The sequence below is a fragment of the Heterodontus francisci genome, chromosome 45 (genome assembly GCF_036365525.1).
Source record: "Heterodontus francisci isolate sHetFra1 chromosome 45, sHetFra1.hap1, whole genome shotgun sequence".
Taxonomy (NCBI): Eukaryota; Metazoa; Chordata; class Chondrichthyes; order Heterodontiformes; family Heterodontidae; genus Heterodontus; species Heterodontus francisci.
Window position 1 is genome coordinate 11,245,699 of NC_090415.1, and position 72,089 is coordinate 11,317,787.

Below are 72,089 nucleotides of genomic sequence, written 5' to 3' on the forward strand. Positions count from 1 at the left end.
TGGCGATCATTGGACGATATTTAGTTTGTAGGGCAGGGAATTAATAAGTGACACAATGTTTGAACCGGTTGGTGAACGTGCTTGTTTGAGAACTCAAAGTAAACTTGGCTGAAATTTGAACAGTTGGTATTGAAATCACTTCAGCAAATCGATTATTTCAGAGAGGCTGTCAGTGGATCTTAAAAGAGCCGTTGTGCTTGGTGCTTTATTTCTGTACATTGTGGAGATCTACAAGGAGCTGTTGTGCTTGTTCACTGCCTTTGTCCCTTTCGACATGGTGGGCTTGGCAAGCTCCCCCAGGCAGCAACAGGTCCATCGCAACAGAGACGTGCATACAAAAACCGTAAGGAGCAAATGATTGTGGCTGGTGCCATCTTCTGGCCGAAAGTGAGTTGTGCAACGAGAGAACCATTCATTTGTCACTATTTTAATTGGAGAGAAATAACAGAGTGTGGTGGAGACACATTCAATAGAGCCCTTCCAAAGAGAATTGGATAATGATATGAAGAGTAAATCAAAATTACCAAGCTATGGAGAAAAGGCCGGGGAGTGGGACTAGGTCAGCTGCTCTGCAGAAACCTGGCCCAGACAGAATGGGCCGAATGTCCTCTTTCTGTGATGCAACCATTCAATGATTCTATCCTTCAATGGTAACATAAACGTGGTAATGAAAACAAAGTGCTGGATATACCCATCAGGACTAGCAATATCTGCGGAGAGAGGAACTGTTTTAACGTTTCAGGTCTGTGATCTTACATCAGAGTATTTACATTACATTCTGTTTTTATTTCAGATTTCCAGCATCCACAGTATTTTGCTTTGATTGACATCAACTAAACGGTTCTGATTAAAATGCTTGCAAAATATTTGATTAGTCAGAAGGCTATTGTGTGTAGTTGCTCCACAAATGAAGCCTGAGGGGCCTGTTTCCAGAAACAATCTTGTTATATTGGTGAGCAAAGCTGCTTTCCAAGCAGTTGAGTTAGTTTTGATTCCTGGCCATCACAATGACCATCTTTATTGCCCTGTTGAATGTCAGGCTTTAATTCTGGAACTTGAATTAAACTATCTAAAAATGTCAGAGCAATTGATAAAATTCTCATCATCCATGCAGTTCTCACATAAAATGGACCTGTGGTTTCTTTTTATGGCTACTATATATTGAAAAAGCCTTTAAAATAATCATGTTACAGTCTCAAACAAATAGTAAACGTACAGATATTTCCAGCACAGAAGGAAACCATTGGGCCCATCGACTCCATGCCAGCTCTCCATAGATGAATCCAGTCACACTCATTTCCCCACACGATCCTTGTCGCTCTGCAAGTTTATTTCCTTCAGATGCCATCCCAATATCCTCTTGACGTCATTAACTGCCTCAGCTTCTTCCACCCTTGTGGTCAGTGAGTTCCAGGTCATTACCATTCAGTGCAGATAAAGTTCTTTCTCGTATTCCATCGTGGCAGATGGAGTTTAATCCAGACAAATGTGAGGTAATGCATTTTGGAAGATCTAATACAGGTGGGAATTAACCAGTAAGTGGCAGAACCCTTAGGAGTATTGACAGGCAGAGAGATCTGGGCGTACAGGTCCACAGGTCACTGAAAGTGGCAACGCAGGTGGATCAGGTAGTCAAGAAGACATATAGCATGCTTGCCTTCATCATTCGGGGCATAGAGTATAAATATTGGCAAGTCACGCTGCAGCTGTACAGAACTTTAGTTAGGCCACACGTGCAATTCTGGTCGCCACACTCCCAGTAGGACGTGGAGGCTTTGGAGTGGGTACAGAAGAGGTTTACCAGGATGTTGCCTGGTCTGGAGGACATTAGCTATGAGTGGAGGTTGGATAAACTCGGATTGTTTTCACTGGAACGACGGAGGTAGAGGGGCGACAGGATTGAGGTTTACAAAGTTATGAGTGGCATGGACAGAGTGGATAATCAGAAGATTTTTCCCCAGGGTGGAAGAGTCAATTTCCTGGGGACATAGGTTTAAGGTGAGAGGGGCAAAGTTTAGAAGGGATGTGCGAGGCAAGATCCTTACACAGAGGGTGGTGAGTGCCTGGAACTTGTTGCCGGGGGAGGTGGTGGAAGCAGGTACCACAGAGACGTTTAAGAGGCAACTTGACAAATACACGAATAGAAACAAAAACAAGAAATGCTGGATTCACTCAGCAGGTCTGGCAGCATCTGTGGAAAGAGAAGCAGAGTTAACGTTTCGGGTCAGTGACCCTTCTTCGGAACTCAGATGCTGCCAGACCTGCTGAGTGAATCCAGCATTTCTTGTTTTTGTTTCAGATTTCCAGCATCCGCAGTATTTTGCTTTTAATTAAATACATGAATAGGATGGGAATAGAGGGATATGGACCCCGGAAGTGCAGAAGGTTTTAGTTTAGGCAGGCATCAAGATCGGCGCAGGCTTGGAGGGCCTGTTCCTGTGCTGTACTGTTCTTTGTTCTTGCTCAGAATGAAAGACCCAGCACATTCTTAAAAAGACATCTGAAGTCGGTGCTCTTCAGTGACAACCAGCTAAAAGAAACATTTCACAGACAAACGATTTGAAGTGACGCAGGCAGAGCTCAATGACTTAGTTGTCAATCGCGTTAACCACCCGACCACCTAGTCTGCCTGGGCCTAAATAGATGTGCGGTGGAATGATAGGTAGAGAATGAAAAAGTAACAGGCCAGTTCCAACAAAATGGAAATAATTGAAGAGACAGTAACAGAGGGAGTCAGAAGGTCAGGGATGTCGGCAGATAGATTTTTTGGCACATAACACAGAATATCTCTACTCCTCTTTTGTCCTCCACGAAAAGGGATCAATCTATAATCAGTGATGTAGAATTATTATGAAAATTGACCTGAAATGTGTCCGGTTGCAGGATACTGTGAATGAGGCTTTCAGCCGCTGGTTACAGACAGTATCATAAAAAGAAAAGAATAAAGCAGAATACATGGCGGATTACAAAAGCGAATCTGGAACAATCAGGGACAAAATGTGGAATAAAAAAAATTAAAAGTTTTTACAATGTTTTCTGGAAAACAATGTGACCTATAAATGTAATATTCAACATTGAAGCCGCCCCTTGTTTTACAAATATATTGGCGGGCTTTTCAAATGTGAAATATCGTTGGGAGGCTGACAAATTCACGCTCTGATTTTTCGCTCTCAATTCTTGTGATTGGTGAATTGAGCAGCTCTCTGATTGGTTACATGTACAGCACAATGACACCGAGTGCTGACTGACCAATCAGCAGTGTCCCCAACACCATTCCTCCAGAAGGTACAAGGAGGAGGAATGTGGGCGGATCTCAGCATTCTTCGTGAAAGTGTTTGTGAGATTGTTGCAATGTCTGGAAGAGGGAAGACCGGTGGTAAATCTCGGGCCAAACCCAAGTCTCGCTCCTCCCGGGCTGGATTGCAGTTCCCGGTCGGCCGTGTTCACCGCCACCTCAGAAAGGGGAACTATGCTGAGCGGGTGGGTGCCGGAGCCCCGGTCTATCTGGCTGCTGTGCTCGAGTATCTGACAGCTGAAATCCTCGAGCTGGCCGGCAACGCGGCCCGGGACAACAAGAAGAGCCGTATCATCCCCAGACACCTGCAGCTGGCCGTCCGCAACGACGAGGAGCTGAACAAGCTGTTGGGAGGGGTGACCATCGCTCAGGGCGGGGTGCTGCCTAATATCCAGGCCGTGCTGCTGCCCAAGAAAACCAGCGCTCCGAGCACGAAGGGCAAGTGAAGCGGCCTGACTTGAATCTGTGAACCCAAAGGCTCTTTTCAGAGCCACCCACTTTATCTGTGAAAGGGCTGGTTACTGTCTGAAAGACTGTAATATTATACTGTTATCATTGTTTTATGTTGGAATGAAGTGTACTGGATTTTGGCATTTAGTTGCTCATCAGATGAAATGCATTCTAATTCCCTCAGACCCTATTGGAAAGGCACTTTTACCATTCTACCCTTTATGTACCACAAACATTTGTTCAGTCCTAAAATGATCGCCGGTCTATTAAAATGCGCTGTGCACATTGGTATCGCTACTCTCGATCTTACAACAGACACGTCATGAAATCTCCAGCTGCCGGATGCAGACAAAAGTATTTGTGTCTCCCGGCTTTGAGTAAATAAGAGGTCAAAACCTTCTAAGACGTTTATGTGCTGGAATGAACAAGAGATCACAACTCTTTCTTTTGTCGATTTGGTGGCTCTTAAAAGAGCCGTTGTGGTATTTGATGCCGAACTCAGTTCCGGGCAGGGTCAGTTTAGGCTCGCTCCCCGCGGATGCGGCGTGCCAGCTGGATGTCTTTGGGCATGATGGTGACTCGCTTGGCGTGGATGGCGCACAGGTTGGTGTCCTCAAAGAGCCCCACCAGGTAAGCCTCGCTGGCCTCCTGCAGGGCCATGACGGCAGAGCTCTGGAAGCGCAGGTCTGTCTTGAAATCCTGTGCGATCTCCCGCACCAGGCGCTGGAAGGGCAGTTTGCGGATGAGCAGCTCGGTGGATTTCTGGTAACGGCGGATCTCCCTCAGAGCCACAGTGCCGGGTCTGTAACGGTGAGGCTTCTTCACTCCGCCCGTGGCTGGAGCGCTCTTGCGGGCCGCTTTGGTAGCCAGCTGCTTGCGGGGAGCTTTCCCTCCGGTCGATTTGCGCGCTGTCTGCTTGGTTCTGGCCATTATCTCAGAACAAATTCGCTGTTAATGCGGAGGCTGCTCAGGGACTGCCTATTTAAGACAGTTGAGGGACCGCCCTAATGTTGTGACTGGATGCAGCCCCGTCCTTCATTTCAGTTTGAAACTCGCTCAGGGAAGTGAATGGGCGTCGGGAATTGCTGCTCCCTGATTGGTTGAACTGCAACTGAAATTTCATCAATTTGAAAAAGCCCGCCAATTTCAAATTAGCAAACTACTCAAAGATTAAATAAAACCTAATTCGGCGGGAACAATTATAAAATCTCACTGCTTGGAGCGTCATTTTTTCCCGCTCCAGATCCCCTTCTATCTTCCCACACGGTTTGAATTGGGGTTCATTCCTTGTTTGGTCTCAGGCGGGAATAAAGCTCCGGTCATTGCTTACTCGAACGGGAATAAATCCATCATCTTCACCAGCAGTTCAGGTCGTCAATGGACATTGTCAAATGCAACCGTTTAATTCATGACGCGATAACTAAACATGGAGTCATGGAGTTACACAGCACAGAAACAGGCCCTTCGGCCCACCGAGTCTGTGCCGACCAACAACCACCCATTTATACTAATCCTCCATTAATCCCATATTCCCTGCGGCATCCCCACCATTCTCCTACCATCTACCTACACTGGGAGCAATTTACCTATAAACCTGCAAGTATTTCTTCAAGCATCTAACTATTCTAATCCCATTTTCCAGCACTTGGTCCGTATTCTTGTATGCTATGGCGTTTCAAGTGCTCATCTAAATACCTCTTCAATGTTGTGAGGGTTCCTGCCTCTACCACCAATTCAGGCAGTGTGTTCCAGATTCCAACCACATGATGAGTGTTTTTTTCCCCCTCACATCTCCATTAAACCTCCTGCCCCTTACCGACTGATCGATCCGTTCGCTGAGGGAAAACAAAAAAGTTTCCTCCTGTCTAACCTATCAATGACCTTCATAATTTTGGATCCCTCAATCATGTCCCCCCTCAGCCTTCTCTTTTCTGAAAATCATTGAAAGTTTATGGCACAGAAAGAAGCCACTTGGACCATCGTGTCTGTGCCAGCCGGAAATCTCTCCACCCATTCTAATCCCACCTGCCAGCATTTGGTCTGTAATCCAGTAGAATATGCACTTGAGGTGCATTTCCAGACTTTTATTGAATCATTAGAAGATTTCTGCCTCAACTACCCTTTCAGGCATTGAGTTCCAGACCCCCACCATCCTCTAGATGAGAGGGAAAAAAAACCTTGTCCTCATCTTCCCTCTAATCATTCTACCAAACGCTTTAAGTCTTTGACCCCTAGTCAGTGACCTCTGTATTAAGGTAAATTGGCCCTTCACCTACACTCTATCCAGGCCTCTCAAAATGTTATCCAATTCAATCAGATCTCTCCTCAGCATTCTCTGTGCCACAGAGAACAACCACGGACCATTCAATCTTTCCTCAGAGCTGCATTTTTTCCAGTCCCGGCAACATCCGGTTGAAATGCAACTGAAATTGAATCAATTTCAAAAAGCCCGCCATTTTCAAATTATAAACGACGCAAAGATGAAAGAAAACCTAATTTGGCGGGACCGATTATAAAATCTCATTGCTTTTAGCGTCATTTTTTTCCGCCCTAGATCCCCCTCTGTGTCTTCCAACACGGTTTGAATAGGGGTTCATTCCCTGTTCGGTCTCTGGCGGGAATAAAGCTCCGGCCATTTCTTACTCTAACGGGAGTAAATCCTTTTCTGCATCTTTACCGGCAGTTCAGGTCGGCAATGGACATTATCAAATGCAACCTTTTAATTCATGACGCGGTTATTAAACATGGAACAGAAGAAGAAAGTGAAAAAATGTGCGAGACGTGAAGTGACTATAAGAGAATTCAATACTGATCTGATAAAGTCCACATAACATTGGATGAGCTACAACAATTTCACATCCCAAGACAACCCCGTTTTAGTTTCAAGGTCAGTTATCTCTATGTGAGGTTTTGGGTGGCTCTTAGAAGAGCCTTTTGTTTTTGGTAGACAAGGTCGATTTGTTTAGCCGCCGAATCCATAGAGAGTGCGGCCCTGGCGTTTCAGAGCGTACACCACATCCATGGCGGTGACCGTCTTGCGCTTGGCGTGTTCAGTGTAGGTGACCGCATCTCTGATCACATTCTCCAGGAAAACCTTCAGCACCCCGCGGGTCTCCTCATAGATCAAACCCGAGATGCGCTTCACTCCGCCACGGCGAGCCAGGCGGCGAATTGCTGGCTTGGTGATGCCCTGGATGTTATCACGAAGCACTTTGCGGTGCCGCTTTGCTCCGCCTTTGCCCAGTCCTTTGCCTCCTTTACCTCTTCCTGTCATGACGCTTCTTCAGACAAACCGATTCTGAATGAGAAACGAGTAGTTTCTGCTGCCTTTTTATACAGCCTGCCCCGACCTGACTGAGAAAGAGACAGAGAGCCAGAGGCGGGTCTGGAGGAAACTGAGTGACAGACAGAGCAGAGGAATGTCTTTGATCCTCTCGCTCCGCCTCCCACTTGCTCGAACCGCCAATTCAAGAAAAAACAGTTCTCGACATTCGAGCTCAGCATAAAACCTGGAGATTCGGCCTTTATCGCCAATGATAACAAAAACCGGCGGTCTAAATACGGATCTGTAACAAATAAAAGTTAGTAATACACCCGCCTAAGTGCAGTGCTTCCGATCACAAGTCAACCTGTTTCGGCACACCTCTCCTCCCAGACGGATTGAGCAGTTTACTGAAACCGAACCCCAGCTGAATTATACAAAATCATGTATTGGGGTTTGAGATGTGACGCGGGGTATCTCGCCCGTGTTATTGTGTTACAGGCTGTCGCCCTGAAACGGGCATGAACTGAGACTTCACCGAACATATACCCGGGTACAGTGAGGCCCGGACATCCCTGATTTGTTGCAGAGAGTGAGGAAGGGCTGGGTTGAGAGTCACCAGGGAACCTGGATTTACTTCAAATCATTTCTAGGTGAAATGTGCACACGACTGCGGGACAGGGATCATTTGATCGGGGGATCAGCTCTTTCCTGAGAGACGTGGGTGGCTCTGAAAAGAGCCTTTGGGTTTAGATGTCTACAAGTTTCCCGTGCTGTTTCACTTCTTTCCAGGGGCTGCTTTCTGAGCCTTTGCTGCTTTCGGCTTCTTCCCGCCCCTTGACGATTGGACTTTCTTGGGCGGCTTTCCGCCCGTGGCCCTCTTGGCTTTATTAGCTTTCTTCGCTGGAGATTTTTTTGGAAGCGTTGCTTTCTTTACCGCCTTCTTTGGCGTTGCCGTCTTCTTGGTGCTCACTTTCTTGGCTGCTGTCTTCTTGCTGCTCACTTTCTTGGCGACTATTTTCTTCCCTGGGGATTTCTTGGCTGTTTTCTTTGTGATCTGTTTCTTGGCAGCTGTTTTCTTCACTAAAGATCTCTTGGCTGCTCCTGTCTTAATCTTCTTCACCACATTTCCCTTCTTTTCCTGTTTCGCGATTTTGAAGGTGCCGGACGCCCCCGTGCCCTTCGTCTGCACCAGGAAGTCTTTCGCCACAAGCCGCTTGATACTTTGCTTGATTTGGAACTTGCCCTTCTCCACATCGACACCTTTAACACGCAGAGCCTTCTTTATTGCCTGCAGTGACATCCCACTGCGGACACTGCATTCCGCCACAGTCTTGAGGATCAGCTCGCCCAACTTGGGACCTCCTGACCCCTTCCGGGGAGCCGCCTTCTTCTTCTTGGGAGTCTTGACTTGAGCGGCGGCGGCTGGAGGAGCCGTTTCGGCGGCTGCAGTGTCGGTCATGTCCAGGACTCTGCACAAAGTCTCTCTGTCAGTCAGAACTGGGTCAGAAATGAAGCTGGTGGTGGCGGCACTGAGCAACTTAAAGGCAGCGAGCGGACGGGGCGGAGACAACCTGCTGTCAGCTCCCGGCTCCTGCTGCCTCTCTGTGTTTCTCTCTGGTCCTAAACTCTCCAATTCCACTGAAATTCGGGTATTCCAGAGTCCCAGGCTAGATCCTTCCTGTCTCTGACATCAGAATGTTTGCTGTCACAAAGGTTTCACTTGAAGTAAAGACTCCATTTTCGACTGAAACCCGTTTCATTGCTGCACTGATGACTCTCTCTCAGCCGATCGCTGACATGTTCCATACTTTTCGATTAAAATCTTGAAATCAACAAACAAACAACACTGAATTCCCACTTTGAGGATTAGAAGGGGAGCAAAGTGCTTCTTTGACTGGAAAATCTTGTTATTTTACGCAAGAGGGACTCGGAAATCCGGCGATGAGACCAGACCCACAAACACAGTGGCATTAGACTAACGCGCCCGCCCCTTTAATACACTCTCTTACACAATATTCACATCCACACAATCTCAGGCCGAACTGTTCGCTCAATTTAGCGTTCCCAGGACAGGATTTCCCCTCCGCTCGGCCTGTGCTGCGGATTCACGGTGGGTATTTGTATTTTCTAGACTCAGTAAGTGTTAAACACTCGGAGACTGGCGCTGCGAATGTTGTCTGTTTCCCAGATTTGGCGTCAAGAGCCTATCACAGCTTTGAATGTGTTCAAACCAATATCGGCTTTGATGTTATTATATTGATCACACACAAGCATGTTTCCTGACGGTGAAAATACAAATTATGCCCTGTCTGTCCCTACATTCCATCCATATTTTTTTCTCGGTGTCCTAGACATCCCATTCTCAACAAGGAGAGACGTCCAGTTGCACAATAATCCCACATTCATACACAGTGTTTTTATTTTGTTCCAGGCAGTGACAGGCTGGTTCTCTCCGTGCTTAGATTCAGGACTGAAGATGGATAAATACACCGTCAGATTCGAACATCCGAGCGGAGAAGTGACAGTGACCGTCTCACCTGCGGCACCGGTGGCGTGTTCACTGTTCCAGTACCGTACGTCTCTTCAGCGTGTCCATAACACGCTCAATAACTTCATTCCTCTTTCATATACAACAACAGAGCGACAGAGAAAGGGAGAGTGAAAGAGAGAGAGGGGTGAGAGAGGGAGGGAGACAGACCGTTTCAGTCTTACAATTTCCAACTGTGTGTCCCTTTCACACAGAATAACAGTATGTCACCTTCACCTGAATATTCAGAGAGAGAGACTATCAGTTCTACAATAGAATGCATACATATAACACTTAGTAACTGTATCTCCAACATAGATACAGCACCAAAGGCAGAGGGAGAGAGACAGCATCAATAGCGAGAAAAAGGCAGAGACAGAGAAAGATCTGGATTGGGGGAGAGGCTTGGAGGATGGTGAGATAGAGAGATATGTATTCACTTAGAATCACAGAAGCATCGAAATTTTATGGCACAGAAAGAAGCCACTTGGCCCATCGTGTCTGTGCCAGCCGAAAAGAATTCCACCTATTCTAATCCCAGCTGCCAGCATTTGGTCCGTAACCCGCAGATTACGGCACTTGAGATGCATATCCAGACCTCTTTTGTATGAGTTGAAGGTTTATGCCTCAACTACCCTTTCAGGTAGTGAGTTCCAGAACACCACCACACACTTTTTTTCAAATTCATTCATATAATGTGGGTGTTGCTGGCTCGGCCAGCATTTATTGCCGATCCCTCACTGCCCTTGAGGAGGTTGTGGTGAAATGGCTTCTTGAACTGCTGCTGTGAGGTAGGTACAGCCACAGTGCTGTTAGGAAGGGAGTTCCAGGATTTTGACACAGCGACAGTGAATGAACAGCAATATAATTCTAAGTCAGGATGATGTGACAGGATTGCAGAGCTTAGATCTGATCTGTTGGTTATGAGATCACTTGGCTCTGTCTATCGCATGCTGCTTACGCAATTTGGCCCCCAAATAATCCTGTGTTGTAGCTTCCCCAGGTTGACACCTCATTTTGAGGTATGCCTGGTGCTGCTCCAGGCATGCCCTGCTGTACCCTTCATTGAACCACGTTTGGTCACCTACCTTGATGGTAATGGTAGACTGGGGGATATGCCGGGCCATGAAATTACAGATTGCAGTTGAGTGCAATTCTACTGTTGTTGGTAACTCGATCCTCATGTACGAACATACGAATTATGATCAGGAGTAGGCCACTCGGTCCTTCGAGCCTGCTCTGCCATGCCATTCAATAAGTTTTTGTCTCTACTGATTACTTCACATTTCCACCACCCCCCGGTAATCCTCCACTCCCTTGCTCGTCAAGAAACTATTTACACTGCCTTAAAAATGTTCAAAGACTCCGCTTATATCGCCTTTTGAGGATGAGAATTCACAAGGCTCACGACCCTCCGAAAGAAAATAAAAATCTCCTTATCTCTGTCTTAAATTTGCGACCCCTTATTTCTAAACAGTGACCCCTAGTTATAGATTCTCCCACAAGGGGAAACATCCTTTCCACATCCACCCTGTCAAGACCCCTCAGGATCTTATATGTTTCAATCAAGTCACATCTTACTCTTCTAAATTCCAGTGGATACAAGCCTAGCTTGTCCAATCCTTCCTCGTAAGACAGCCCGTCCATTCCAGGCATTAGCCTAGTAAACCTTCTCTGTACTGCCTCCAACGCATTACACCGTTCCTTAAATAAGGAGACCAGCACTGTACACATTAATCCGAATGGCCCACAGAGCCTCATGGATGCCCAGTTTTGCATTGCTGGGTGAGGAAAACTTTCCCTTATCTCCCCTCTAATCTTTCTACCAAACACTTTAAGTCTTTGTCCCCTCGTCACTGAGCTCCCTACGAAGGTAAATAGGCCCTTGACATCCACTCTATCCAGGCCTCTCAAAATGTTGTACATTTCAATCAGATCTACCATTCTCTGTTCCAAGGGGAACAGTCCCAGCCCACCCAATCTTTCCTCATAGCTGCATTTTTTCCAGTCCCGGCAACATCCTTGTAAATCTCCTCTGTACCCTCTATAATTCAATTCTTCTTTGGCCTCCTTATCTCCACAGACAATGGATGTGGTCAGTGGTGTGTGGAGCAGTGCCTGGAGTGGCTATAAAGGACAATTCTAGAGTGACAGGCTCTTCCACAGGTGCTGCAGAAAAAATTGATTGTTGGGGCTGTTACACAGTTGGCTCTTCCCTTGTGCCTCGGTCTTATTTCCTGCCAACTGCAGGAACTCACCACACTTTAGCCCCGCCTTTATGGCTGTCCGCCAGCTCTGGCGAACGCTGGCAACTGACTCCCACGACTTGTGATCAATGTCACAGGATTTCATGTCGCGTTTGCAGACGTCTTTAAAGCGGAGACATGGACGGCCGATGGGTCTGATACCAGTGGCGAGCTCGCTGTACAATGTGTCTTTGGGGATCCTGCCATCTTCCATGCAGCTCACATGGCCAAGCCATCTCAAGCAACGCTGACTCAGTAGTGTGTATAAGCTGGGGATGTTGGCCGCCTCGAGGACTTCTGTGTTGGAGATACGGTCCTGCCACCTGATGCCAAGTATTCTCCGGAGGCAGCGAAGATGGAATGAATTGAGACGTCGCTCTTGGCTGACATACGTTGTCCAGGCCTCGCTGCCATAGAGCAAGGTACTGAGGACACAGGCTTGATACACTCGGACTTTTGTGTTCCGTGTCAGTGCGCCATTTTCCCACACTCGCTTGGCCAGTCTGGACATAGCAGTGGAAGCCTTTCCCATGCGCTTGTTGATTTCTGCATCTAGAGGCAGGTTACTGGTGATAGTTGATCCGCGGTAGGTGAACTCTTGAACCACTTCCAGAGCGTGGTCGCTAATATTGAGGGATGGAGCATTTCTGACGTCCTGCCCCATGATGTTCGTTTTCCTGAGGCTGATGGTTAGGCCAAATTCATTGCAGGCAGCCACAAACCTGTCGATGAGACTCTGCAGGCACTCTTCAGTGTGAGATGTTAAAGCAGCATCGTCAGCAAAGAGGAGTTCCCTGATGAGGACTTTCCGTACTTTGGACTTCGCACTCAGACGGGCAAGGTTGAACAACCTGCGTCCTGATCTTGTGTGGAGGAAAATTCCTTCTTCCCAGGACTTGAACGCATGTGAAAGCAATTACATCACTTCTATAATGAGGTGACGAGAACTGCACACAGTCCTCAAGTTGTGGCCTAACCAATGATTGATATATTTCCAGGATAACCTTCCTGCTATTATATTCTAGACCTCAGCTAATAAAGGGAAGGATTCCATATGCCTTCTTAACCACCTTGTCGACCTGTCCTCCTACCTTCTGGGTCAGTGGACATTTACTCCAAGGTCCCTCACATTCTCTACACAACTCAGTATATTCCCATTAATCATGTATTCCTTTGCCTTGTTTGACCTCCCAAAATGCATCGCCTCACACTTATCCGAATTTTATTCCATTTGTCATTTTTTTGCCCATATGTCCAGAGCATCAATATCTTCTTGCAGCCTACAGCAATCCTCCTCGCTTTCTATCACACGACCAATTTTTGTGTCGTCTGTAAGCTTCTTGATCATGTCCCCTACATTTACGTCCAAATCATTAATATATACCACAATGAGCAGGTGACCCAGTACTGAGCGGAACGCCAATGGAAACAGCCCTCCAATCGCAAAAACACCCGTTAATAATTACCCTTTATTGCCTGCCACTGAACCTAATTTACATCCAGCTTACTGTATTTTCCTGGATCCCCCGGGATTTTACTTTTTGAAACAGTCTGCTATGTGGGAACTTGTCAAAATCCTTGTTAAACTCCATGTAGACCACATCAACTGCAGTGCCCTCACACAACTTCCTTTTTACTTCTTCAATAAATTCGATCAAGTTGGTCAGACGAGATCTTCCCTTCACAAATCCACGCTGACTATTCTTGACTAATCGATGCCTTTCTAAGTGACAGTTTATCCTGTCTCTCAGAATGATTCCAATATTTTGCTCACTATTGAGGTTAGACTGACTGGCCTGTAATTATTGAGTTGTGGGCTGAAATGTCAGATTCGTTTTATCTCGAAAGATCCACCCGGGGAGACCGACGATACAAACTTATCTCTCACTTATTTGGTGCCACAAGCAGCCACATTATTAATCTCACAATCTGAGGACGTGTCCGAAAGTGAGTCACACAATGTCCCAAATGTAACTTTTTTTCTGCCCTGTTGAGGTCTCTGCAATGTTTCAGCTCGAACCGTTCGCTCTGACACTCAGTGACAGACATTTTCAATGTGATTACATGAATCTAGGACTGTTACTGTCAGATATTAAATCCTGCGCGATCCCAGCAAACACACCGACTCCCTCCAAGGATTGCTTTGAGAAACTGGGCAAACATACTGCAGAGAATAATCTCAAATTGAACTTTATAAAGGGGTAATCTCCCAGATGGGAACCTTCTCTATCTTACCCGCAGCCCCTGTTCCATTGCTCACAATGTGATAAAACTGAACTGAATAAAGTTCCAATTGTTTGTATTTTTGTTTTTCAAAGCGTTGCCGAAAGAAGCGCATGCGCGTTAAAGCCCCGCCCACACCTCTGATCGTTGATGACCGAAAGAGCGCATGCGCTCCCTGTGCCAGCAAGGCTTTTGAACGGCATTTATTCTAAGAGGGGAAAGCGTTTGTTTTTAACAGAGGGAATGGAGATATTACAGTATCGGGGTAAGTCAGCAAACAGCAGTCTCCTTCCAGCAGCACTTTGTTTGGGGAAACTTGTCCGCAATCTGGCTCAGAGATCGTCATTGACTTTGGGGCAAGTTCAGGAGGGTTGCGAGTTGTTTGCAAGAGACAGAGTGAGGCAGGAAGTGATCCGGTAACATGGAGTGAGCGGCGGAAGGCAGAGGCATTTCTTGGGCTGCGTGTGCACTGCGTAAGTGAGACAAAGGGTGAAGAAGCTGCTGTTGAAATTCATGGCTGTTTTTATCCTCAAACCTGTAATGCTTGTTCCTGGTTTAGCTCCTATTTCACGCTGTTTGTTGTTATTGACAAGTGAATATTGAAAACAGAGCCGGACTGTTGGCATTTATTGCAAGGGGGATGGAATATAAACGTCAGTTGTTGGTGAGACCTCACCTGGAGTATTGGATACAGTTGTGGTCTCCTTCGCATTGGATGCAGTTCAGGCAAGGTTCGTTCGGTTGCTTCCTGCGATGAATAGGTTGCGCTTTGAGGAAAAGGTTGAGCAGGTTGTGTTACACTCATTGGAGTTTGTAATAATCAGAGCTAATCTTATTGCAAAGTGTAAAATTCTGAGGGGTCTTGACAGAGTAGATGCTGAGAAGATATCTCCCCTCGAGGGAATCAAGAACCACGCCGTACAGTTTCAGAATAAGGGGTCTCCCATTTTAGACGGAGGTAAGGAAGAATTTCTTCTCTCAAAGTGTCATTAATCTATGGAATTTTCTACCCTTGAGAGCAGTGGAGGCTGGATGATGAAATATATTCAAGGATGAGTTAATTTTTTTTATCTACAAGGGAGTAATGGGTTTTTGGCCAGGCAGGATAATGGAGCTGAAGCCAAGATCAAATCAGACATGATTTTATTGAATGGTGGATCAGGCTGGAGAGGCTGAATGGCTGACTCCTGCTCCGAATTCTTAGGTTATTACATTATAATGCCAGATGGAAATAGAAACCTGACCTGCACAAATATCCCTGCTCCATCAGGTCATCCCAACCTTGGAGCAGTGTAGATGTTGGCTTGTTTCTGGATGTCCAAAAATTGTTGTGAAACTGCCAACAAACCTCGTCAACAGATGCTAAGAACTGCAGTGGAATCAGACAGTGATATTCTTTGTATTTTTGGTTAGCATTTGTGATTAGTCATAATGATTATAAATTGAAATGTTACATTAATCTCTTTTCTAGCTTCCAACTCAACTGCTCGTGACTTACAATACATAGTTTTCTTCCTTACTGTCGGTGAATAGTTCAAGGGAGCAGAATGAATGTGATGATTCCCAGGCACAAGGGCAAGTGCAGTCGGCTCCTTCCATCACAGACAAGGTACAGTACCACTCCCATAGGCCTTCAGTTCATGGCATTGTCACAAGAAGCAGATGTAGTCAAACTCTCACCGATCCCAAGTTTAGAGACACATTTCCAATCCAGTAATTAAACAAATCAGAAGAGACAGACATTGTATCCAATCCATTCCAAATCAATACTGCTGAAAGTTAGGTCAAGTTCAAAAGCAGAACCCACTATCAGATTAAAAGACACTCTGTCAATCTCACAAGAGGGTGCATCCTGGAGACAGTGAATCTCACCCTCACATGCCTGAAACTGATGTTGACAAAATAAAAATAAACACATTCATATAATGTAAACAGACAGGCACAAAGTGAAATTCACATTTCCAAATTATTAAAGAGTTTAAGTAAAGATTAAAACCTTCAGCCACAGAAGAGAAACTGACAGATACAGAGAAGAAAATAAAACCCCTCACAGGCAAGAGACTGTCCGATAGAGAATAAAACCAGAGTCACCTAACAGAGACAGACAGTTACCAGTAACAGACATGACACATTGCAGAGACAGAGAAGTACAAAGGAAAATCAATTCTTCAATAACAGAAATTCTTTCTTTCTTTGGCCTCCTTGTCTCGAGAGACAATGGGTAAGCGCCTAGAGGTGGTCAGTGGTGTCAGTCGCTGTGAGGCAACTATGGAGTGACCTCTCCATGGCGCATGCCTGGGCGAATGTATGGAGGTTGAGAGTTGCCCAAGCGTCAAAACCCCCCTCTCGGCCTTTCTGGTGGGGTCCAAAGGAGTGCAGAGCACGACGTTTGGCACCGGTATGGCTGCAGGAACTGCCGGAAACATGCCAAAGGTGACACATGACCGCCTACGGGGTTCCACTCCGGATTTTCTGTTAGGGTTTACTCCCTTAGCCGTGGTCTCTCCCGAGACGCCCACAAGGCAGCTGTTCATTTGACAAATAAAACAAGTTAGGGTTATACCCTCATAACCAAAAAATACTTGCTGCAGTCAGGTGGGAGTTGAACAGTGCAAACCACCCTCACCAGGTGGCCGTAACCAATTGGGGGCTTGTCTGGGATCTGAACTGCCAGACAAACGGGAAATTTGGAAAACGGGAGGGAAAATTGACCTCTAAATTGTGGAAGGGTAAAACTGACTGTGAGGAGGGATGATACGTTGGAAGGTTCATCAATATGAGGCCATATATTTTGAGCTAAGGAACAAAAAAGGGACAATCGCACTGCTGGAAGCGTACTATAAAACCCCAAACAGTCAAAGGGAGATAGAAGAGCAGATATGTAGGCAAATCTCTGGGAAGTGCAAGAACATTCGGGCAGTAATAGTAGGGAATTTTAACCACTCCAATAATAAGTGGGATAGTTTTAGTGTGAAAGGAATTGAGGGAGCAGAATTCCTGAGGTGCATTCAATAGAAGATTTTTGGCCAGTAGGGCCAACAAGAGAGGGTGCAGTTTTAGACTTAGTTTTAGGAAATGAAGCTAGGCAACTGGAAGGAGTAGCAGTGGAAGAGCATTTTGGTGGTAGTGATCATAACTCAGTCAGTTTTAACATAATTATGGAAAAGGACAGAGATAGAACAGGAGTTAGAGTTCTCAATTGGGGAAAGGCCAATTTTACTAAGTATTCATTAAGAACAATACCAACATCTTCCACCCCTACACATAGGTTACCTTTTTGGTCTTTTATGGGCCCTACTCTCTCCTTAGTTATTCTCTTACTCTTAATGTATTGATAAAACATCTTTGGGTTCACCTTGATTTTGCTTGCCAATATTCTTTCATGCTGTCTCTTAGCTTTCCTAATTTCCTTTTTGATTTCACCCCTCGGCTTTCTGGAGTATTGAGTTCTCAGTGTCGAAGTAAGCTTTCCTTTTCTGCTTTATCTTACCCTGTAAGCTCCTTGACATCCATGGGAATCTAGATTTGGTTGTCCCATCCTTTTTCTTTGTGGGAACATGTCTGCTCTGAACCCCTTGAATCTCCCCTTTGAATGCCTCCCATTGCTCTGACACTGATTTACCTTCAAGTAGCTGTTTCCAGTCCACATTCGCTAAATCACTGCTCAACAGAAATTGAAATCTAGGAATAACAGACATACTCATGTAATAGACATTGATAACTGCAGACAAAGAAAATATGCTCATAAACCTATCAGGAACTGTAAGCTGCATATTAAAACGTACAGTTACAGAGCAGAAATCGACTGATTCAGAGATAGGCCCCATGTCACAGAATAGAGTTTGAAAGAGACAGAATAAACCCACAACATCATACCTTAAGGTTTAACCTATCATCCAGGTGCAGCTTAAAACTGACACTCACATACCAGAAGACAACTGGTGCAAAGTAAAACTCACTCAAGTAACAGAAACTGATAGGTACAGATCAAAAACCACAATCATATCCCAGAAAATAACAGGTAAAGAATAAAACAACAGTCAGATATCAGAATCTGTCAGATAGTGAAATAAATCCACTTTCATTTTCCATAAACTGACAGGTACAGACTAAAAACTACATTCATTTACTATCAATGGACAGGTACAGATTTAATCCCTCATTCACTTAACAGAAGCAAACAGATATAGGGTAAAGCATGTTCTCAAATTCCAAAGATTGAAAGATCGAGAATTAACTCACATTCACATACCAGCAACTGACAGAGAAAGATTAAAATCCTCCCACATTTCGCAAAGTAACAGGTACACAATAAATGCCACCCTCACATATGAGAAACTGGCAGAAACAGATTGTAAAAAGACTTGCAAAGGAGAAACCAACAGGTACACATTAAAATCTACATTCACATATCAGGAATTAGGAGATACAGTATAACTGCCACACTTACCTACCAGAGACTGACAGACACAGTGTGAAATCCATAGTGAATTGCAAGAAATTGACAGAGAGTGAAAGTCTCTCATCCATAACAGACACTGACAGGTACAAAGTAAACCTAACAATTGCACTTCAGACACTGATAGATACAGAACAACACACACATAATTAAGAACATTCATATACCAGATACTGACAGATACAGGCTAAAACTCACACACAGAGAAAAAAAACTGACAGGTTCAGAATAAAATTGGCAGTCACATTTCAGAGAATGACAATATACAAAGTAAACCTCACAGCCAGTGTCAGAAACTGGCATGTACAGATTAAAAATCACATTCACATCCGAGAGCGTGGAGAGATGTGATGTAAAATCCACACTGAAACTCTTACTCTTATACCAGACAGGGACAGGTTCAAGGCCTCAGCTACACATGAGACTTTAAGGGCACAGGTTAAACCTTAAATTGGCATACTAGACAATCAAAGATAAAGTGTGAACCCCCACTCATATACACAAGAATGTAATATTGTGTCAAATCCACAATCACATACCATATACTGATGGGGACAAAGTACAAGCCAGATACGCATACACCAGAAGCTGTAAGGTACAGAATAAGACATTTCTCACATAAAACAAACTGACAGGTACAGATAAAGCCACATTCCAAAACTGAAACCGACAGAGGTAAATTGTAGACCAGGGATTGAGATATACAGTGAAACTCCACCCGCCAAGACTGGTGTGGGAGAAGTGAGGATCGCTTCGTCGGGCACTGGTACCAGTACTAGGGAAAGTGGAGGCTGTACCATTTGGACAGTCCATACCTGAACCAAGCTGGGACCAGTGTTCGAGAAAACCATATAACTAGGGATGTAGAGAGGTACTTGATCTAAACAAAGTGGTAGAGGCATCAAGCTTTAGTAGATGTAACAAATCAAGGGGTAGAGTCAAGGCAGGAGAACACAATAGTAACAGGGGAAATGAAGGCCAGAGAATGGCTGGAAGGGGCAGAGAAAAATAACCTTAGAGCAGACCAACAGTCAACACTAGATGTGACAAAGATAACAAAAAGATAACACCAAAGGCCCTTTATGTGAATGCACATAGAATTCATAACAAAGTAGAGGAACTGATAGCACACGTTGAAGTAAATAAATATGATCTAATAGCCATTATGGAGACATGGCTGCAGGATGACAAGGATTGGGTCCTCAATATTGAGGGATATGTAACATTCAAGAAGAATAGGAAGCTAGGTAAAGGTGGAGAGCTGGCACTGTTAATCAAGGATCGCATTGGTGCAATTGTTAGACATGACCTTGGTTCAGGAGATCAGGATGTAGAATCGGTTTGAGTGGAGATGAGGAATAGTCGGGGAAAGAGGCACTAGTCAGAACAGTCTACAGGCCCCCAGACAGTAATCACAATTTAGGATGAAGGATACAAGAATATCTATTGGGTGCTTGTGATAATGAGATGGAAAGAATCACAGGTGTTTTAATCAACACAGTGGTGCAGTGGTTAGCACCTCAGCCTCACAGTTCCAGCAACCCAGGTCCAATTCTGAGTACAGCCTGTGCGGGGTTTGCAAGTTCTCCCTGTGATTCTGTGGGTTTTCGCCGGGTGCTCCAGTTTCCTCCCGCAGCCAAAGGCTTGCAGGTTGATAGGTAAATTGGCTATTATAAATTGCCCCGAGTAATAGTAGGTGGTAGGAGAATTTAGGAAAGGTGGGGATGGGTTAGGAATATGGGATGAATGTCGGATTAGTATAAATGGGTGGTTGATGGTTGGTACAGACTCGGTGGACTGAAGGGTCTGTTTCAGTGCTGTATGTCTAAAGTAAATAATTATAAACTGGAAAGAATGAGATTGGTAATAGAAGCCTGTATGAGGAGTTCAAAGAGTGCTTTCGAGATAGTTTCTTCGAGCAGCATGTTCTAGAACTTGCTCGACTTGGCATTGTGCAATTTGACAGGATTAATTAATGACCTCAGAGTAAATGCACCTCTTGGTAGCAATGATCACAATATGATTGAAGTTTGCATCCAGTTTGAAAGTGAGAGGAGTGGGTCTAAGACTAATATTTTAAGCTTAAATAAGGACAACTATGTGGGCATGAAAGCTGAGCTAGCTGAAGTGAACTGGGATCAATTGAGAAGCAGTGGCAGACATTTAAGTGGATATTTCAGAATACTTTAAATAAGTATATCCCTACTGTAAAGAATAATTCCAAGGGGAGGACCCTCCATCCATGGTTGATTAAAGAAGTTAAGGAAGGCATCAACCTGAATGAAAAGGCATATAATTGTGCAAAGATGAATGGCAGGTCAGATGATTGAGTCATTCTCTGTCATTCTATATATTCTGACCAAAGGTTAATCAGGAGAAAATAAATTAGAGCATGGGAGTAAGCTAGCTTGAAATGTAATAACGGATAGCAAGGGTTTCTGCAGGCATTTGAAAAGGAAAGGTTTAAGTAAAGTGAGTGTTGAGAATGTAAATTGGAAGTTCAAGTTTGGTAATAAGGAAATGGCAGAAGTAATGAACAAAAAAATAGTTTCTCAAACCTGTAATGCTTGTTCCTGGTTTAGCTCCGGTTTCACGCTGTTTGTTGTTATTGAAAAGTGAATAGTGAAAACAGAGCCGGACTTTTGGCATTACCTGCAAGGGGGATGGAATATAAATGGAGGAAAGTTTTGCTACAAATTTGCGGGGTGTTGGTGAGACCTTACCTGGAATAGTGGATACAGTTGTGGTCTCCTTCGTGCATACGTGCATTGGATGCAGTTCAGGCAAGATTCGTTCAGTTGGTTCCTGAGATGAAGAGGCTGACTTATGAGCAAAAGGTTGAGCAGTTTGTGTTACAAACATTGGAATTAGTAATAATCAGAGCTAATCTTATTGAAAAGTGTAAGATTCTGAGGGGTCTTGACAGAGTAGATGCTGAGAAGATATCTCCCCTCCTGAGGGAATCAAGAACCACGTCGCACAGTTTCAGAATAAGGGGTCTACCATGTTCGACAGAGGTAAGGAAGAATTTCTTCTCTCAAAGCATCATTAATCTATGGAATTCTCTGCACCAGAGAGTAGTGGAGGCTGGATTATGAAATATATTCAAGGATGAGTTAAACTTTTGATCTACAAGGGAGTAATGGGTTTTTGGCCAGGCAGGATAATGGAAATGAAGCCAAGGTCAAATCCGACATGATTTTATTGAATGGTGGATCAGGCGCGAGAGGCTGAATGGCTGACTCCTGCTCCTAGTTCTTAGGTTCTTATATTGTAATGCCAGATGGAAATAGAAACCTGACCTGCACAAATATCCCTGCTCGATCAGGTCGTTCCAACCTTGGAGCAGTGCAGATGTTGGCTTGTTTCTGGATGTCTCAAAATTGCTGTGAAACTGCCAAGACACCTCGTCAGCAGATGCTGAGAGCTGCAGTGGAATCAGACAGTGATATTCTTTGTATTTCTGGTTAGCATTTGTGATTAGTCATAATGGTCATTAATTGAAATGTTACATTAATCTCTTTTCTAGCTTCCACCTCAACTGCTCGTGACTTACAAGACATAGTTTTCTTCCTTTCTGTCGGTGGATAGTTCAAGGGAGCAGAATGAATGTGATGATTCCCAGGAACAAGGGAAAGTGCAGTCGGCTCCTTCCATCACAGACAAGGTACAGTATCACTCCCATAGGCCTTCAGTTCATGCCATAGTCACAAGGAGCAGATGTAGTCAAACTCTCACTGATCCCAAGTTCAGAGACACATTTCCAATTCAGCAATCAAACAAATCAGAAGAGACAGACATTGTATCCAATCAATTCCAACTCAATACTGCTGAAAATTAGGTAAAGTTCAAAAGCAGAACCCACTATCAGATTAAAAGGCACTCTGTCAATCTCACAAGAGGGACGCATCCTGGAGACAGAGAATCTCACCCTCACAAACCTGAAACTGATGTTTACAAAATTCATAGAACGTAAACAGACAGACACAGAGTGAAATTCACATTTACAAATTATTAAAGAGTTTAAGTAAAGATTAAAACCTCCAGCCACTGAAGGGAAACTGACAGCTACAGAGAAGAAAATAAAACCACTCACATGCAAGAGACTGTCAGATAGAGAATCACACCAGAGTCACTTAACAGAGACAGACAGTTACCATGTAAAACCCATGGACACGTTGCAGAGACTGAGATGTTCAAAGGAAAAGCAATTCTTGAATGACAGAAATTGAAAGATAAGAATAACACACATACTCATGTAGTAGACGTTGATAGCTGCAGAAGAAAAGAAAATGTGCTCACACACCTATCAGGAACTGTAAGTTGCAGTTTAAAACTTACAGTTACAGAGCAGAAATCGACAGATTCAGAAAAAGGCCCCATGTCACAGACTAGTGTTTGAAAGATACAGAATAAAACCACACTATATTACCTTAACTTTACGGGTCCAGCTTAAAACCGACACTCACATACCAGAAGACAACTGGTGCAAAGTAAAACTCACTCAAGTAATAGAAACTGACAGATACAGATCAAAAACTGCAATCATATCCCAGAAAATAACAGGTACAGAATAAAACAACAGTCACATATCAGAATCTGGCAGACAGAGAAATAAAACCACCTTCATTTTTCATAAACTGACAGATACAGACTAAAAACTACATTCATTTACTATCAATGCGCAGGTACAGATTTAATCCCTCATTCACTTAACAGAAACAAACAGGTATAGGGTAAAGCACAGACTCAAATTCCAAAAATTGAAAGATCCAAAATAAACCCACCTTCACACACCAGCAACTGACAGAAGAAGATTAAAACCTTCTCACAATTCAGACAGTAACAGGTACTGAATAAATGCCACCCTCACATAAGAGAAACTGGCAGAAACAGATTTTAGCCCAGACTCGCATAGGAGAAACCAACAGGTACACATTAATATCTACATTCACATATCAGAAATGAGGAGATACAGTATAAATGCCGCACTTAACTACCAGAGACTGACAGACACAGAGTGAAATCCATAATGAATTGCAAGAAGTTAACAGTTAAGAGAGTGAAAGCCTCTCATCCACAACAGACACTGACAGATACAGAGCAACACACACATAATTAAGAAGATTCATATATCAGATACTGACAGATACAGGTTAAAACTCACACAGACAGAAAATAAAATGACAAGTTCAGAATAAAATTGTCAGTCACATATCAGAGAATGACAATGTACAAAGTAAACCTCAGCCAAATGTCAGAAACTGGCATGTACAGATTAAAACTCACATTCACATCCGAGAGAATGTAGAGATGTGGTGGAAAATCCCCACTCAAAAACCAGACTGAAACCCTTACTCTTATATCAGACAGTGACAGAGACTGGTTAAAAACCACAGCTACACATGAGACATTTAAGGGCACAGGTTAAACCTTAAATTGGCTACCAGACAATCAAAGATAAAGTGTGAACTCCCACTCATATACACAAGAATGTAATATTAACTGTCAAATCCACACTCACATACCCTATACTGATGGGGACAAAGTACAAGCCAGAACACACACACAACAGAAGCTGAAAGGTACAGAATAAGACGTTTCTCACATAAAACAAACTGACAGGTACAGTTAAAGCCACACTCAAAATCCGAAACTGACAGAGGTAAATTGTAGACTAGGGATTGAGAGATATACAGTGAAACTTACACCTGCCAAGACTGGTGTGGGAGAAGTCAGGTTCAGTTTGTGGGGCACTGGCACCAGTACTAGGGAAAGTGGAGGCTGTACCGTTCGGACAGTTCAGACCTGAGCCAAGCTGGGACCAGTGTTCGAGCAAACCGGATAACTAGGGATGTAGAGAGTTACTTGATCTAAACAAAGTGGGAGGAGAACAAGCTTTAGCAGATGTAACAAATCAAGGGGTAGAGTCAAGGCAGGAAAACAGAATAGTAACCGGGGAAATGAAGGCCAGAGAATGGCAGGAAGGGACACAGAGGAAAAAAAAACTAAGAGCAGACCAACAGTCAACACTAGATGTTACAAAGATAACAAAAAGATAAAACTAAAGGCTCTGTATGTGAATGCACAGAGCATTCATAACAAAGTAAAGAAACTGATAGCACATGTTGAAGGAAATAAATATGATCTAATAGCCATTATGGAGACATGGCTGCAGGATGACAAGGATTGTGTCCTCAATATTGAGGGGTGTGAAACATTCAAGAAGAACAGGAAGCTAGGTAAAGTTGGAGGGGTGGCACTGTTAATCAAGATTGGCATCAGTGCAATATTTGGACATGTCCTTGGTTCAGGAGATCAGGATGTAGAATTGGTTTGGCTGGAGATGAGGAACAGTCAGGGAAAAAAGGCACTAGTGGGAGTAGTCTACAGGCCCGCAGACAGTAATCACAATGTAGGATGAAGTCTACAAGAATAACTAATGGGTGCTTGTGATAAAGAGATGGAAATAATCATGGGTGATTTTAATCTTCATAAAAACTGGAAAAAATCAGATTGGTAATAGAAGCCGGTATGAGGAGTTCATAGAATGCTTTCGAAGTAGTTTCTTTGAGCAGCATCTTCTAGAACCATCCAGTGAGCAGGTTATATTAGACTTGGTATTGTGTAATTTGACAGGATTAATTAATGACCTCAGAGTATCTGCACCTCTTGGTAGCAATGATCACAATATGATTGAGGTTTGCATCCAGTTTGAAAATGAGAGGAGTGGATCTAAGACTAGTATTTTAAACTTAAATAAGGACAGCTATGTGGGCATGCAAGCTGAGCTAGCTGAAGTGAACTGGGTTACTGGGCCAGGAGACGAGAGTGGTCCTAAAGGAAGAGTGCTAAATTGGGGCAAGGCCAACTACACCAAAATTCGGCAGGAGCTGGGGAATGTAGATTGGGAGCAGCTGTTTGAAGGTAAATCCACATTTGAGATGTGGGAGGCTTTTAAAGAGAGGTTGATTAGCATGCAGGAGAGACATGTTCCTGTGAAAATGAGGGATAGAAATGGCAAGATTAGGGAACCATGGATGACAGGTGAAATTGTGAGACTAGCGAAGAGGAAAAAGGAAGCATACATAAGGTCTAGGCGGCTGAAGAAAGACGAAGCTTTGAAAGAATATCGGGATTGTAGGCGCAATCTGAAACGAGGAATTAAGAGGGTTAAAAGGGGTCATGAAATATCTTTAGCAAACAGGGTTAAGGAAAATCCCAAAGCCTTTTATTCATATAGAAGGAGCAAGAGGGTAACTAGAGAAAGGATTGGCCCACTCAAGGACAAAGGAGGAAAGTTATGCGTGGAGTCAGAGAAAATGGGTGAGATTCTAAACGAGTACTTTGCATCGGTATTCACCGAGGAGAGGGACATGACGGATGTTGAGGTTAGGGACAGATGTTTGATTACTCTCGGTCAAGTCGGCACAAGGAGGGAGGAAATGTTGGGTATTCTAAAAGGCATTAAGGTGGACAAGTCCCCAGGTCCGGATGGGATCTATCACAGGTTGCTGTGGGAAGCGAGAGAGGAAATAGTTGGGGCCTTAACAGATATCTTTGCAACATCCTTAAACACGGGTGAGGTCCCAGAGGACTGGAGAATTGCTAATGTTGTCCCCTTGTTTAAGAAGGGTAGCAGGGATAATCCAGGTAATTATAGACCAGTGAGCCTGACGTCAGTGGTAGGAAAGCTGCTGGAGAAGATACTGAGGGATAGGATCTATTCCCATCTGGAAGAAAATGGGCTTATCAGTGATAGGCAACATGGTTTTGTGCAGGGAAGGTCATGTCTTACCAACTTAATAGAATTCTTTGAGGAAGTGACAAAGTTGATTGATGAGGGAAGGGCTGTAGATGTCGTATACATGGACTTCAGTAAGGCGTTTGATAAGGTTCCCCATGGTAGGCTGATGGAGAAAGTGAAGGCGCATGGGGTCCAAGGTGTACTAGCTAGATGGATAAAGAACTGGCTGGGCAACAGGAGACAGAGAGTAGCAGTGGAAGGCAGTTTCTCAAAATGGAGATGTGTGACCAGTGGTGTTCCACAGGGATCCGTGCTGGGACCATTGTTGTTTGTGATATACATAAATGATTTGGAGGAAAGTATAGGAGGTCTGATTAGCAAGTTTGCAGACGACACTAAGATTGGTGGAGTAGCAGATAGTGAAGGGGACTGTCAGAGAATACAGCACAATATAGATAGACTGGAGAGTTGGGCAGAGAAATGGCAGATGGAGTTCAATCAGGGCAAATGCGAGGTGATGCATTTTGGAAGATCCAATTCAAGAATAAACTGTACAGTAAATGGAAAAGTCCTGGGGATAATTGATGTGCAGAGAGATTTGGGTGTTCAGGTCCATTGTTCCCTGAAGGTGGCAACGCAGGTCAATAGACTGGTCAAGAAGGCACACAGCATGCTTTCCTTCATCGGACGGGGTATTAAGTACAAAAGTTGGCAGGTCATGTAACAGTTGTATAGGACTTTGGTTCGGCCACATTGGAATACTGCGTGCAGTTCTGGTCGCCACATTACCAAAAGGATGTGGATGCTTTGGAGAGGGTGCAGAGGAGGTTCACCAGGATGTTGCCTGGTATAGAGGGCGCTAGCTATGAAGAGAGGTTGAGTAGATTAGGATTATTTTCATTAGAAAGACGGAGGTTGAGGGGGGACCTGATTGAGGTGTACAAAATCATGAGAGGTATAGACAGGGTGGATAGCAAGAAGCTTTTTCCCCAGAGTAGGGGTTTCAATTACAAGGGGACATGAGTTCAAAGTGAAAGGGAAAAGGTTCAGGGGGGATATGCGTGGAAAGTTCTTTACGCAGAGGGTGGTGGGTGCAGGGAACGCATTGCCAGCGGAGGTGGTAGACGCGGGCACGATAGCTTCTTTTAAGATGTATCTAGACAGATACATGAATGGGCAGGAAGTAAAGAGATACAGACCCTTAGATAATAGGCGACAGGTTTAGATAGAGGATTTGGATCGGCGTAGGCTTGGAGGGCCGAAGGGCCTGTTCCTGTGCTGTAATTTTCTTTGTTCTTTGTTCTTTGAGATAGTTCAATAGAGAAGCAGTGGCAGACATTTAAGTGGATATTTCAGAATACTCAAAATAAGGATATCCCTACTATAAAGAAAAATTCCAAAGGGAGGAACCCCCATCCATGGTTGATTAAAGAAGTTAAGGAAGGCATCAACCTGAATGAAAAAGCATATAATTGAGCAAAGATGAGTGGCAGGTCAGATGATTGGTCATAATATATAGAATGGCAGAGAATGACTAAAAGGTTAATCAGGAAAAAAATAAATTAGAGCGTGGGTTTAAGCTAGCTAGAAATCTAAAAACGGATAGCAAGAGTTTCCACAGGTATTAGAAAAGGAAAAGTGCAAGTAAATTGAGTGTTGGTCCTCTAGAGAATGAAAATTAGGAGTTAAAGGTTGAGAATAAGGAAATGACAGAAGAAATGTACATTAAAAAATGCTTCTATCTTCACTGTTGCATATACAAAAAACATTCCCATCATAGCTGTAAATCAGGAGGTGGATGGAAGAGAGGAACTTGTTGAAATTACAATCACCAGGGAAGTGGTACTGAGTAAAGTGATGGAGCAACGGGCTGACAAGTCCACAGATCCCGATGGGCTTCATCCTTGGAGTTTCAAAATGGTGGCTACGGAAGTAATAGATTTGGTGGTGTTAATTTTTCAAAATTAGCAAGATTCTGGAAAGGTTGCTTCAGACTGGAAAGTAGAAAATATAACCCCTCTATTCGAGAAGGTATGGAGGCAGAGAAAGGGTAACTATAGTAATATAAAAGCAAAATACTGCAGATGCTGGAAATTTGAAACAAAAACAAGAAATGCTGGAAATACTCAGGTCTGGCAGCATCTGTGGAGAGAGATGCAGAGTTAACATTAACTATAGACCAGTTAGTTTGACACCTGTCATGAGGAAGGTGGTAGAATTGATCAATGAGGAGGCTATAGCTGGGCATTTTGAGAAACATAAGGTCATCAGGAATAGTCAGCATGGTTTTGTGAAGGGGAAATCATGTTTAACCTATTTATTGAAGTTCCTTGAAGGACTAACATGCACTGTGGATAAAGGGGAACCCGGTTGACATACAGTACTTGGATTTCCAGAAGGCATTTGACAAGTTGCCACATAAAAGGTGATTGTGCAAAGTAGGAGCTCATGGGTAACATATTGGCATGGATAGAAGATTGACTGGCTGGCAGAACACACAGAATGCAGAAATGGGTCCTTTTCTGATTGGCAGGATGTGACGAGTGCTGGGGCCTCAACTTTTTACAATTTATATCAATGACGTAGATGAGGGGAGTGATGACATGGCAGCTAAATTTGCAGATGAAACAAAGATAGGTAGGAATGTATGTAGTGAGGAGGACATAAGGAAGTTGAAGACTGATATAGATAGGTTGAGTGAGTGGGCAGAAATCTGGCAGATGATGTACAATGTGAGAAAATGGGAAGTTGTTCACTTTGTCAGGAATATTAAAAAATATTTCAGTGCTGAGCGACTGCAGAATTCTGGAGAGGGATCTAGGTGTTCTAGTGCATGAGTCAAAAAAGTTAGTTTGCAGTTACAGCAAGACAGAAGGAAGGCAAATGGAATGCTATCCAGTATTACGAGAGGAATTGAAAATGAAAATAATCACGTTATACTTCAGTTATACAGGGCATTGGTGAGACCACATCTAGAATACTGTGTGCAGTTTTGGTCTCCTTATTTAATAAAGGAAGTAAATGTGTTGGAGACGGTTCATAAGATGTTTACTTCAGAGAAGTGAGTGTGACAGCTAACCAGAATAAAAAGACACAAACTCAAATACCAGAGAATGAGAATATAAGAGCAGGGAGGTTATGAGGGAGCTGAATAAAATGCTAGTTAGGCCACAGCTGGAGTACTGTGTACAGTTCTGGTCAACTCACCAAAGGAAGGACGTGATTGCAATGGAGAGCGTGCAGAGGAGATTCACCAGGATGTTTCCTGGGCTGTGGCATTTCAGTTATGAAGAGAGACTGGATAGGCTAGGGTTGTTTTCCTTGGAGCAGAGAAGGCTGAGGGGGGAACTGATTGAGGTATACAAAATTACACGGGACATCGATAGTACAGATAGGAAGAAAACGTTCCCTCAGTGGAGGGATCAACAACCAGGGGAGATAGATTTAAGTAATGGGCAGCAGGTTTAGAGGGGACTTGAGGAGAAAATACTTCACGCAGAGTGTGGTTGGAATCTGGAACACACTACCTGAAGGGCTGGTAGAGGCAGGACCCCTCATAGCATTTGAGAAGGATTTCGATGAACACGTGAAACGTCATAGCATACAAGACTATGGGCCAAGTGCTGGAAAATGTGATTCGAATAGATTCATGCTTGATGGGAGGCAGAGACACAATGGGCCAAAGGGCCTGTTTCTGTGCTGTATAACTCTATGACAAATGTAAAGGAAAGCCAACATTCAGATAGCAGAAATTCACAGATCCAAAGCAAATCCACCATACAGTTCAGCAGAAAGTGACAGGACAGAAAAAACACACTCACATACCAGAAATTGGCATACAGAATAAAATTCACACGCCCGTATCAGAAACTAACTTGTACAGATGTAAATCCACAATCATACAGCAGAGAGTGAGATGTACGTCTAAACCCAACTTCTGACACTTGAGGCTAACGTACACAGAGTGAAAACACTGTTCATTTCTCGTACCAGAAACGGCCAGATGTAGATCACAACCCACACTCACATATTAGAACTGGCAAGTACCTTGTAAAATATCTCTTAATGAACCACTGACAGGGAGACGATACAGTCCACATTCGTTCATCAGAAACTTACAGATACAGATAATAAACAGTACTTACATATAACAGATTGAAAGAAACAGGTTAAAACCCACCCTCATATGCAGACATCTGATGGGTACAGAACACAGGTGAGGCCTCCAAACCAGAGACTGACATGTCGAGTGAAAACAACGCTGGCATGTCATCAATTAACATGTGCTGTGTAAAGCTACACAAAAATGTCACTTACTAACAGATACAGAGACAAAATCAAACAACCTTTCATACCAGAAACTGACAGGTGCAGATTAAAATCCAAATTCACAATTCAGAAATTGACAGATAAAGAGAAATGCCCAGACTCCAAAAGCAGATATTAACAGATACATAACAAAACCCACACTCACTCAGTAGAAGTACATAGGTACAGAACAAAACCCATAATCACCCATTTAGAAACTGAATGTTACAGAGAAAAAAAAACAGAATCACCGATTGAAGATTGAAATTATTGAATGAAATCAGTTTGACAGACGTAGAGTAAAAGCCACAGGTAAATATCACATACTGAGAGGCATAGAATGAATCCCACACTCACGTGTCCTGCAGGGAAGGACGAACATTTCACGACTCAGAATGTCCATGCACCTCCTCCTGCCATATTCCGCATATGTGACCAAATAGATTCTTTTGTTAACACCTCAAAACGTCATCCCTGCCAGTGTTATCATATTATATTTGATCAGTTCTTTCCGCTCCACAACCCTCCATATTTTTTCAGGCCTATCTTTCCTGAATATTTGTTGCCAGTAATAATAAGTTCCCTTGTCTCACCAAGTTCAACCAGAATTATGTAATTGCCACTATATAAATCTTTCATAATAAAAACAAGAAATGCTGGATATACTGAGCTGGTTTGGCAGCATCTGTGGAGAGAGTAGCAGAGTTAACATTTCACGTCAGTGACCCTTCTTCAGAACTGGTAAATATTAGAAATGTGAAAGGTTTTAAGCAAGTAAAGCGGGGGTGGGGCACGAGATAACAAAGGAGAAGGTGTAGAAAGGACAACATCACAGAATATCTGACCAGAAGGTCATGGAGCAAAGGCAAACATTATGTTAATGGTGTGTTGAAAGACAAAGCATTAGTACAGATAGGGTGTTAATGGATGAAATTTGAATAGGCACAAGTACCAACACGGAAAAAAAAGTGGGTAAGCAAACTGTACCAACTAAGATGATATAAAATAAAATAAACAGAAAAATAAATATAAATAAGAAAGAATAACTAAAAATAAAAGTAAAATGGGGGGCCCGCCATGCTCTGAAATTATTGAACTCAATGTTCAGTCTGGCAGGCTGCATTGTGCCTAATCAGTAAATGAGATGCTGTTCCTCGAGCTTGCGTTGATGTTCCCTGGAACACTACAGCAATCCCAGGACAGAGATATGAGCATGAGAGCAGGGGGGAGTGTTGAAATGACAAGCAACCGGAAGCTCGGGGTCATGCGTTCAGACTGAGCAGAAGTGTTGTGCATAGTGGTCACCCAGTATATGTTTGGTCTCCTCAATGCAGCGGAGACCACTTTGTGAGCAGCGAATGCAGTATACTAAATTGAAAGAAGTACAAGTAAATCGTTGCTTCACTCGAAAGGAGTGTTTGGGGCCTGGGATTGTGAGGCGAGAGGAGGTAAAGGGGCAGGCATTACACCTCCTGTGATTGCAGCGGAAGGTGCCGTGGGAAGGGGACAAGGTGGTGGGGGTAATGGAGGAGTGGACGAGGGTGTCGCGGAGGGAACGATCCCTTCGGAATGCTGACAGGGGAAGGGAGGGGAAGATGTATTTGGTAGTGGCATCACGCTGGAGGTGGCAGAAATGGCGGAGGATGATTCTTTGGATGTGGAGGCTGATGGGGTGGAAAGTGAGGACAAGGGTATCCTCGGTTGAGGAAAAAGGAAGACATATCAGAAGCGCTGTCATCTCAATCTTTCATGTGGTTACTTGTGACTGCAGCTGACCAAACTTATTTGGCACGCTACATGGAGATAAGGACTTGCACTTCAATGCTCGCATTTGCCCCACTCTGACCCTCACTAAACTGGACGATTCGGTCCTGTTGATGGACGGAAGTGCAGAGGGGCGCTACATCCTGATAAGGAAGGGAATTATGGAGAAATTATACGTAGAGTTAAAAAAGAGACGAGTTCGTACTAGCAAAATAGAAATGGTTGATGAGGAAGAGGGACTCAGCAAGTCACTGATGTAGATGGATAAGGGCCGGCAAAGGGGTTTGGATGATCTGACTGCTGCGACAGTTTGTGGCTGTGAGAAGCACAAAATGTGATTGGTTACTTTAGATACCCAATCAGAGAGATACAGAACATCAGGCAGTGATATCATTGTAAACCAGCCAATCATGAACATGGCCTTCTCCCATTCCTCATTAGCATAGGGGTCTGGGGATGTCTACAAAATGCGAGCTTGGAGCGAAATTTCGGTTATTCTGTGTCTGAAATTGATCGTGATCATGGTTGACGAGAAGAAAACTGCAGCAGCTTCCAAGAAGGGCGCCAAGAAAGTTCTGAAGAAGGCGCCAGCAAAGGGCACCAAGAAACGGAGAAAATCCAGGAAAGAAAGTTACTCCATCTACGTGTACAAAGTGATGAAGCAGGTTCACCCTGACACCGGCATCTCCTCCAAGGCCATGAGCATCATGAATTCGTTTGTGAATGATATTTTCGAGCGAATCGCGGTTGAGGCTTCCCGCCTGGCCCATTACAACAAACGCAGCACCATCAGCTCCCGGGAGATCCAGACCGCCGTGCGCCTGCTGCTGCCCGGGGAGCTGGCCAAACACGCCGTGTCGGAAGGTACAAAGGCGGTCACCAAGTACACCAGCTCCAAGTAAATATCCGCAATGTATTGAAACACACCCAAAACACAAAAAGGCTCTTTTAAGAGCCACCCACAACTTCTCTGAAAAAGCTACAACATTGTCTGTATAGTGTCGACTTATATTGATTTATATATCAAGTGTCCTTGCCTTTGTGATCTCTGTTTTACTCCCATAGATTCTGGTTAATGCAGTTTCACTGCCCGTGCGATCTTTCTGTCTCTAACTAATAATGTTCCGTACATAAATTACTGGCCACTGACCATTTGTGAGGTTTGTTCTCGGACGTGTTCATATTCGGCCCCTTTTCTGTATTTCGACAATAAAAGCTGATTTAACGCACATACATCAGTTCGCAGTCACTTATTTCCCGAGTTCAAATTTGACCTCAAAAATTAATAATTACATTATCTGGAACCCCGGGTGGTGTCGGAACCCTCCGTCTCACACGCTGACACCTGACACTGAAAATCTACACTCCGCTGTTGTCTCCCACGAATAACAAACAATCGTTCATCAGTGATGCGGTATTATTATGAAAATTGACATGAAATGTGCCCGGTTGGAGAATGTTGTGAAAGAGACTTTCTGCTCGCTGGTTTCAAAAAGGACAGAGAGTAAACCCGAATAGATGTCAGAATGTAAAAGCCAATCTGGAACTTGTTACCAAATGTAGAATAACACAATATGAAAAAGGTTTTATTTATTTAACCGTAAAAAAAGAACTATAAATGTGATATTCTGTATTGAAGCCGCCCCAATATATTGGCGGGCTTTTCAAATTTGAAAAATCGGTTGCAGTCTGACAATTTGGCGCCGTTATTTTCCGCCCTCATCTCCTTGGCGTCTCCTGATTGGTGACTTCAGCAGCTCTCCGATTGGTTACATGAAGAGCACAGAGCAGAGTGACCAATCAGCAGTGCCCACCACTCCATTCCTCCAGAAGGTACAAGGAGGAGGAATGTGGGCGGATCTCAACATTCTTCGTGAAAGTGCTTGTGAGATTGTGGAAATGTCTGGAAGAGGAAAGACCAGTGGGAAAGCTCGGTCTAAGGCCAAGTCCCGCTCCTCCCGAGCTGGACTACAGTTCCCGGTGGGACGTGTTCACAGGTTCCTTAAAAAGGGCAACTATGCTGAGCGGGTGGGTGCCGGAGCCCCGGTCTATCTGGCTGCTGTGCTCGAGTACCTGACAGCTGAAATCCTCGAGCTGGCCGGCAACGCGGCCCGGGACAACAAGAAGACCCGTATCATCCCCAGACACCTGCAGCTGGCCGTCCGCAACGACGAGGAGCTCAACAGGCTGCTGGGAGGGGTGACCATCGCTCAGGGCGGGGTGCTGCCTAATATCCAGGCCGTGCTGCTGCCCAAGAAAACCAGCGCTCAGAGCACGAAGGGCAAGTGAAGTGGTCTGACTTGAATCTGTGAACCCAAAGGCTCTTTTCAGAGCCACCCACTTTATCTGTGAAAGGGCTGGTTACTGTCTGAGAGACGGTAATTTTATACTGTTCGCGTTATTTTGTGATGGTACGAATTGTACTGGAGTCAAGCATTTATCTGCTTATCAGATGGAATGCATTTTAATTTTCTCGCCATATTTGTAAGGCTTTTTTACAATTCTACCGTTTATATACAACTAAGGCGTGTCTTGAGTTCTAAAATGAGCTACTCTGATAAAATGTCTTGTATACAATGGTGTCACTGCTCTCACACAGAACTGCAAGGTCCTGAAATTCCCAGCTACAATATGGAGACAATGAAATCTGCGTCACTGCTTCGAGAGTTATCAGTGGACAGTAAAGAGGGTGGTCAAATCCTTCTGAGACGTTTATGTGCTGGAATCAACAAGAGATAACAGCTCTATCTTTTGCCAATTTGATGTCTGTTTGAAGAGCCGTTGTGTTATCTGATGCCAAACTCAGTTCCGGGCAGGGTCAGTTTATTTTTCAGGGCAGTTGTTTCAAAGAAGCTGAAGGCGGATTTTAAAAGAGATGTTGCGTTTCGTCTTTTATTTCTGTACATTGTGGAGATTTACAAGGAACTGGTAAACTTCGTCAGTCTTTTTGTCCCTGCCAAGGCGGCGTGCTTGGAGAACTCCCCGGGCAGCAGCAGACCCATTGCGGTCGATATGTGTGTACACAAATCACAAGATCCAAATGATTGTAGACTGATGCCATCTACTGGCTAAAAGTGAGTCATGCAAGAATATTTTCATTCCTTCAGAAATATCTGAAATTGGAGAGGAATAACATCGAGTGTGTTGGGGGCAGATTCAATCGAGACCCTGAAAACTGAATTGGATAATTATATCAAGAATAAAACAAAACTGCAGAGCAATGGAGAAAAGGCGGGTCGGTGGGACGAGGTGAGCTGGTCTTGCGGAGAGCCGGCCGCGACACGACGGGCCGAATGACCAACTTAATAGAAATATCGAAAGATAGGAACAGGAGCATTCGGCGCTTCCACCCTGCACCGCCAGGCAATACGATCATGGCTGATCATCCAAACTCAGTACCCTGTTCTCGCTTTGTCCGCGTCTTCCTTGATCCCTTTTGAAATAAGCGGCGATCATTTTAGAACTAAAGACACGCTTTAGTAGTACATAGAGTCAGAGAGAGATCCAGCACTGAAACAGGTCCTTCGGCCCACCGAGTGTGTACCGATCATCAACCACCCATTAATACTCTTCCTATATTAATCCCATATTGCCTACAACATTCCCTCAATTCTTCCCTCAATTCTCTTACCTGCACTGGGGGCAATTTACAATGGCCAATTTACCTATCAACCTGCAAGTGTTTGGCTGTGGGAGCAAACCGGAGCACCTGGCGGAAACTCACGTCACAGGGAGAACTTGCAAACTCCGCACAGGCAGTACCCAGAACTGAACCCTGGTCGTTGGGGCTGTGAGTTTGCGGTGTTCATCACTGTGTGGCCCTAAAAGGTAGTACTGTAAAAAAAAGCCTTACAAATATCAGAGGAAATTAAAATGCATTTCATCTGATGAGCATCTAAATGCCCGAATCCAGTAGTACAAACTCTTTTATGAATTTATTTAATAATTTGGCCTCAACTCTTTTCTGTGGTAGAGAATTCCACAGGTTCACCACTCCTTGGGTGAAGAAATCCCTCCTCATCTCAGTCCTAAATGTCTTACCCCTTATCTTTAGACAGTCACCCCTGGTCCTGGACTCCCCCACCATCAGGAACATCCTTCCTACATCTAGTCTGTCCAGTCCTGTTAGAATTTTGTCGGTTTCTAGGAGATGATGTCACCATTCCATGATTCTATCCTCCAATGGGAACATGAACGTGGTGTTAAGGTGTAGATTGAAATGGTTGAAATGACATTTGAGTTCCAATGAGCTCTGGTGTGTATACTGTATAAATGACGAGCTACATGTATGCCAGCGATGCTGGTATAGTGGTGAGTATATCTGCCTTCCAAACAATTGACCCAGATTAGGTTCCCGGTCATCGCAATGCCCACTCGCAGTCAAATATATTTCTGCAACCTTGCCAAAGAATGTGACAAATGAAAAGCCATGACTATATTGAAGTCGACAAATATTCTCAACATCCATGTTCTTCTCCCTTAAAGTTGATGGTCAAGTGTGCTGTGGAATTTTGCAGTTTAAAAATGTCAATGCAAATTCAGAAAGAAAGCTTCCAAAATATTCTCAACATCCAATCAGATTCACTTCCTTGCTTGATCAGCTTCGCCCTGCAGCAAGTTTGTTTCCTTCAAGTGCTTATCCAGTTTCTTATTGAAATCATTGATTCTCTCTCCTTCCACCACACTTGTGGACAGCGAGGTCCAGCAGGTAAAACAGAAAAAGTTCTTCCTCACATTCCCTTCCATCTCCTGCCATAAACCATCAGTCTGTGTCTCCTAGTCCTTGTACCATCAGCTAATGGGAACAGGTTATCCTTGTCTAGCTTATGTACACCTCTGTCAAACCTCCTCTCAATCTCCATTTCTCTAAGGAGAACAACCCCTTACTTACAGAACACAATCCAGAGTCATCTATCCAAGCTTTTCAGGTGCAAAAGAATAGTTGTGTATTAAGTAGTATAGATAGGAGCATAAAACTAAGAGACTTTGATAGATCAACTGATTGTCTCTGTCCAATTCACTGGATTTTCTGTATCACCTGAACACTGCTATACTCTGTGTAAAGGTTAGAGCATTTCCATGGCTTACATTTATGCAAGAACTGCTATGTCAAGGCTGGATGGCAAAGCAGTGAAGGTCATCTTCACAGGAATATGTCAAAATATCTTGTTGTGAGATGTGTCTGTGTGGATGATGCACTCAGCCACGACAAAAAGAAAACGTGCAGCAGGAGGGTCCCACAATGTGGGGGTGATGGACCGCGACATATTTTGCGTTTGTGAATAATAAGGACAGCTAAAATAATAGGATTAATTGTATGCTATGTACATCAATATATTACAGTCTGTTTGAGCTAATGCTTGTTTCATTATGAAATGACATTACAAGGCTATAGTCCGTTAAAACCTCTATGGAAGAACAATGGGAGAGATGGGTTGAAGACCACAGCACCCTGACAGGGGGTGAGATGAGATCAATGAGAAACTGCAGAATTGCAAAAAAATGGCTTCCTTCAGCAAGAATGTGACCTTTAGTATCCTTGCTAAAATAGAAAGAGAAAGCATCTGTAATGTGTGTAGATTGAACCATTAACTTACTGGGATCAAACAATGATGTCAACATGGTCCAATTAGAATACTTCCAAAAATTCAAAGCTAAACAAAGCACATTGATGAAGGAAGAGCAGTGGATGTGGTGTATATGGATTTTAGCAAGGCGTTTGATAAGGTTCCCCAAGGTAGGCTCATTCAGAAAGTAAGGAGGCATGGGATTCAGGGAAAGTTGGCTGTCTGGATACAAAATTGGCTGGCCCATAGATGTCAGAGGGTGGTAGTAGATGGAAAGTATTCAGCCTGGAGCTCGGTGACCAGTGGTGTTCCACAAGGATCTGTTCTGGGACCTCAGCTCTTTGTGATTTTTTATAAATGACTTGGATGAGGAAGTGGAAGGATGGGTTAGCAAGTTTGCCGATGACACGAAGATTGCTGGAGTTGTGGATAGTGTGGAAGGCTGTTGTCGGTTGCAACGGGACATTGACAGGATGCAGAGCTGGGCTGAGAAGTGGCAGATGGTGTTCAACCTGGAAACGTGTGAAGTGATTCATTTTGGAAGGTCGAATTTGAATGCAGAATACAGGCTTAAAGACAGGATTCTTGGTAGTGTGGAGGAACAGAGGGATCTTGGGGTCCATGTCCATAGATCGCTCAAAGTTGCCACCCAAGTTGATAGGGTTGTTAAGAAGGCGTATGGTGTGTTGGCTTTCATTAACAGGGGGATTGAGTTTAAGAGCGGCGAGGTTATGCTGCAGCTCTATAAAGCCCTGGTTAGACCACACTTGGAATATTGTGTTCAGTTCTGGTAGCCTCATTATAGGAAGGATGTGGAAGCTTTAGAGAGGGTGAAGAGGAGATTTACCAGGATGCTGCCTGGACTGGAGGGCATGTCTTACGAAGATAGATTGAGGGAGCTAGGGCTTTTCTCATTGGAGCAAAGAAGGATGAGAGGTGACTTGATAGAGGGGTACAAGATGATGAGAGGCATAGATAGAGTGCATAGCAGGAGACTTTTTCCCAGGGTGGAAAGGGCTATCACCAGGGGGCATAATTTTAAGGTGATTGGAGGAAGGTTTCGGGGAGATGTCAGAGGTAGGTTCTTTCAACAGAGAGTGGTGGGTGCGTGGAATGCGCTGCCAGCGGTGGTGGTAGAAGCAGATACATTAGGGGCATTTAAGTGACTCTTGGAGAGGTACATGGATGATAGTAGAAAGAAGTGTCGGTAGTTAGTTTGATCTGAGAGTAGGTTAAAGGTTCGGCACAACATCGTGGGCCGAAGGGCCTGTACTGTTCTATGTTCCAATATGGTAACATCCTTGCACGCCAGGAGGAATCAAAGAAAGGGTGTTCGGGGACATTGTCGGCACTGAGAGAGGGGTCCACGGAACATCGTTATCACACTCAGAAGGAGAAGATAGACTAGGGTCAACAAAACACAGCAAGGGAAGCAGAAAGAGAAAAGCTCGTGCCCCAGTAAGCACAGAAGCAAGAACCGGTGCTGAGTGATGCTGCAAACCTATTGCTGTTGTTAAACATTCACTTTATCTATCTTAGTTAAGCTTAATAAACTCTCAGACTTGATCACAGAACTTGAGTTTGTACCTTGTAGGTCTATTTTGGCCAATAATCACAGGACATTTTCTGTCCCCACTTGCCCTCTCTATTCTATCTCCCTCCTCTCGCTCTCCTCCCTCTGCAGTTTATTATTATTGATGATGGTCATATTGACCTATTTATTCTCCTCCATCTCAGACAGTCCCCTGCGATTATGGATGACTTTTTACACTCCAGTTTGATGGGTTCTGAAATAGCTGATAATTCCAATGCATGATCTGCAGACTCTGCCACATGAGGGTGAGGTGGTGTTAGAAGGGTTCAGGTAAATGACCCGTTTGGAGGTATGGATGCTGCCTTCGAGCCTCGACTTCACATGTTACCGACAAATTTACCTGAACTGTAAACTATCTTCCCAAATGAGAGATGATTTGAGGACATATCTAAATTGTTTCCACACTCAGACAGGGGTTCTCCTGCTCCGACCAATTTCTGAGCAAAACAGCTGCTTCCAGATTTTGCATTTCCCGGTTCTTGGAGGCACCTGTTCAGACTAAGTGACAGACTAATACTGATGGTCTGAACACACATAGGTAACAGAAACGACACCAGTTCCCCTCCCTGAGTACCTGTCACTGCTTCTATCCTGTGTGTGTAGGATTCACCCTGAGTCCCTCGATCCAGCTTTACCTGCTCTATCTGCAAAAGTGCTGAACCTTTCAGTTTTTGGTCTGCTCAAGCCGAGTTCAAGGCCTGAGTAGTGAACAGAATGTCTCATTAATTCTTTGACTAAGACTATGATTGAACAGCAGGTTATGATCGACTCGGCCAAAGATTGGAAAAATTCCTGTCCATCAATATTTCAACAGGGACTGCGAGGATCTCCTGGTTCAGAGTGTTTAAGGGATACAGACCTAGGCATCGGGAACTAACCCCTGAGAATCATAGCAAAGACTGTCAACATGAGGACATTTAACAACCGGGAGCTGGAACTCTATTGTCACTGTAATTGTGTGTCCGGTGTAATCGCGGTACTTCCGTGCCTGTGTCTCTTGTTGAGAATAAAATAAGGAAGAGTGCCCTCCGACATTACTCTCATTGACCTCGGGTTTTACCCGGGTAAAACAACATTTTACTGGCTGAAATTAACTCTGCAAAGTCCCAGCAAACACACCGGATCCCTCAGTCTTCCCATGTTTCTGTCCGATTGTTTTGAGAGGAGAGGCTCAATAATAACAAACACCCTGCAGAGACAGATCACAATTTGAACATCTACATTGGACTAGCTGCCAGTTTTATATGTTACATGTTGCCCCACACCTCCCCTCCCTCCCTCCACCCTAACCCCATGTTCGGCTTTTCAAATCGGACATTGATGAATGTGAAATGGGGAAAGTTCCCATTGAATTTTGAATGCTGAATTGCTGCAGAGATCTGCGCACGCGCGGTTTGGCCAGTCTAATTGGACGTCATAATGAGAAGAGCGCATGCGCACCCCTTCCCCCAGCACTGCCTCTGAGCGTCATTCACTGAGTGAACGGACGATTGTTTAAATCAGCTGCAATTGGAGACATTACAAGCCTGGGGTAAGTGAACAAACAGTATCTGCTCACAGCAGTACAACAGATTTGGGCCCGTGTCTGCCGATGTGCTCATAGATTAGCATTGATTACCGGGTACATTCAGCGGGAGTGGGGGACAGTTTGTAATGTACATTGTGGAGCAGGAACTGGTCCTGGAACATGGAGTGAGCTGGGGGGGAAGGGAGAGGTCTTTCTCAGGCAGTGTCTGGACAGGGAGAGAGAGACAGAATATGATGAACTCACTATTGAAAATCATTGCTGATTTCTCTCTCCAAACAGTAATGAATGTTATAATAAAAAGCAAAATACTGCGGATGCTGGAAATCTGAAATAAAAACAAGAAATGTTGTAAATACTCAGCAGGTCTGGCTGTATCTGTGGAGAGAGAAGCAGAGTTAACGTTTCAGGTCAGTGACCCTTCTTCAGTAATGAATGTTCCTGGTTCAGATCCAGTATCTCACTATTTATTGTTATTGGATAGTGAATAGCAGAAAAAAATGTCTGAACAATAAAGATGCGGCAGATTTGAAGGGACCAGGTGAGAAGATTAAGGACACTTTTTTAAAACAGTGCTTACTTGTTGTCCGTTGAACAATGGGACATGGAAATAGAAATCTGGCATACACAAATGTCACTACTCGATCGGGTATTCCAATTCATGGAGCAGTGCGGGGCTTGGGGTGTTTTTGAATGTCACAAAATTGTTATAAAACCGCTCCAAATACCTGGCAAGTAGAAGCAGAGTTCTGCAGTACTGCAGTGGACTCAGACACTGACACTACTTGTGTCATTGACTTTCCTTTTGTGATTGTTCAGAATGATTATTATTGAAAAGATTACTTTGATCACTTTTCTGTCTTCTCACTCAGCTGTTATTCAAGTATAAGAGTTGCCTTTCTTTTCCTGCAGGCAAAGACTTGAAGGAACCAGAATGAAAGTCGTGATTCCTCGACAGAAGGAAACGTGCATCCAGCTCGTTCCAATACACAGTAGGTACAGTATCATTCACAAAGCACACTGACATGGTCAGGTCATCATTTCCATTGTAACAAACAAAAGAAGTAGTCAGACCCACACTGATTCCAAGGTCGAGAGACACACTATCAATCCAATAGTCAAATAGAGCAGTAGAGATAGGAGTTGTTTCTATTTAATTCCAACTGACTGGTAGATACATGATTCACAGTTCAAAAACATACACATTATCAGATTTGAATACACTGTGTCACCTTGGCTACAATTCAAATATCAAATCTTAAACAGAACAGACAAAATGTATCTGATTGAAAGCTACAGAATGAATCCCAATAACACACCCCACAATATAAACTGAGCTACAAATTACACAGCAGTCCAAACATGTCACTAAGGGTCAGACAACAACATACACGATTAATTCATTCTCTACAAACCGATGGAATTTGACATTACATAGTTAGTTAGTTAGAGATATAGCACTGAAACAGGCCCTTCGGCCCACCGAGTCTGTGCCGACCATCAACCACCCATTTTTTACTAATCCTACATTACTACCACATCCCCACCTGTCCCTATATTTCCCTACCACCTACCGATACTAGGGGCAATTTATAAAGGCCAATTAACCTGGCAACCAGCAAGTCTTTGGCATGTGGGAGGGAACCGGAGCACCATACCGGAGCACCCGGAGGAAACCCACACAGACACAGGGAGAACTTGCAAGCTCCACACAGGCAGTACCCAGAATTGAACCCGGGTCGCTGGAGCTGTGAGGCTGCGGTGCTAACCACTGCGCCACTGTGCTGCCCCAAATCAGGTCATGCTCTAAATTTGAAAGATCATCATTCACAATTGCTTTTGCAGAGCTACAAATTGGATACCAAGCTGCAACTCACAAACAAGAATTGAATAAAACCTACAGCAATAAAATATTGTTAATCCTTATTTTAAATTAAACACAAGTAAACACATATTGATACATTAATGAGTTAAACAAAGCATTGACAACACAATGCCTGAAATATATATTAAGTCCTGAATACAGCAGGATCTCAACTCACATACAGCACAAAGACACATAGATGCAGAGTGAATCCTGCACTCAAACAGGGTGCCAGAGCCTCACAGATCAAGAATGAATCAAATATACAGATACAGTATCAGTAACTTACATATATTGAATGTGTCTATCCTGTGTGCACAGTAGAGATACTGGCAGATACAGAATGTCTCCCACACTTGGATACTCGCTCTCTGTCACTCCAACTGCCTTTCGCTGTCTGTCTCTCCTTCTCTCTCTGACTCTGCCTCTCTCTGTCTCTCTCTCTCTCTGTCTCTCTCTCTCTCTATCCCTCCATCTGTCCTTCCCTCCCTGTCACTCCATCTCTCTCCTTCTCTCTCTGTCTCTCACTCTGTCCGTCTATCCGTCTTTCCCTTCCTGACACTCCATCTCTCTCCTTCTATCCCTCTCTGCCACTCTCTCTGTCTCTCTCTCTGTCCCTCCATTTGTCTTTCCCTCTCTGTCTCTCCCTCTCTCTCCTATCTCTCTTTCTCTCTGTCTGTCCAACTGTCTTGTCCTCCCTGACACTCCCTTTCTCTCCTTCTCTCTCTGTCTCTCTCTCTCTCTCTCTCCAACTTCCTTTCCCTCTCTGTCTTTCCCACTCTCTCCTTTTCTCTCACTCTCACCCTCTCTCTCTCTCTCTCTCTCTATCCATCCATCCATCCATCTGTCCTTCCCTCCCTGTCACTCCATCTCTCTCCTTCTCTCTCTGTCTCTCACTTTGTCCCTCCTTCTGTTTTTCCCTCTCTTTCTCTCCCTCTCTCTCCTTCCACCTCTGCCTCACTCTCTCTCCCTCTGTCTTTCCGTCTCTGTCACTCCCTCTCTGTCCTTCTCTCTCTGCCTCTCTCTCTGTACATCCATCTGTCTCTCCCTCTCTGTCACTCCCTCTCTCTCTTTCGATCTTTGTCTCTCTCTCTCTCTCTATCCCTCCATCTGTCTTTCCCTCTCTGCCTCTCCCTCTCTCTCCTTCTATCTCTGTCTCTCTCTCTATCCTTCTATCCCTCCATCTGTCCTTCCCTCCCTGTCACTCCATCTCTCTCCTTTTATCTCTCTCTCTCTCTCTGTCTCTCTCTCTCTGTCCCTCCATCTGTCTTTCCCACTCTGTCACTCCCTCCCTCTCCTTCTATTTCTGTCTCTCTCTCTATTCTTCTATCCCTCCATCGGTCCTTCCTTCCCTGTCACTCCATCTCTCTCCTTTTATCTCTGTCTCCCTCTCTGTCTCTCCATCTGTTTTTCCCTCCCTGTCACACTCTCTCTCGTTCCATCTCTGCCTCTCTCTCTCTGTCTCTCCATCTGTCTTTCCCTCTCTGTCTCTCCCTCTCTGTCCTTCTGTCTCTGTCTCTCTCTCTGTCATTCCATCTGTCTTTCCCTCCCTGTCACTCCCTCCCCCGCCTCTCTCTCTCCCTGTCTCTCCATCAGTCTTTCCCTCTCTGTCTCTCCCTCTCTCTCCTTCTTTCTCTGAATCTCTCTCTCTGTCTTTCTATCTGTCTTTCCCTCCTTGTCACTCCCTCTCTCTCCTTCCATCTCTGCTTCTCTCACTGTCTGTCTCTCCAACTTCCTTTGCCTCTGTTTCTCTCCCACTCTCTCCTTCTCTCTCTGTCTCTGCCTCTCCATCTGTCTCTCTGTTACTCCTTCTCTCTCCTTCTATCTCTGTCTCTCTCTCTCTGTCCCTCCATCTGTCTTTCCCTCTCTGTCTCTCCCCCTCTCTCCTTCTTTCTCTGTCACTCTTTCAGTTCCTCCATTTCTCTTTCCCTCTCTGTCACTACCTTTCTCCTTCTCTCCGTCTCTCTACTTCTCTCTGTCCCTCCATCTGTCTTTCCCTTCCTGACACTCCCTCTCTCTCCTTCCATCTCTGCTTCTCTCTCACTCTATCTCTTCATCTGTCTTTCCCTCTCTGTCTCTTTCTCTCTCTCCTTCCATCTCTGTCTCTCTCTTTCTCTCTCTTTCTCTCTGTCCCTCCATCTGTCTTTCCCTCCCTGTCAAACCCTCTCTCTCCTTACATCTCTGCCTCTCTCTCTCGCTCTCTGTCCCTCCATCTGTCCTTCCCTCCGAGTCACTCCATCTCTCTCCTTCTCTCTCTGTCCCTCCATCTGTCTTTCCCGTCCTGACACTCCCTCTCTCTCCTTCTATCTCTGTCTTTGCCACTCACTCTGCCACTCACTCTGCCACTCACTCTGCCACTCACTCTGCCTCTCTCTCTGCCTCTCTCTCTGCCTCTCTCTCTGTCTTTCCCTCTCTGTCTCTCCCTCTCTCTCCTCCTATCTCTCTGTCTCTCCATCTGTCTTTCCCTCCCTGACACTCCCTCTCTGTCCTTCTATCACTGTCTCTCTGTCTATCCCCCCGTCTGGCCTTCCCTCCGTCACTCCATCTGTCTCCTTCTCTCTCTGTCTCTCACTCTGTCGCTCCATCTGTCTTTCCCTCCCTGACACTCCCTCTCTCCTTCTATCTCTGTATCTCTCTCTGTCTCTCCATCTGTCTTTCCCTCTCTGTCTCTCCATCTTTCTCCTTCTATCTCTGTCTCTGCCTCTCTCTCTCTGTCTCTCACTCTGTCCCTCCATCTGTCTTTCCCTCCCTGACACTCCCTCTCCCCTTCTATCTCTGTATCTTTCTCTGTCTCTCCATCTGTCTTTCACTCTCTGTCTCTCCGTCTTTCTCCTTCTATCTCTGTCTCTGCCTCTCTCTCTCTGTCTCTCACTCTGTCCCTCCATCTGTCTTTCCCTCCCTCTCCCCTTCTATCTCTGTATCTTTCTCTGTCTCTCCATCTGTCTTTCACTCTCTGTCTCTCCGTCTTTCTCCTTCTATCTCTGTCTCTGCCTCTCTCTCTGTCTCTCATTCTGTCTCTCCATCTGTCTTTCCCTCTCTGTCTCTCCATCTCTCTCCTTCTCTCTCTCTCTCTGCCTCTCTCTCTGTCCTTCCAGTGGTCTCCCCTTTAGCGACTTGGTGCCAAATTGTTATTATTTTTATTCATTTGTTGGATGTGTGCATTACTGGCTATGCCAGCATTTTATTGCCCATCATGAATTGCCGTTGAACCTTCTTGAACCGCTGCAGTCCATGTGGGGTAGATAGACCCACAGTGCTGTTAGGAAGTGAGGTCCAGGATTTTGACCTAGTGACAGTGAAGTGATATAGTTCCAAGTCAGGATGGTGTGAGACCGGAAGGGAAACTTGCAGGTGGTGGTGTTCCCATACGTGTTTCCTGTTTGTTTGCTCTCTCTCCCCCTCCTTATTTCTAGACCTCCCTGTCCTCCTGTCCCTCTGTGTTATGAGAACTGAAGAAGAGAAGGAAGTGGGTGCAGGAACAGAGAGACCTGGGGATGTCTGTGCACAAATTGAAGGTGGCAGGGCTAGTTGAGAAAGTGGTTAAAAGGCATTTAGGATCCAGGCTTTGGAAATAGAAGCTGAGAGTATAAAAGCAAGGAGGTTATGATGAAAATTTATAAAACACTGCTTCATCCTCATCTAGTATTGTGTCCAATTCTGGACACCATAATTTAGGAAGGATGTGGGGGCTTTAGAGAGGATGCATAAAAGATTCACGAGCAAGGTTCCAGGGATGAGGGACTTCAGTTACGTGGATAGATTGTAGAAGCTGGGGTTGTTCTCTGTGTCTTTCTCCGTCTTCCTCTCTCTCTCCCTCCTGCAATCTCTGACACTGGGAGAGAGACAGAGGGAGAGAGGGTTAGCTTTGAAGCCAGGAGAAAAAGACCAACAAATTCAGCAACTATTTCAGTAGGAGAAAAGCCAATAACAAGCACAAGCTGTTGGAGGGGCGGGAAATCGTTTACGAAGGGACAGAGTATCTGATCACACCCAGGATGGTGTAATGAATGCCAACAAAGCCCATTTCAGCCTGCAATATGAAAAGGAGGGATAGAGAGCTGAGAGGGAATGAGTTAATTTTTACTGAGTTCATGAGGGGGCAATGGCGTCCTGCGGCTCCCACAATGCCGCGCGACTGGGAATGGCCCCTTTCTGCGGTACAGGCCGCGCTGCACTCTGGGAGGAGGCTCCGCACATGCGCATCTGCACAAGAGCGTTAACCGCCGCTTTTTTATATTCTCCCCCGGCTCAGACGTTCAACTTTCCTCCATTGAGATCGACAGATGAAGCCGCTTCTCCTTTCCCTTTCCGCTGCTGTTTGCGGAAATATGCGGCCGGCGGGTGACGTCACGCAAACATGGCGGCTGATGACCCCTCCCTCCCGCCATGGCGTTATTGAGGTCCCATTGACTGCCTCGCCACACGTGTCTGGAGGTCAGGGGGTCATAAGATGCCCCCCAGCCTCCGCGCAGCCGCGGTTTGGGCGACTTGGAACCCCCCTGGGGTGGGGGAGGGGGGTCAGCACCAGACTCTTAAAGGGACCCTGCAGCACCAGAACTGTCCCAAACTCTTAAAGGGACCCAACATGGGCAGACAGAGCAAGACAGTTGGAGAGCAAGTAATAGAGAGGGAAATAGAAAAGAGAGAGTAATGGGGAGAGAGAGAGGAAGAACTGAGCTTGAAAGAATCATAGAGAGACTGAGAGAAAATAGGTGAGAGTGAGAGAGCAAGAGATGGTGAGAAATGGAGGGAGAATCTCCTCAATTGGACAGAGATGGAGAGAGAGTGATAGAGAGATGGAGAGACTGAGAGAAAACAGGTGAGAGGGAGAGAGTGAGAGCAAGAGATGGTGAGAAATGGAGGAAGAATTTCCTCAATTGGACAGAAATGGAGATAGAGAGATGGAGGGCCAAAGGGCCTGTACTGCGCTGTAATCTCATAAGGACTGAATTGACTAGGTTTCATAGGAGAGTGAGAGAAACAGATGGTGAGAAATGGAGGGAGAATCTACTCAATTGGACAGAGATGGAGAGACTGAGAGAAAATAGGTGAGAGGGAGAGTGAGAGAGCAAGAGATGGTGAGTAATGGAAGAAGAATTCAGCCCCTCAAACCTGCCCCGCCATTCAATACAACCATGGCTGATCTCATTTCGTCCTCAACTCCACTTTCCTTCCCGTTCTCCATAACCCTTCAACCCATTATTAATCGAAAATCTGACCATCTCCTCCTTAACTTTACTCAACGTCCCGTCATCCAGCACAATGTGGGGTAGTGAATTCCACAGTCTCACGACCTTTTGAGAGAAGTAATTTCTCCTCATCTCTGTTTTAAATCTGCTCCCCCTTATTCTGAAACGATGGCCTCTCGTTCTAGATTGCCTCACATGAGGAAACATCCTCTCTGTCTACTTTGTCAATCCCCTTAATCATCTTATATATCCCTCAATTAGATCTCCCCTCATTCTTCTAAACACTAGAGAGCAAAGGCCTAAACTTCTCAATCTCTCTTCATCAGACAAACCTTTCATATCTGGAATCAGTCTAGTGAACCTCCTCTGAACTGCCTCAAAGAACAAAGAACAGTACAGCACAGGAACAGGCCATTCGGCCCTCCAAGCCTGCGCCGATCTTGATGCCTGCCTATATTAAACAAGTGGTGACCCTTACCTCCCACATCCTGTAAGAGGAGCATGCAACTGCCCTAGCTTCCATCCCCTCCACTCTAAATTGACAAAAGAGATTTAAAAAAATAAAGGAAAAAACTTACCTCACCGAACCCTCCACACAAGAGACCTTTTTTTTTGGTTAGAGGAGGAGGATGGGTGGGAGACACTACACGTGTAGTGTTTCAGGTTTAACCACTGCCTGAATATATAAGTTCACTTACCCAGCAGTCCCCGTGTCTGCGTCCGCCCAATCACGAGGTAAGTACTTTCTAGTGAATCTTACCTTCCCGGCTGCCCCCTGGCTCGCACTCTCACCACTCCCACTGCTCAAATGGAAGAAAGAAATACCCACCAATCACTGAGCAGCTCTCCTGTGACATCACACTTCACCTTTTGCTGGTCAAGCAGGTCCACAGAACAGAACCGAGCGGCTCTCGCTGCTGCTTCTGGTCTCTGGCTTCGGCTCCTTTTATCTCCCGGCTCCTCTCGCCTGTTCCCGCTCTCGCTGCAGAGATCTGCTTACGCGCGATAAAGGCCTGTCGAATATGACGTCATAACGCGGAGAAGAGCGCATGCTCACCCCATCCCCCAGCTCTGTCTCTGAGCACCATTCACTGTGATTGTTTAAATCAGCTGCAAATGGAGACATTACAAGCCTGGGGTAAGTGAACAAACAGTATCTGCTCACAGCAGTACAACAGATTTGGGCCCGCGTCTGCCGATGTGCTGATAGATTAGCATTGATTACCGGGTACATTCAGCGGGAGTGGGGGACAGTTTGTAATGTACATTGTGGAGCAGGAACTGGTCCTGGAACATGGAGTGAGCCGGGGGGGGAAGGGAGAGGTCTTTCTCAGGCAGTGTCTGGACAGGGAGAGAGAGACAGAATATGATGAACTCACTATTGAAAATCATTGCTGATTTCTCTCTCCAAACAGTAATGAATGTTATAATAAAAAGCAAAATACTGCGGATGCTGGAAATCTGAAATAAAAACAAGAAATCATGTAAATACTCAGCAGGTCTGTTTGCATCTTTGCAGAGAGAAATAGAGTTAACGTTTGAGGTCAGTGACCCTTCTTCAGTAATGAATGTTCCTGGTTCAGATCCAGTATCTCACTATTTATTGTTACTAGATAGTGAACAGCAGAAAAAAATGTCTGAACAATAAAGATGCGGCAGATTTGAAGGGACCAGGTGAGAAGATTAAAGACACTTTTTAAAACAGTGCTTACTTGTTGTCCGTTGAACAATGAGACATGGAAATAGAAATCTGGCTTACACAAATGTCACTACTCGATCGGGTATTCCAATTCATGGAGCAGTGCGGGGCTTGGGTTGATTCTGAATGTCACAAAATTGTTATAAAACCGCTCCAAATATCTGACAAGTAGAAGCAGAGTTCTGCAGTACTGCAGTGGACTCAGACACTGACACTGCTTGTACTGTTGACTTTCCTTTTGTGATTGTTCAGAATGATTATTATTGAAAAGATTACATTGATCACTTTTCTGTCTTCTCACTCAGCTGTTATTCAAGTATAAGAGTTGCCTTTCTTTTCCTGCAGGCAAACACTTGAAGGAACCAGAAGGAAAGGCATGACTCCTCGACAGAAGGAAACGTGCATCCAGCTCGTTCCAATACACAGTAGGTACAGTATCACTCACAAAGCACACTGACATGGTCAGGTCGTCATTTCCACTGTAACAAACAAAAGAAGTAGTCAGACCCACACAGATCCCAAAGAGACACATTATCAATTCAATAGTCAAACAGAGCATTAGAGATAGTAGTCGTTTCTATTTCACTCCAACTGACTGGTAGATATATCAATTACAGTCCAAAAACACACAGTATCAGATTTAAATACATTGTGTCACCTTGGTTACAATTCAATTACCAAATCTTAAGTAGAATTGAACAAATGTACCTGATTGAAAGCGACAGAATGAATCCCAATAACATACCCCACAATATAAACTGAGACACAAGTTACACACCAGTCCAAACATGTCACTAAGGGTCTGACAAAAACACACAGGATTAATTCATTTTCTACAAACTGATGGAATTTGACATTACATATCAGGTCATGCTCTAAAATTGAAAGATTGTCATTCACAATTGCTTTTGCAGAGATACAAATTGGATACCAAACTGCAACTCACAAACAAGAATTGCATAACACCTACAGCAATAAAATATAGTTAATCCATATTTTAAATTAAACACAAGTAAACACATATTGATAGCACAAAGACACATAGATGCAGAGTGAATCCTACACTCAACCAGGGTGCCAGAACCTCACAGATCAGGAATGAATTACATATACAGACACAGTATCAGTAACTTACATATATTGAATGTGTCTATCCTGTGTGCACAGTCGAGATACTGGCAGATACAGAATGTCTCCCACACTTACACACTCCCCCATAGACAGACACATAAGGAATGCATTCCAAGCACACATTCAGTACCAGAGACTGTCAAATTCAGAATAAACCCTACATTCACACACAGGATCAGAGACTGAAAGTCCAGAATGTGGCCCACATTCATATACATATCATTAGCCCTTATCCAATAGGTATGAGCTTCTTGCTCCCTGTGTGGACGAGGGCACAGGCTGCAGGGGAGGATGAGCAAACTGTCCACAGCACCGTGGTTCAAAGCGCTATTCAAGTGGGGGATTAGTAATAGGGGATTGCAGATTTTGGGGAAGTATACCACTCTCTGGCATCAATAACAGGGAGTCCCAAAGGCTGTGTTGCCGACCTGGTGCCTAGATTAACGAGATCTCTTCTTGACTGGAGAGTAACTTGGAGTGGGAGGGGAAGGATCCAGCTGTCTTGGTCCACATCGGTAGGACAAGGAATCCGGTTCTGCTCAGGGCCGATGAGCAGCTCGGGGCTAAATTAAAAAGCAGAACCAGAAAGGTAATACTCTCCAGAATGCTACCAGAGCAACGTGCAAATTGGTGTAGGGTAAATCAGATTATAGAGGTAAACGTATGGCTCAAAGATTGGTGTGGGAGAAACGGGTTCCAATTCCTGGGGCACTGGCACCAGTACTGGGAAAGGAGAGAGCTGTTCCACTGGGACAGGCTTCATTTGGACCATGCTGGGACCAATGTCCTGGCGAATCATATAACGAGGGTTGTAGATAGGACTTTAAAAAATTTTTAGTGTGGGGTGGGGGGTGGCGTTCAATTGAAGGGAAGCTTCAAAAATCAAAAAGGAACGAGAGAACAGAGGTGCAGAATAGTGAAGAGGCAAACGGTAATCAAAGTATGACAGGAAGGTGCAGCTAATATTAGCAGCAGAGTTCAGCAGAAATTAGAACCAGAATGAAGAATAATGATAAAAAGTCAAAGCCTCTTTATCTGAATGCACACAGCATTTGTAACAAGATAGATCAGTTGGCGGCACAAATAGAAATAAATGAATGTGACTTGATAGCTATTACAGAGACGTAGTTGCAGGGTGACCAAGACTGGAAACTCAATATTCAAGGGTATACAATGCTCTGGAAAAATAGGCAAAAAGGAAAAGGAGGTGGGGTAGCTTTGTTAATAAAGGATGGTATCAGTGCGGTGTTGAGTAGTGAAATAGGTGCAATAGATCATGATGTGGAATCAGTTTGTGTGGAAATAAGGAATAGCAAAGGGAAGAAGTCACGGGTGGGAGTCATCCATAGACCCCCGAAGAGCTGTCTCACTGTCGGGCAAAGTATAAATCGGGAAATAATGGAGCTGTGTAAGAAGGGTGCTACAATAGTCACGAATGATTTTAATCTGCATATTGACTGGACAAATCAGATTGGCAGAGGTAACATGGAAGGTGAATTTGTCGAGTGCATCAGGGACTGTTACTTCGATCAATACATTGCAGAACATACCCAGGAACAGGTTATTTTGGATCTAGTAATGTGTAATGTGGTAGGATTAACAAGAGATATTGTAGTGAAGGATCCTCTATGGGGTAGTGATCACAACATGGTAGAATTTCAAATTCGGTTTGAGGGCGAGCAACTCGGGTCTCAAACCAGTGTCCTCAACTGAAACAAGGGTAATTGCTGTGGTATGAAGAAAGAGTTGTCTAAAGTGGGCTGGGAAAATGGACTAAGGGGAAGGTCAGTGGATCAGCAGTGGCAGACATTTAAACAGATATTTCATAATGCTCAGCAAAAATTTATCCCAGTTAAAAAGAGAAGGATGAACCATCTGTGGTTAATAAATGCTGCCAAGGAGAATATCCAATTAAAAACTAAGGCATACAAAGAGGCAAAAACTAGTGGTGGGCCAGGGGATTGGGAATATTTTAGGAATCAGCAACGGATGACTAAAAAGTTAATAAAGAGGGGGAACATTGATTCTGACAGTAAACTGCCAAGAAATATATAAACAAACAGTGAGAGCTTCTCCGGGTATATAAAAAGAACGAGAGTAGCTAAAGTGAGTGAGGGGACCTCAGAGGATGCAACTGGAGAACTGATAATGGGGAACAGGGAAATGGCAAATAATTTATACCAATATTTTGCCTTGGTCTTCACACATGACACATACTCACGTAGCAGACGTTGATTGCTGCTGAAAAAGGAAATGAGCACACAGACACCTATAAGGAACTGTAAGATGCAGATAAGAACACAAACTTACAGACCAGAAATCGAAAGATTCAGAGAAAAAAAAACCCATATCACACACTAGAGTTTGAAAGATACAGAATAAACCCACACTGTCATACCTTAACTTTACAGGTACAACTTAAAACTGACACTCACATACCAGAAACCAACTGGTACAAAGTGAAACTCAGTCAAGTAACAGCAACTGACAGATACAGATCAAAAACCAGATTCATATCACAAAAAATAACAGGTACAGAATAAAACAACAGTCACATATCAGAATCTGGCAGGTAGAGAAATAAACCACCTTACTTTGCCATAAACTGCCAGGTACAGACTAAAACAGATAGTCATTTACTATCAATGGACAGGGACAGATCTAATCCTTCATTCACTTAACAGAAGCAAAAAGGTATAGGATAAAGCATGTACTCAAATTCCAAAGATTGAAAGATCCAGAATAAACCCACATTCACATACCAGAAACTGACAGGGAAAGATTGAAACCTTCACACATTTCAGAAAGTAACTGGTACAGAATAAATGCCACCCTCACATATGAGAAACTGGTAGATACAGATTGAAACACAGACTCACACACTAGAAGCCAAAAGGGACAGATTAAAATCTCCATTCACAGATCAGAAATTAGGAGATGAAGTATAAAAAGCACACTTAACTACCAGAGACTGACAGACACAGAGTGAAATCCAAAGTGAATTGTAAAAAATTTACAGTTCGAGAGGGAAAGTCTGTGATGCATAACAGAGAGTGACAGGTACAAAGAAAACCTGACAATTGGCACTTCAGACACTGACAAATACAGAGCAAAACATACACATAAGGAAGAAGATTCATATACCAGATGCTGACAGATACAGACTAAAACTCGCACACAGGTAAAGGAAACTGAGAGGTTCAGAATAAAATTGGCACTCACATACCAGAGAATGACATGTACAAATTAAACATCAGAGCCATATGTCAGAAACTGGCATGTAGAGATTAAAAATCACATTCACATCCGAGACAATGTAGAGATGTGGTGAAAAATCCACAATCAAAAACCAGAATGTGCCCCTTACTCTTATAACAGATAGTGACAGTGACAGGATAAAAACCACAGCTACACATTAGAAATTTAAGGGCACAGGTTAAACCTTAAATTGGCCTAGACAATCAAAGATGAAGTGTGAACCCCCACTCATATTCCCAAGAATGGAATATTAACAGTCAAATCCACACTCACATACCCTAAACTGATGGGGATAAAGTACAAGCCAGACACACAGACACATCAAAATCTGAAAGATACAGAATAAGACAGTTCTCACATAAAACAGGTACAGATATACTCACACTCAAAATCAGAAACTGACACAGATAAATTGTAGACCAGGGAATTGAGAGGTAAACGTGCTGGGACCAGTTTTCTGGCAAACTGCATAACTAGGGAAGCAGTGAGGGCTTTGAGTGAAACAAAGGGGTAAAGGGATCAAGCTTGGGTTGGTGCAACAAATCAAGGGGCAGAGTCAAGGTAAGAGAGCAGAATAGTAATGTGGGAAATGAAGACCAGTGAATGGCGGAAGGGACAGAGAGAAAAAAACCTAAGAACACAGCAACAGTAAACACGAGGTGTTACAAAGATAACAAAAATATAAGGCTCTGTATGTGAATGCACATAGCATTCATAACAAGGTAGAGGAACAGATAGTGCACATTGAAGTAAATCAATATGATATAATAGCCATTACAGAGATATGGTTTTAAGATAACAATGGTTGGGTCCTGAATATTGAGGGGTATACAGCATTCAAGAAGAATAGGAAGTTAGATAAAGGTGATGGGGTTGCACTGTTAATCAAGGATGGCATTGGTGCAATAGTTAGAGATGACCTTGGTTCCGGAGATCAGGATGTAGAATCGGTTTGGGTGACAATGAGGAATAGTCAGGGAAAGAAGTCACTTGTAGGAGTTGTGTACTGGCCACCGAGCAATAATGACAATGTCGGGTGAAGTATACAAGAACAAATTTTGGGTGCTTGTGATAAAGGGATGGAAATAATAATGGGGATTTTATTCAACATATAAACTGGAAAAATGGGATTGGTAAGAGCAGCCTGGACGAGGAGTTCATAGAAACTATCTCAAAAGCATTCTTCGAGCAGAACATTCTGGAACCTGGTTATATTAGATTTGGTATTGTGTAATTTGACAGGATTAATTAATGACCTCAGAGTAAAGGCACCTCGAGGTAGCAGCAACCACAATATGACAGAATTTTGCATCCAGTTTGAAATTGAGAGGAGTGGGTCTAAGACTAATATTTTAAACTTAAATAAGGACAACTATGTGGGCATGAAAGCTGAGCTAGCTGAATTGAACTGGGTTACTAGGCTAGGAGATAAGTCAATAGAGAAGCAGTAGCAGACATTGAAGGCTATATTTCTGAATGCTCAAAGGAAGTATATTCCGACAGTAAAGTAAAATTCTAAGGGGAGGACCCACCATCCATTGTTCACTAAAGAAGTTAAGGATAGCCTCAACCTTAAGGAAAAAGCATATAATTGTGCAAAGGTGAGGGGCAGGTCAGATGATTGGTCAGAATATAATGAATGGCCGAGAATGACTGAAAGGTTAATCAGGGGAAAATAAATTAGATTATGACAGCAAACTAGCTAGAAATGTAAAAACGGATAGCAAGAGTTTCCATAGGTATTTAAAAAGGAAAAGTGCAAGTAAAGTGAGTGTTGGTCCTTTAGAGAATGAGAATGGGGAGTTAATGGTAGATAATAAAGAAATTGTGGTTGAAATGAACAATTATTTGGCTTCTGGCTTCACTGGAGGATACACAAAATATTTCAGTAATAGCAGTAAATCAGGAGGTGGAAGGAAGAGAGGAACTTGGTGAAGTTACAATCACCAGGGAAGTGGTACTGAGTAAACTGATGGAGCTGCTGGCTGACAAGTCTCTGGGTCCTGATGGGCTTCATCCTCGGGTCCTTAAAGTTATGGCTGCTGAAATAGTTGACTCGTTATTTTTTCAAGATTTGCGAGATTCCAGAAAGGTTCCATCAGACTGGAAAGTAGCAAATATAACCCTTCTATTCAAGAAGGTGGGGAGGCAGAAATTGGGTTACTATCGGCCAGTTAGCTTGACCCCTGATTCAGGGAAGGCATTAGAATTGATCATTAAGGAGGCTAAAGCTGGGCATTTAGAAAAACACAATGTCATTGGAAATGTTCAGCATGGCTATGTGAAAGGGAAATCATGGTTAACCAAAGTATTAGAGTTCTTTCAAGGAGGAAAATGCACTGGGGATAAAGGGGAGCCCATTGACATACAGTATTTGGTTTTCAAGAAGGCCTTTGTCAAGGTGTCACATGAAAGGTTATTGTGCAAAGCAGGAGTTCATGGTGTAGTGGGTAACTTAATTAGCATGGATAGAAGATTGGCTGGCTGACAGAAAACATTCTGATCGGGAGGATGTGATAAGTGGAGTAACACAGGGGTCTGTGCTGGGCCCACAACTTTTTACAATTTATATCCATGACCTAGATGAGGGGAGCAATGGCATGGCAGTTAAATTTGCAGATGACACACAGATCGGTAGGAAAGTGTGTTGTGAAGAGGACATAAGGAGGTTGCAGACCTTGATAGATGGTTGAGTGAATGGTCAGAAATCTGGCAGATGAAGTGTAATGTGAAAAAATGTGAAGTTGTTCACTTTGTCAGGAAGATTAAAAAAACAAAGTATTACTTAAATGGAGAACAACTGCATAATTCCGAGGTGCAGAGGGATCTAGGTGTTCTGGTGCATGAGTCATGAAAAGTTAGTATGCAGGTACAGCAAGTCATCAAGAAGGAAAATGGAATACTATCCTTTATCATGAGAGGAATTGAAAATAAATGGAAGAATGTTATGCTTCAGTTATACAGGGCATTGGTGTGACCACATCTTGAATACTGCGTGCAGTTTTAGTCTTCTTATTTCAGGAAGGAAGTAAATGTGTTGGAGGTGTTTCACAGGAGGTTTATTAGATTGATACCTGGAATGAGTGGGTTGTCTTATGAGGAAAGGTTGGACAGTCTGGGCTTTTCTTCACTGGAGTTTAGAAGAGTGAGGGGAGACTTGATTGAAGTGTATAAGATCCTGAATGGTCTTGACAAGTGGATGGGGAAAGGATGTTTTCTCTTGTGGATGAGTTCAGAACTCGGGGTTGCTGTTTTCGAATTTGGGGTCACCATTTTAGGACAGAGATGAGATTATTCTCTCTCCGAGGGTTGTGCAACTTTGGAATTCTCTGCCTCAGAAGGTGGTGGAGGTGGGGTAATTGAATATTTTTAAGGCAGGAGTAGATAGATTCTTGTTAGGCAATGGAATCAAAGATTATCAGGCATAGATGGGAGTGTGGAATTCAACTCAGAAATTGATCAGCCATGAACAAATTGAATAGCGGAGCAAGCTCGAGCGGCTGAATGGTCTACTTCTGCTAATTCAGCAGGACTGGGGGACTGTTTGTAATATGCACTGTGAAGCAGGAACTGGTCCCGGAAGATGGAGTGAGCCAGGGGAAAGGGAGAGGTCTTTCTCGGGCAGTGTCTAGACAGGGAGAGAGAGACAGAATATGATGAACTCGCTGTTCAAGATCATTGCTGATTTCTCTCTCCAAACTGTAATGAATGTTCCTGGCTCGGATTCAATATCTCACTGTTTGTTGTTGGATAGTGAATTGGGTGGCAGAGTGGCACAGTGACTAGTACGCAGCCTCACAGCTCCAGTGACATTGGTCTGGTTCTTCATACTGCTTGTGTTGATTTTGCAAGTTTTCCCTGTGACTGCATGGGTTTCCGCTGGGTGCTCTGGTTTCCTTCCACATGCCAAAGACTTGCAAGTTGACAGGCAAATCAGCCATTGTAAAAACAAAATGCCCCTGGTGTAGGTATGTTGTAGGAGAATAGTGGGGACGTGAGTGGGAAAAATGGGATTAATATAGGATTGGTATAAATGGGTGGTTGGTGGTCAGCATGGACTCGATGGGCTGAAGGGCTTGTTTAGGTATTGTATCTCTCGATGAATGGTGCGGGAAAAATGGCTGAATAATGAAGACATGGCAGATTTTCAAAGACTGTCTATTGCAGGATCCGGTGAGGAGATTAAGGACACTTTTTTTAAACAGTTATTACTTCTTGTCCATTGAACAATTGGACATGGAAATAGAACTCTGGCTTGTGCAAATGTCACTTCTCCATTGAGTCGTCTGAGTCATTGAGCAGTGCTGGGCATGGGTTGTTTCTGAATGTCACAAAATTGCTGTAAAACTGCTCCAAATACCTGGGAAACAGAAGCAGAGTGCTGCAGTACTGCAGTGGACTCAGACACTGACACTGCTTATGTGTGAACTTTCCTTTTGTGATTGCTCAGAATGATTATTATTGAAAATATTACATTGATCACTTTTGTGTCTTCTCACTCACCTGTTCTTCAAGTGTAAGAGTTACCTTTCTTTTCTGCCAGGCAAACACTCGAAGGAACCAGAACGAAAGTCATGACTCATCAATAGATGGAAAAGTACCTCCAGCTCGTTCCAACACATATTAGGTACAGTATCAGTCACAAAGCACAGTGACACGGTCAGCTCATCATTTCCACTGGAACAAACAAAAGAAGTGGTCAGACCTACACTGATCCCAAAGAGACACATTATCAATCCAATAGTCAAACAGAGCATCGAGATAGTATTTGTTTCTATTTCTCTCCAACTGATTGGTAGATACATGAATCACAGTCCAAAAACACACACATTATCTGATTTAAATACACTGTGTCGCCTTGGCTACAATTCAAATAACAAATCTTAAACAGAACAGACAAAATGTACCTGATTGAAAGCTACAGAATGAATCCCAATAACATACCCCACAATACAAACTGAGCTACAAATTACACACCAGTGTAAACATGACACTAAGGGTCAGACAAAAACATGCAGGATTAATTCATTTACTGCAAACTGATGGAATTTAACATTACATGTCAGGTCATGCTCTAAAATTGAAAGATTGTCATTCACAATTGCTTTTGCAGAGATACAAATTGGATAAAAAGTTACAACTCACAAATAAGAATTGAATAAAACCTACAGCAATAAAACATTGTTAATCCATATTTTAAATTAAACACAAGTAAACACATATTGATACATTAACGTGTGAAACAAAGAGTTGTCAACACAATGCCTGAGATACATATGAAGTACCGGATATTCCAAAATTCTGTAGACTCTGGAGCAGTTCGTACAGATTGGAGGGTGGAAAATGTAACCTCACTATTTAAAACAAGGAGGGAGAGAAAAAAAAGGAATTACAGACGAGTGAACCTTACATCAGTAGTGGGGAAAATGCTGGAGTCTATTATAAAGGATGTGATAGTTTTACGAAAGAGAAGTCATGCTTAACAAATCCACTGGAGTTTTTTGAGGATGTAACTAGCAGACTCGATAATGGGGAACTAGTGGATGTGGTGCATTTGGATTTTCAGAAGGCTTTTGACAAAGTCCGACATAAGAGGTTAGTGTGCAAAATTAAAGTACATGGGATTGGGGGTAATATACTGGCAGGGTTTGGGAATTAGTTGACAGACAGGAAACAGAGTAGGAATAAATGGGTATATTTCTGGGTGGCAGGCAGGGTCCAGTGGGGTACTGCAGGAAACTGTACTTGAGCTCCAGCTATTCACAATATATCTTACAGACTTGGGTGAGGGAAGTAAATGTAACATTTCCAGGTTTGCAGATGACACCGAGTTGGGGGGGGATTGTGAGCTGTGAGGAGGATGCAAAAGGCTCCAATGTGATTTGGACAAGTTGGGTGAGTAGGCAACTGCGTGGCAGATGAAATATAAATAGGATAAAAGTGAAGTTATCCACTTTGGATTTAAAACAGTAAAGCAGATTATTATCTGAATAGTGATAGATAGGGAAAGGGGGAGGTGCAACGAGACCTGGGTGTCCTTGTACACCAGTCGCTGAAAGCAAGCATTCAGGTGCAGCAAGCAATTAGGAAGGAAAATGGTATGTTGGCCTTCATTGCAAGAGGATTTGAGTACAGGAGCACAGATGTCTTGCTGCAGTTATACAAGGCCTTGGTGAGACTCATCTGGAGTATTTAGAGTCATAGAGTGATACAGCACTGAACCAGGCCCTTTGGGCAACCGAGTCTGTGCTGACCAACAACCACCCATTTTTATACTAATCCTACATTAATCCCATCCGACCAACAATCACCTATTTATACTAATCCTACATTCATCCCATATTCCCTACCTCTACCCACCTTCCCTACCACCAACCTATACTAGGGGCAATTTACAATGGCCAATTTACCTATCAACCTGCAAGTCTTTGGCTGTGGGAGAAAATCAGAGCACCTGGCGGAAACCCACATGGTCACAGGAAGAACTTGCAAACTCCGTACAGGCAGTACCCAGAACCAAACCCATGTCGCTGGAGCTGTGAGGTTGTGGTGCTAACCACTGTGCCACCGTATTGTGTGCAGTTTTGGTCTCTTTATCTGAGGAATTTTGTTCTCGCCTTGTTTCCTGGGATGGCAGGATTGATGTACGAGGAGAGATTGTGTCAAGTAGGCCTACATTTACTTTGGTTTCGAAGAATGAGAGGGCATCTCATAGAAACCTATAAAATTCTAACAGGACTAATCATGCTGAATGCAGGGAGGATGTTCCCAATGGCTGGGGAGTCCAGAACCAGGGGGTCACAGTCTCAGGATACGGGGTATGCAATTTAGAACTGAGATGTGGAGAAATTTCTTCACTTAGAGGATGGTGAACCTATGGAGTTGTCTACCACAGAAGGCAGTGGAGGCCAAGTCATTAGATATATTCAAGAAGGAAATAGATATATTTCTTAATGCCAAAGGGATCAACTGATATGGGGAGAATGTGGGAACAGGGCACTGAATTGGACAAGTAGCCATGATCCCTATTTAAATGGTGAAGCAAGCCCTTTGGGGGCCTTCTCCTGCTCCTATTTTCTATGTTTCTATGAATATAGCAGGATCCCACACTCACATACCGTACATAGCCACCTAGGTGCAGAATGAATACTAAACTCAAACAGAGAACAAGAGCTTCAGAGATCGAGAATGAATCACAAATACAGACACATTATCAGTAACTTACATATACTGAATGAGTCCAACATGTGTGCACAGTACAGATACTGGCAGATACAGAATTTCTCACACATGTACATACTCCCCTGGAGACAAACACAAAGGGAATGAATTCCAAACACACATCCAGTACCAGAGACTGTCAAATTCATAATGAAGCCTAAATTCACACACAGGATCAGAGACTGAAAGGTACAGAATGTGGTCCACAGTCATATCATTATCCTTATCCTTAGCCCTTATCCATGAGGTATGAGGTTGTTGCTCCACATATGGACGAGGGCACAGGCTGCAGGGAGGATGAGCAAACTGACCACAGCACCGTGGTTCAGAGTGCCATTCAAGTGGGGGTTTAGTAATAGGGGATAGTATAGTTCAGGGAATAGATACTGTTCTCTGCAGCAAAGACAGGGAGTCCTGAAGGCTGTGCTATCTACCTGGTGCCAAGATTAAGGACATCTCTTCTGGACTGGAGAGGAGCTTGGAGTGGGATGGGAAGGATCCAGTTGTTGTGGTCCACATAGATATCAATGCCATAAGTAGGACTTGAAAGAGGTTCTGCTGAGGTACAAGGAACAGCTCGGGGTTAATTTGAACAACAGAACATCAAAGGTAATTCTTTTTTCTTTTGGGCCTCCTTATCTCGAGAGACAATGGATACGCGCCTGGAGGTGGTCAGTGGTTTGTGAAGCAGCGCCTGGAGTGGCTATAAAGGCCAATTCTGGAGTGACAGGCTCTTCCACAGGTGCTGCAGAGAAATTTGTTTGTTGGGGCTGTTGCACAGTTGGCTCTCCCCTTGCGCCTCTGTCTTTTTTCCTGCCAACTACTAAGTCTCTTCGACTCGCCACAATTTAGCCCTGTCTTTATGGCTGCCCGCCAGCTCTGGCGAATGCTGGCAACTGACTCCCACGACTTGTGATCAATGTCACACGATTTCATGTCGCGTTTGCAGACGTCTTTATAACGTCTTTAAAGGTAATACTCTCCAGATTACTACCTGAGCCATGTACAAATTGGCATAGGGTAAATAAGATTGGAGAGGTAAACGTGTGGCTCAAAGTTTGGTGTGTGAGTAATGGGTTCCAATTCATGCAGCAGTGGCACCAGTACTGGGGAAGGAGAGAGCTGTTCCATTGGGATGGGCTTCATTTGAACCATGCTGGGACCAGTGTCCTGTTGAATCGTATAACTAGGGTTGTAGAAATGACTTTAAAGTAATTAGTGGGGAGAAGGTTTCAATTGAAGGGAAGTTTAAAAAATCAAAAAGGAATGAGAAAGCACTGGTGCAGGCTAGTGAAGAGACAGATGGTAATCAAAGTGTGACAGGAAGGTGCTGAAAATATTAGCAGAAGAGTGCAGCAGAAATTGAAACCAGAATGACTAATAATGGTAAAAAGTCAAAGCTTAAGGCTCTTGAACTGAATGCACCCAACATTTGGAAAAAGGTAGATGAGTTGATGGCACAGATAGAAATAAATGAATGTGACTTGATAGCTGTTACAGAGACGTAGTTGCAGTGTGACCAAGACTGGAAACTCAATATTCGACGTTCTGGAAAAATAGACAAAAAGAAGAAGCAGGTTGGATAGCTTTGTTATCAAAGGAAGGTATCAGTGCAGTGGTGAGTGGTGATATAGGTGCAATAGATCATGATGCAGAATCAGTTTGGGTGGAAATTAGGAATAGCAAGGGGAAGAAGTCACGGGTGGGATTCGACTATAGGTCCCTTACGTGTTGCCTCACTGTAGGACAAAGTATAAATCGGGAAATAACGGTGCCATGTAAGAAGGGTGGTAGAATTGTTATGGGTAATTTTAATCTGCATATTGACTAGACAAATCAGATTGGCAGAGGTAACATTGAAGACAAATTTGTAGCATGCATCAGGGACTGATACTTAGAGTAATACATTGCAGAACCTACCCGGGAACAGGGTATTTTAGATCTAGCAATGTGTAATAAGGTAGTATTAATAAGAGATATTGTAGTTAAGAATCCTCTGGTGTGTAGTGATCACAACATGGTAGAATTTCAAATTCAGTTTGAGGGCGAGCAACTCGGGTCTCAAACCAGTGTCCTTAACTTGAAAAAGGCAATTGCAGTGGTATGAAGAAAGAGTTGTCTAATTCGGGCTGGGAAAATAGCGTAAGGGGAAAGTCAGTGGATGAGCAGTGGCAGGCATTTAAACAGATAGTTCATCATGCTGAGCAAAAAATTAATCCCAGTCAAAAAGAGAAGGATGAAGCACCCATGATTAACAAATTCAGTCAAAGAGAGTATCCAATCAAAAACTAAGGCATACAAAGCGGCAAAGATTAGTGGTAAGCCGGACAATTGGGAATTTTTTTAGGAACCAGCAGCGGATGACAAAAAGCTAATAAAAAGGGAGAAAAATGATTATGAAAGTAAATTGGCAATAAATATAAAAACAAACAGCGAGAGCTTCTATGGGTATAGAAAAAGAGAGTAGCGAAAGAGAGTGTGGGACTTTGGAGGATGTGACTAGAATTGATGACAGGGAACAGGGAAATGGCAGATAATTTAAACCAATACTTTGCATCTGTCTTCACAGTGGAAGACAGTATAAACTTCCCACAGATATCAGATAATCAAGGGCCTAATAGGAAGAAAGATCTTGTTACAGTCTCTATCACGAGGGACAAAGTACTTGACAAACTAATGGGACTAAAGGCAGACAAGTCACCAGGACCTGATGGCTGACATCCAAGGGTTTTGATACAGAATAAAACCACACTATATTACCTTAACTTTACCGGTGCAGCTTAGAACTGACATTCACATAACAGAAGACAACTGGTGCAAAGTAAAACTCACTCAAGTAATAGAAACTGACAGGTACAGATCAAAAACCACAATCATATCCCAGAAAATAACAGGTACAGAATAAATCAACAGTCACATAACAAAATCTGGCAGAAAGATAAATAAAACCACCTTCATTTTTCATAAACTGACAGGTACAGACTGAAAACTACATTCATATACAATCAATGCACTGGAACAGATTTAATCCCTCATTCACTTAACAGAAGCAAACAGATATAGGGTAAAGCACGGACTCAAATTCCAAAGATTGAAAGATCCAGAATAAACTCACATTCACATATCAGCAACTGACAGGGAAAGAGTAAATTCTTCCCACATTTCGGAAAGTAACAGGTACAGAATAAATGGCACCCTCACATATGAGAAACTGGCAGAAACAGATTGTAAAAAGACTCACATAGGAGAAACCAAGAGGTACACATTAAAATCAACATTCACATATCAGAAATTAGGAGATACAGTAAAAATGCCAGACTTAACTACCAGAGACTGACAGAGACAGTGTGAAATCCATAATGAATTGCAAGAAATTAACAGTTAGAGAGTGAAAGTCTCTCATCCATAAGAGACACTGACAGGTACAAAGAAAACCTAACAATTGCACTTCAGACCCTCACAGATACAGATCAACACGCACATAATTAAGAAGATTCATATACCAGATACTGACAGATACAGGTTAAAACTCACACAAACAGAAATAAAAAACAGACAGGTTCAGAATAAAATTGGCAGTCACATATCAGAGAATGACAATGTACAAAGTAAACCACACAGCCACATGTCAGAAACTGGCATGCACAGAATAAATATCACATCCGAGAGCAAGTAGAGATGTGGTGTAAAATCCACACTCAAAAACCAGACTGAAACTCTTACTCTTATACCAGACAGTGACAGAGAGAGGTTAAAAGCCTCAGCTACACATGAGACATTTAAGGGCACAAGTCAAACCTTAAATTGGCATACTAGACAATCAAAGATAAAGTGTGAACTCCCACTCATACACCCAAGAATGGAATATTAACTGTCAAATCCACACTCACATACCATATACTGATGGGGACAAAGTACAACCCAGATACTTTTACACACAAGAAGCTGAAAGGTACAGAATAAGACGTTTCTCACATAAAACAAACTGACAGGTACAGATAAAGCCACACTCAAAATCCAAAACTGACAGAGGTAAATTGTAGACTAGGGATTGAGAGATAAACAGTGAAACTTACACCCGCCAAGACTGGTGTGGGAGAAGTCAGGTTCAGTTTGTGGGGCACTGGCACCAGTACTAGGGAAAGTGGAGGCTGTACCGTTCGGACAGTCTATACCTGAACTGAGCTGGGACCAGTGTTCGAGAAAACCATATAACTAGGGATGTAGAGAGGTACTTGATCTAAACAAAGGGGTAGAGGGATCGAGCTTTAGTTATTGTAACAAATCAAGGGTTAGACTCAGGGCAGGAGAACACAATAGTAACAGGGGAAATGAAGACCAGTGAATGGCAGGAAGGGACAAAGAGAAAAAAAACCTAAGAGCAGACCACATCTAGTCAACACTAGATGAGACAAAGATAACAAAAAGGTAAAACCAAAGGCTCTTTATCTGAATGCACGTAGCGTTCATAACAAAGTAGAGGAACTGATAGCACACGTTGAAGTAAATAAATATGATCTCATAGCCATTATGGAGACATGGTTGCAGGATGACAAGTATTGGGACCTCAATATTGATGGATGTGTAACATTCAAGAAGAATAGGAAGCAAGGTAAAGGTGGATGTTTGGCAGTGTTAATCAAGGATCGTATTGTTGCAATAGTTAGACCTGATCTTGATGGAGAATCGATTTGGCTGGAGATGAGGAATAGTCGGGGGAAAAGGCACTTGTGGGAGTCGTCGACTGGCCCCCAGACAGTAATCACAAGGTAGGATAAAGTCTTCAAGAATAACTAATGGGTGCTTGTGATAAAGGGATGGAAATAATCATGGGTGATTTTAGTCAACATATAAACTGGAAAAAATCAGATTGGTAATAGAAGCCTGTATGAGGAGTTCATAGAGTGCTTTCGAGATCATTTCTTCGAGCAGCATGTTCTAGAACCATCCGGCGAGCAGGTTATTTTCGACTGGGTTTTGTGCAATTTGACAGGATTAATTAATGACCTCAGATAAAGGCACCTCTTGGCAACAATGATCACAATGTGACTGAAGTTTGCATCCAGTTTAAAAGTGAGAGGAGTGTGTCAAAGACTAATGTTGTAAACTTAAATAAGGGCAGCTATGTGGGCATGAAAGCTGAGCTAGCTGAAGTGAACTGGGTTACTGGGCCAGGAGATTGATCAATAGAGAAGCAGTGGCAGACATTTAAGTGGATATTTCAGAATACTTAAAATAAGTATATCCCTACTATAAAGAATAATTCCAAGGGGAGGATCCCCAATCCATGGTTGATTAAAGAAGTTAAGGAAGGCATCAACCTGAATGAAAAGGCATATAATTGTGCAAAGATGAATGGCAGGTCAGATGATTGAGTCATTCTGTGTCATTCTATATATTCTGACCAAAGGTTAATCAGGAGAAAAGAAATTAGAGCATGGGAGTAAGCGAGCTAGAAATGTAAAAACGGATAGCAAGGGTTTCTGCAGGTATTTGAAAAGGAAAAGTTTAAGTAAATTGAGTGTTGGTCCACTATGGAATGAAAATTGGGAGTTAACGTTTGGTAATAAGAAAATGGCAGAAGAAATGAATAAAAAAATTCCTTCTGTCTTAACAATAGCGGAGACAAAAATCATTCCCGTAATAGCTGTAAATCAAGAGGTGGATGGAAGAGAGGAACTTGTTGAAATTACAATCACCAGGGAAGCAGCACTGAGTAAACTGATGGAGCTGTGGGCTGACAAGTCCCTGGGTCCTGTTGGTGTTCATCCTAGTGTCTTAAAATGGTGGCTACTGAAGTCATAGATTTGTGGGTGTTAATTTTTCAAAATTCGCAAGATTCTGGAAAGGTTGCTTCAGACTGGACTGTAGAAAATATAACCCCTCTATTCGAGAAGGTAGGGAGGCAGAGAAAGGGTAACTATAGTAATCTTAAAGCAAAATACTGCAGATGCTGGAAATTTGAAATAAAAAAATATATGTGGGAAATACTCAGCAGGTCTGGCAGTATCTGTGGAGAGAGATGCAGAGTTAACATTTCAGGTCAGTGACCCTTCATCAGGGTAACTATAGACCCCTATAGCTTAACCCCTGTGATCAGGAAGGTGGTAGAATTTCTCAATGAGGAGGCTATAGCTGGGCATTTTGAAAAACACAAGGTCATCAGGAATATTCAGCATGGTTTTGTGAAGAGGAAATCATGTTTAACTGATTTATTGAAGTTCTTTGAAGGACTAACATGCGGTGTGGATAAAGGGGAATCCTTTGACATAAAGTACTTGGATTTCCAGAAGGTATTTGACAAGGTGCCACATAAAAGGTTATTGTGCAATGTATGAGCTCATGGCGTAGTGGGTAACATATTGGCATGGATAGAAGATTGACTGGCTGGCAGAAAATAGAGAATGCATAAATGGGTCCTTTTCTGATTGGCAGGATGTGACGAGTGCTGGGATCTCCACTTTTTACAATTTATATCAATGATTTAGATGAGGGGAGCGATGACATGGCAGCTAAATTTGCAGATGAAACAAAGATAGGTAGGAAAGTATGTTGTGAAGAGGACATAAGGAGGTTGCAGATTAATATAGATCGGTTGAGTGACAGGGCAGAAATCTGGCAGATGATGTACAATGTGAGAAAATGTGAAGTTGTTCACTTTGTCAGGGAGATCAAAAGATACATCAGTGTAGCGTGACTGCAGAATTCTGGGGTGCAGAGGGATCTAGGTGTTCTAGTGCATGAGTCAGAAAAGTTAGTGTGCAGTTACAGCAAGACATAAAGAAGGCAAATGGAATGTTATCCATTATTATGAGAGGAATTGAAAATGACAAGCCTGTTATACTTCAGTTATACAGGTCATTGGTGAGACCACATCTAGAATACTGTGTGCAGTTTTGGTCTCCTTTAACGAAGGAAGTAAATGTGTTGGAGGCGGTTCAAAGGAGGTTTACTTCAGAGAAGTGAGCGTAACAGCTAACCGGAAGAAAAAGACACAAACTCAAATACCAGAGAATGAGGGTTACAGAGTAATAGCCACACTCACTTATCAGTAATAGTCATTTTCAGAATTAAAAACCTTTCCCATCTTCCCATTGCAGCAACTGACATGCACAGAGTAAAACAAACAGTTATTTAGCAGAAATTAACAAGCACACTTGTAAATGTACACTCACAGAATAGAAACTCTCAGTTCAAGGTAGAAGCAGATTCACACAGATCAAATTGAATGTTACAATGTGAACTCCATAATTAAATACCAGAAGCTGATGGGCACACAGTAAATCTTACAATAGCATACCAGACGCAGACAGACAGTGAAACAACATTATCACAGAGTGGAAACTGACAAGTGAAGAGGAAAATTTACAGTAGCATATCAGGGAATGAGAGGGAAAGAGTAATTCAAGCAGTACCATAAACCAACAAGTGCAGAATAATGGCCATACAAAGAAGTGTGATGCTGATAGGTACAGGGAAAATATTACACTCACGACAGATGGACAGAAACAGAATAAAGCACATACACATCAAGTAACTGAGGTACATAGCAAAATCCACATTTACATGTCAGAAACAGACACGGAGAGGAAAACAAACACTCACAAATTGTACACAGATAAATACAGAGTAATAGCCACATTCACATTACAGAGACTGGTAGATGTAGGGTCAAACCCACAATCAATTACCACAATCATAAAGTTACAGAATAAATCAGATAATTGCACTGCAGGAACTGACAACATGCTGGGTAAAATCCTCATTTGCATATCAGAACTGAAAGGTTAAATATTGATCCCACATTCACTTGCCAGAAAATGTACATCTCCATGTACAGTGTAAATGAAAATGTAAAATTCTGGAAATACTCTGCAAGTCTGGCAGCACCTGTGCCAGAGAAATTCCGTTCACATTTCAGGTCAATGACCTTTGATCAGGACAGACCTTTCTGATGAAAGGTCATTGACCTGAAAGGCTAACTCTGTTTCTGTCTCCACAGATGCTGGCAGTCCTGCTGTGTATTTACCGAATTTTCTCCTTTTATTTCCAAATTCCAGCATTAACAGTATTTTGCTTTGAATTAGGTGCAGTTTAAAGATCTTACTCTTATACCAGCAATTGACAAGTACGAAGGAATGCTCATATTCATGTAAACAGAAAGTGAGCGATTCAAACCAAAACCACCATTCAATTCATCAGTAAATGACAGGTACATAAAACAATCCACTCACATCAGAAGCTGGCAGGTAGAGTGAAAAGTGCACATGCACATATCAGTAAGTGACAGAGATAAATATAGTCACATTCCACATTCTGAGATAAAGAATGAATCCCTCACACACATACCATACAAAGAGGGACAGATATTTGGACAGATCTAGGTGTGTAAGAGCTCCTTCATTGTTCCTTAAATATAAACAAACAGATCCTGTCTTTCAGAGTGGCAGATGCAGAATAAGTTCTACACTCAGACTGTACCATTGATGAACAGCTACAGAATGAATGTCATTCATAAAAGTGGGAGTTCCAGAATTTGGGCTGAGTGATGATGAAGGAATGGTGTTATATTTTTGAAGTCAGGATGTTGTGCAAACTAGAGATGAAATTGCAGGTGGTAATGTTCTCATAAGCTTGCTGCCCATGTTCCAGTCAGTAGCAGATGTCATGGGTTTGGAAGGTGCTGTTGTACGGTACTTCCTCAGGTTGATGCAGTACATCTTTTAGATGGGACACACTGTGCACTGGTGGTGGAGGGAGTAAATGCATAACCTGGTGAATGGTAAGATAATCAAGCCTGCTGATTTGTCCTGGATGGTATCAAGCTTCTTCAGTGTTTTTAGAGCTGCACTCAACCAAGCAAGTGGAGAGTAATCCATCAGAATTCTGACATGTGGCTTGTAGGTGGTGGAAAGACTTTGGGAAGTTCTCCCTGTGTCTGCGTGGGTTTTCTCCGGGTGCTCCAGTTTCCTCCCACATGCCAATGACTTGCAGGTTGATCGGTAAATTGGCCATTATAAATTGCCCCTAATATAGATAGGTGGTTGGGAAATATAGGGACAGGTGGGGATGTGGTTGGAACATGGAATTAGTGGAGGATTAGTATAAATGGGTGGTTGATGGTCGGCACAGACTCGGTGGGCCGAAGGGCCTGTTTCAGTGCTGTATCTCTAAACTAAACTAAGTTAGGACATGAGTTGCTCATCACAGAATTCCCAGTCTCTGACCAGCCCTTGAAGCCAAAGAAGTAATATGGCAGAAGAAAGAGTAAATCCTTTAGTCATTTCCCATAAAGCAACATGCACATAAGAATGGGCATGTGCAAACAAGATACTGACATGCCTTGGTCACAAGCTGCAATCATTAATCATAGGCTCGTGGAGACAGTATAAAACCACGATCACATACTAGTAACTGAGAGGTACATAGTAAAATTCACATTCACATATCAGGAACAGAAAGGCAAAGAAAAACACTTGCTGGCAAATCCAACCCAGACAGACACAGAGTAAGAGCCACATTCACATTCCAGAGACTGACAGATCAAGAGTAAACACTCCAATTAATTACAAGTAACAAACATACTTGCATTTTAGTATCTGACAGGCACCCAGAATAAAATAAACATTCACGTATCAGAAACTGACAAGTGAAGAGTAAAAGTCACAGTAATATGTCACAAACTGACAGATACAGGGTGATCTCACATTCACTTGCCAGATTATAAAAGGTAATGAAAAAAATCTTTCTTCCAGACCTGAAACTGACAGGCACAGAATAAAGGAGTGACTTACATTGCAGTAAGTGACCAGAATGAGGAAAATCCATATTCACATGTCAGAAACTGACAGCTGAAGAGTAAAATCTGAAGTAACATCACACTCTGACAGATATGGATTGATGCCACAATCACTTGCCAGCAACTAACAGGTACAGAGTAAAGATCTTTATTCCATACCAGAAACTGACAGGTACAAAGAGGGATGAGGTCATGCAACATGAACTTCGGAAGCTCGGTAGCAGATTAAAGAAAAGGGGTCCGCAAAGGTTGTAATCGCTGGATTACCCCCGCTGCCACGTGCAGGTGAGTATAGGAATAGGAGGATAGAGCAGATGAATGTGTGGCTGAAGAGATAGTGCAGGAGGGAGGGCTTTAATTTCCTGGATCACTGGGTCTGTTTCTGGCCAAGGTGGGAATTGTACAAGTTGGACAGATTGCACCTGAACTGGATCAGGACCAACATCCTTGCTGGGAGGTTTGCACGTGCTTTTGGGGGAGGGGGTGGGGGGTGGGTGGTGGTTGCAAACTAATTTGGCAAGGGGGTGGGATACAGAGGGGATGTACAGTAAGGGCTGATGCACAGTCAAATCTAGAAGAGAAACTGAGTCAGTCTGGAAGGCAGAGAAAATGCAGACATGTTAAGACACAAGCTAACAATGCAAGGCTGGATTGCATCTATTTTAATGCAAGGAATCTTACTAGTAAGGTAGATGAATTGAGGCTATTTATTAACACATGGGAATATGATATTATTGTTTTCACGGAGACATGGTTGAAGGAAGGGCAGGACTGGTAGCTCAATATTCCAGGGTATAGAATCTTCAGGCATGACGGGGGAGGGTATAAAATAGGAGGTGGCAGTGCACAGTTGATCAAGGAGTCAATTACTGTATCAGGAGGGATGATATCTTCGAACATTCCTCAAATGAGGCCAAATGGGTAGAACATAAATACAAAAAGGGGGGCAATCACTTGG

The 72,089-nt window shown here is 43.5% G+C and overlaps 4 protein-coding genes and 1 long non-coding RNA gene across 6 annotated transcripts in view; 4 read left to right on the top strand and 1 right to left on the bottom strand.

Annotated features, from left to right (window-relative positions):
- Window positions 1–1,078, top strand: part of LOC137356376 (uncharacterized) — a 20,926-nt gene extending 19,848 nt beyond the window's left edge. For both annotated transcript variants that reach the window (XR_010971040.1, XR_010971039.1), the window contains one exon: window positions 794–1,078. This is a non-coding gene — a long non-coding RNA (uncharacterized lncRNA). The remainder of the gene's footprint in view (window positions 1–793) is intronic.
- A 2,273-nt stretch (window positions 1,079–3,351) lies between these two features.
- LOC137356139 (histone H2A-like) lies at window positions 3,352–3,744 on the top strand. The gene has a single exon (XM_068021944.1). It carries the CDS (start codon window positions 3,352–3,354, stop codon window positions 3,739–3,741), a length of 390 nt encoding a protein of 129 aa, XP_067878045.1. The 3' UTR covers window positions 3,742–3,744.
- Window positions 3,745–7,785: 4,041 nt separating this feature from the next.
- On the bottom strand, window positions 7,786–8,469 carry LOC137356385 (histone H1-like). The gene has a single exon (XM_068022271.1). It carries the CDS (start codon window positions 8,467–8,469, stop codon window positions 7,786–7,788), a length of 684 nt encoding a protein of 227 aa, XP_067878372.1.
- A 24,328-nt stretch (window positions 8,470–32,797) lies between these two features.
- On the top strand, window positions 32,798–33,431 carry LOC137356203 (histone H2B 5-like). The gene has a single exon (XM_068022053.1). The coding sequence runs from the start codon at window positions 32,806–32,808 to the stop codon at window positions 33,184–33,186; it is 381 nt and encodes a 126-aa protein (XP_067878154.1). The 5' UTR covers window positions 32,798–32,805; the 3' UTR covers window positions 33,187–33,431.
- A 752-nt stretch (window positions 33,432–34,183) lies between these two features.
- On the top strand, window positions 34,184–34,573 carry LOC137356345 (late histone H2A.L3-like). The gene has a single exon (XM_068022229.1). The coding sequence runs from the start codon at window positions 34,184–34,186 to the stop codon at window positions 34,571–34,573; it is 390 nt and encodes a 129-aa protein (XP_067878330.1).
- The last annotated feature ends 37,516 nt before the right edge of the window (window positions 34,574–72,089 follow it).

Coding starts and splice junctions, on each gene's coding strand:
- LOC137356139 (XM_068021944.1), top strand. CDS start 3,352: ATGTCTGGAAGAGGGAAGACCGGTGGTAAATCTCGGGCCAAACCCAAG.
- LOC137356385 (XM_068022271.1), bottom strand. CDS start 8,469: ATGACCGACACTGCAGCCGCCGAAACGGCTCCTCCAGCCGCCGCCGCT.
- LOC137356203 (XM_068022053.1), top strand. CDS start 32,806: ATGGTTGACGAGAAGAAAACTGCAGCAGCTTCCAAGAAGGGCGCCAAG.
- LOC137356345 (XM_068022229.1), top strand. CDS start 34,184: ATGTCTGGAAGAGGAAAGACCAGTGGGAAAGCTCGGTCTAAGGCCAAG.